General features: G+C 32.3%; 5 protein-coding genes and 1 long non-coding RNA gene across 6 annotated transcripts; 3 read left to right on the top strand and 3 right to left on the bottom strand.

Moving 5' to 3' along the window:
• Positions 1–13179: 13179 nt before the first annotated feature.
• On the bottom strand, positions 13180–15069 carry LOC132726391 (uncharacterized). The gene has a single exon (XM_060711708.1). It carries the CDS (start codon positions 14995–14997, stop codon positions 13180–13182), a length of 1818 nt encoding a protein of 605 aa, XP_060567691.1. The 5' UTR covers positions 14998–15069.
• A 3705-nt stretch (positions 15070–18774) lies between these two features.
• On the top strand, positions 18775–28433 carry LOC132726392 (uncharacterized). Its single transcript, XM_060711709.1, has 5 exons — positions 18775–19221; positions 22610–22791; positions 27124–27235; positions 27521–27626; positions 27998–28433. Exons 1-5 carry the CDS (start codon positions 19081–19083, stop codon positions 28021–28023), a joined length of 567 nt encoding a protein of 188 aa, XP_060567692.1. The 5' UTR covers positions 18775–19080; the 3' UTR covers positions 28024–28433.
• Positions 28434–38960: 10527 nt separating this feature from the next.
• Positions 38961–40650, bottom strand: LOC132726395 (E3 ubiquitin-protein ligase TRIM45-like). Its single transcript, XM_060711711.1, has 2 exons — positions 40462–40650; positions 38961–40192 (listed from the first exon to the last, which is right to left on the bottom strand). The coding sequence occupies exon 2, from the start codon at positions 40189–40191 to the stop codon at positions 38962–38964; it is 1230 nt and encodes a 409-aa protein (XP_060567694.1). The 5' UTR covers position 40192; positions 40462–40650; the 3' UTR covers position 38961.
• Positions 40651–50242: 9592 nt separating this feature from the next.
• LOC132726390 (uncharacterized) lies at positions 50243–56113 on the top strand. Its single transcript, XM_060711707.1, has 2 exons — positions 50243–50813; positions 55884–56113. Exons 1-2 carry the CDS (start codon positions 50480–50482, stop codon positions 56111–56113), a joined length of 564 nt encoding a protein of 187 aa, XP_060567690.1. The 5' UTR covers positions 50243–50479.
• Positions 56114–56526: 413 nt separating this feature from the next.
• Positions 56527–58394, top strand: LOC132726389 (uncharacterized). Its single transcript, XR_009625187.1, has 3 exons — positions 56527–56681; positions 57107–57285; positions 58309–58394. It is a non-coding gene; the product is annotated as an uncharacterized LOC132726389 (long non-coding RNA).
• Positions 58395–59262: 868 nt separating this feature from the next.
• On the bottom strand, positions 59263–64359 carry LOC132726393 (uncharacterized). Its single transcript, XM_060711710.1, has 2 exons — positions 59573–64359; positions 59263–59387 (listed from the first exon to the last, which is right to left on the bottom strand). Exon 1 carries the CDS (start codon positions 64317–64319, stop codon positions 60960–60962), a length of 3360 nt encoding a protein of 1119 aa, XP_060567693.1. The 5' UTR covers positions 64320–64359; the 3' UTR covers positions 59263–59387; positions 59573–60959.
• Between the last annotated feature and the right edge of the window lie 2640 nt (positions 64360–66999).

Raw genomic sequence — 66999 nt, 5'->3', positions numbered from 1 at the left:
TTGGAGATGATCATCATTTTCTTCTTGTATGCCCAATATATCGAGAAAGTGCTCAGCTCTTAATAATTCGACTGATGTTCCCAGGTAACAGAAGACAACTGTTAAATTTATCAAACTATATATCATTTGCAAAACAAAATAAGTAATAGTTTAAAAATATTATATATACATTTGTATTGTATTTGTAAATTAAATTTACTTACTTTTAATAAATAAAAAATATTTATAGTGTTAGCTTCTCTAAGCTGAAGATAATCGTCTTTCTTAAGGAATTAGCCACGATATGCAAAGATAGAGTGTGAATGTCATAAAAAATACATAAATGATTTCATTAGAGGTTATTATAGATAAGATAATAGCCGAGGACGTTCCGGTTGGCTTAGCAGTTGTACTTTATTTAATTGTTAAAAGTAAATTGCATTAAAACAAGTGTTTTATTTCATATTTTAAAGAAAATCCGTGTTTGTTTATTGGGTAGTCTACTGTTATACACATCTTTCTAGATATCTATTTGAAGTCAAGATGTATATAATAACATTACTATTTATATACGACGATGATACCTTACAAATGACATACATTCATCCACTCTGTCATAGCTAACGATCCGTAATACACAAACACAACAGCAATAAATTGAAGTTCATTGTTGGCTTATAATACAGAAATCAACATTATCTTTAAAAAAATGCAGGTTACTAAAACATATATATTTCTTATAAAGTTTTTAAAATTGCAGAACAGGAATTATGCTCTAACTGTTTTTTTTTAACGGGATAGAAAATTATTTATGTTTGTGATACTGTTTGTGAGCAGTTGACTTAGCAATGAATGGAAAAGGTGTGGCTAATTGTTCCGCTACGAAAAACCGGAAAGGTCCATTGATAGATCCCTACTCTGACCTTTCATTTGATAACAATAGTTTTTAACCAGAAGGATTGAGAGGTACGTATAGGATTGATCATGAGTACCAGTTGGATCCAACTGGTACGAGCGATCTATCTGACTTAGACCACAGGTAGTTTTCTCTGTTTAAGGTGAAGATTTAACATGCGCAAACGATTTTTTTCTCCGACAATGACATAGGGACATCCAAATATTTCTTACTCAATCTATTTGGCCTTATTGTAGGCAAAATAAAAACACGAGAAAATGGCATAATTCATGTTCTTTCATAAGTTACTGTATACACCATCTTATGAGTGATAGATTTCACATTCCATCACAAAGGTGCAGTAAGAAGAAATTTGGGAAGAATTTAACATTTCTGAATGTGATATTATTACAATTTTGCAAGTTGAGAGATTTTGTTGTTATTCCTGTTGATTCTTCATTTAAATGATTAAATAACATAACAACGTACACAGCGCTTGAATATGAAGTCAAGAAGCAAAACTGCTTACCGAAAAATACCCTTAGACAGAAATCATGAGCGATGGCTGCTTTTCTCAAGAGTGGGCTCTTGGAGAAACGGGCAGGTAACTTTCATTTAACGTTTTCCTTAATGCTTAAACAACCCTATTGATTGGTTGTCCGGCTGAAGTTGAAAATATTTTACTTGACATATAGATTCGTGTTTTTGTTGTATGCTTTATATACATCCTGCATTCTTTTTTACCTCATTTATGAACTAAAAAAAATATTTCAAACGTTCCTCTGAAGCCTTAAAACATAGCATTGCCTTAGCGTTGCAAATGCAGTCCAGTCACCGTTCGGAAACTCCACCCCCTGCCCACCAGTGGAATCCCCTCATCCCAAACCGAAAATGAATGTACATCTACAGTGTCTGCTAGGGCATAATGCACAAGGCACTGTGTCTAAAATATTAGCACAAAAGCGGTCGTAAAATGTAGATACATATATAGATTTAAATGAATTGATAAACGCATTTCATTTCATTATTGCTTGTTTTTTTCTTATTTACAAATACAGTAACTATTCTCGTAAAATGATGAACTGACGATATAAATTGGTCAAAGGACTATTGCTATCTGTTAATTTTTAAGAAGGGAATTACACTATAAACTTAACTATATACATATAAATTTTCCTCGCATAAAGCATGCACATAACGGGTTTTTTTTTCAGTTGAAAAAAAAACATGATAGTTATATCAAACACTTTACTGTGACGTGTGGGATATATCAAACACTTTTAAACTACTCTGATTGGCTGAGAGAAAACAGCTGTGGTCTAATCTTTTGTTAACAAACATGTTGTGGTGAAATTCTTATTGTATCCACTAATCTGATGATAAGAATTAGACAGGTCAGGGATCTATGCACAAAAACGACTAGACGTAATACGATTGGAATGTTTTATTATTCTATTCCGTTAGCAAATAGAATCTACAAATAGTCTGTTTTCATATTAAAATCGTTTGTTCTAACAGTCACCATGAACTCGGATGATTTTGATGATACATTTACCGCTGAAGATTTGCATGTATTAGACAAAATAGAGCAAAAAATCAACTCAAAAAGTGGAGGAAGAGCTAATTATACTAGCGAAGAAATTCACCGTCGGTCGGAACTGAAAATGTTCTTCCAACAAAACGCTGTACCTAATTCGTTACGATGTTTGGCAGTATGTATGGGTGTTTCATGGCGGGCGTATGACTATATAGAGGAGGACTATCCAAGAAAGTGTCTACTTAGAGTGAATGCCTTGTTTGACATCTGGTACCCAGTCGCTGACGAAATAGGACAAAGGAATGGGTTGCTGCCAATTCACATATTGGCATATTTAAAGCATTCAAATCCTTATTATCTGGATCGATCACCAAAGGAACAGGGTACGGATTTGACAGAATTCGTAAATAAAAACAAGAAACTCATTTTTAATGTTATCGAACAGATTAAAAGTGTATTACTGAGGAATGCGCACAAAATTAGTAGAGAAAATGATGTTTGTCCTCAATGTGGTTTCAGCAGGTAAACGGTTTATGTTCAAGTAAGACCTGCGAATGAAAGTTCGTTCATTAAATAATAATGTTGAATCGCAATCGACCTATTATGTCTTGATCATTATGTAGAAAAAACAGTATGAACAACAATAAATTATTTAAAAACGAAAAATAGTCTTTTTCTTTTTTCCGTTTTCATATTTTATTAAGATCTAAAAGTGTTTATGTACGGGACCATTTTCCAATCGGCTCAGGGCACAAACGACTAGATTTACTACGACTGAAAAGTTTAGTATTCTTTTCCCGTCTACAAGTAGCATGTTTTCATTCGTTACAGTGTTACAGTAATGAAAGCCTTTAAGTGATACCAAGGTCTCCTCCCATCGAGTAAGCTTTAGTTGACGTTTACTGTCATTGCGGGGCTCCCTGAAGATGCATTTAATATAATTGATTACACTAAAATTCACCTTTCAGATATTTGTACATTTAAACGTATCGTATCCGACTGGCTTTCATTCTATTCTATCTTTAGTTCAGACTCTATTATTGAGCATTTGTACTTTATTTAATTGTTTAAAGTCAATGCTATAACTACAACTATTGAATTTCCGGGTTTCGCTGTTATAAACTTACGTTATAATGATACGTTTAATTTATTTATGGCTGTCATTATACGATCTAACGAAACTCTATTTCATTAAGTTTTAAACTTCTAAGCATCGCAGATTACACATTTTTGTGCATTTTATAAACATAACAATGCGTTTCGTTTTCATCTGAAATATAGTAAAGTATTGTGAGGTGGCATACGGAGCATCACCTAAGGATAAAATAAAATGATAAATATCAATCTGTTAACATGAAGTACATAGACAAGTAGACGTTACTAGTGCTGTTGTGTTGAGGGAAAACACTTTAAAAGTATCTATTTTCTTCAGAAAAGGAACTTTTCTACATAGCTGCATCTTCGATTATTTTCTGTTTAGATCATGCACCTAAACAAATCGTATATTTACAAATTTCGCAGACTTAAAGTCGGTGGCATCAGTTCTTTAGTTAGCGTGTTTAAGTAAGAAATCAGTGTGATAAGTTTGTGATAAACTGGTTAGAATATGCCTGATAGACGTCTTTTATGTAACTGATCTCTTCCTTTATATACCGAATAAAAAGCGAACTAGAAAATTCATACACGTGCAAAGAATAATAATTCATGTAAGCTGTTTAAGGAATAACATTTGAGACATTTTCATCTTGAATTCACGTGCATTTCATCGTTATTGATATATAATTAAGTCTCATTGATATTATTATCAATTTAGTTATTTTATGAAATAGACATTTTATGTGATGTATATATGAAGAGATATTTTTCTAGATATCCTATTTGAAGAGACATGATGTAACATTGTTATTTATACATGTACTCGTATATGCCGATGATACCTTAAAATGACATATACATGTATTAATCAACAGTTTACTGTGTCCAACCTTAAAGCGTGGATGTCGGTAAAATACCGGTAGCTAACGATCCGCTAAACATAATAAGCAAATTATTAAAAATCTTGATTGGTTGATAATATATATAAATCAACATGACTTTCAAAATTGCAGTGCAGAAATGACCCTTACTTTTTTCTTACTTACGGGATAGAGAATGCATATTTCAGATCTAAATGTCAGACATATTTTGCATTAACCGTTCTAAATGTCACTTGAATCATTAATGTTTACGGGTGAAAAATGTATATTGCAGATTAAACGATAAACCTATTGAATTATGCTTTTGCTTCGTTAATAAAATTAAAAATTAACATTTCTTTTGTTTCTATTTATTTTATTCATTCGGTTTTGTTTTGTATTTCTGTTTTCAATATTGTCACGTTTACTATATCATTATCTTTTTATTTAATTCGAAAATATTAATATACTATTAAAACTTTTATTTTATAACGTGCTTCATTCAGTCAGTCAGTCAGTCAGTCAGTCAGTCAATCAATCAATCAATCAATCAATCAATCAATCAATCTGAACTCTTTCTTATTTCCGCAACAAAAGTGTCTGCTGATTTGTCAATTCCTGCTAGCATTTGAGTTGTTTACAATTTAAAATTTTCTTATTCATTATGTTTCAAAACTGGTTGACTTACCAATCTAACAATATCATGGGTGATCTTGCATCACAAAATAAAGAGTTGTTTTAGAGTTTGACATCTAACCCTAACCATTACCCTGACCCGGTGAAATTTTGATACATAATTGTTCAGTTGTAGGACTTCATGTGTGAAACATTAACTTATCATTTTAGATACATACAGTATATATCTTTTGTATGTACAAGTACATTACAGCGTGCCATAAATATAAAAATCAACTTCAATAAAACTAAAATAAAAACAACTAAGTAAAATAAAAAATGTATTCATGCCACTTCACTAACCTAGTTGCTACGCCTGCCAATTGTTACAATAATAATAAAATCCTTATAAGCTGTAAATAATACAGTTACAAAAATAAAGAAAACGAACAACAACAGCATTATTTGACCAATAAGGATTAAAACGATTAAACCATGATACACAATTGACAAAGTGTGAAAATTACGTGAAAATGTAACTGCAGCCATCGATTACCTTTAGCTTAGAGAAGCTAACACTATAAATATTTTTTTTACTTATTAAAAGTAAGTAAATTTAATTTACAAATACAATATATATATCAAATTTCTAAACTATTACTTATTTTGTTTTGCAAATGATATATAGTTTGATAAATTTAACAGTTGTCTTCTGTTACCTGGGAACATCAGTCGAATTATTAAGAGCTGAGCACTTTCTCGATATATTGGGCATACAAGAAGAAAATGATGATCATCTCCAACGATAGTATCTTGGTTGCAAAATTTAAAATTATCAAAAGCGCAGATATTCACTATTCAGGTGACATAAGCACGGTTAATCATTTATGTATTTTTTATGACATTCACACTCTATCTTTGCATATCGTGGCTAATTCCTTAAGAAAGAATGTTAAAATCGCTAAAAAGACACTAATTAATTAAATAATTAATTGCCTTGACCGGGATTTGAACACAAAACGCGCTGAAGTGTGTCGGTGATCAACATCGCTAGAAATAGCGCTTTGTTTACATGGATAAAATTATCGGGTGCTTAACTTAAAATACCCTTACTTAAGGTAGAAATTGATTATAGATCGTCGACTGCCCTAAATTCGCCCCTGTCCTACAGTCATCATCCTGAATTTATTTTTCAGAAAGTCTAAATAACAAATATTCATGTAGGCGGCGTTTAATTCCGATCACAATAATCCGAAGCTTTACGGAAATGGCCGAGCAATTTTCATTGATTAAAATGATATTCATCCGAGTAATTTGTGATTGTGCATTTAAGGACAATTCTATAAGGACAAAGGACAAAGCTACTGTTAAACTTTGAATGCGTTATAATTCCTTGGATACTTGTAACAAAATAAAAATATTTCTTTCTTTTACATCGCTAGTTTTAAGCTGTTTTGAGAACTACTTTTTGTTGTTAAGATTGTCCTGATCTGCCGGTCAGATACGAAATGTTAACATGCATTAAATGTAGTGAAATCGGACACTTAAAACGCATGCGTCAAAGTGGCCTACAGGGAGCCGACAATGACAGTAAACGACAATACACTACAACACAATACAATACAAAATAATACATAACTATACAATTTACAATACTGCATCTGAGACACTGTATTGCTAATACACTCTATTGGTAATAAAGCAAGATACAACGAAAGCTTAAACGATAAAACGATGGGGACTTTTGCATCACTTAGAGTTAAGTAACGTGCACGTTATGGGGATTATTTATAGCGTAACTATACGCTTCGAAAATATGTTTCGGGTGAACGTATACAGATTAGTTCCATGTAGATAACGATAACGTATTATTTCAAGTATAAACGATTACATGATCTAAAGAGTAACGAATACGAATTGAATGAAAGGTTGATATATTCAGCCGAATTCTGAATAGGTATCTAGAAAATATGCTGCATAATTCATATACAGTTATATAAGTTGAATTTTTCCTGTTACTTTCATTCTTTAAAACACAAACAAAAAAGTATAATCGCTGCCATGCAATAATAAAGTCCTTTTAAATTCATACAAATATGTGCACGTGTTGTTAATGCCCTGTCTAAATACGGAGACGAATGACAAAAAGAAGAATTGTTAAAGCGACATATATCAGCAGTTTAACACCGATCCAATACGATTGAGCAAAATAACGACATAATTCGTTACATGTGGTGAAAGTATTAACAGACCCAAAAGAAGTTCAAACGATACAGTTTTAACATTGTGATAAAACAGAGTTTCACATGTACAGTAGTGGAAGCTTAACAGAAAGCTTAAATAGTTATGCAAAGCTTTTACCACTTTAGTCTTTTCAAGATATAGAATAGAATGATAACCGGTCAGATACGATGTTAACATGTAATAAATGTAGTGTAGCCAGTCAGTTAAAACGCGTGCGTTAACAGCGGTCTACAAGGAGCCCGCCCGTCAATGACAGTAAATGTCAACACCGCACAATACAATGCAATACAATGCTTTATATCACCGTTACGAACAAACGATTTAAATACGCGGACTTACGTTTTGTTAACGGTAAAAGGATAGTAAAATATTTCAATCGCATTTCAATCGGACTTCGTCTAGTCGTTTCTGTGCCCATTATCATGTGGAAATCATAGCGACTTGAAAGTTCTACAGTTCTACAGTTCTACTATATTGTGCATACGGTGTAAGACCATGAAATAGTGTCCTATAACGATAATTAGCTAGTTAAGTATCCGATCTATAAACCAAGATCTATATTTTACAACTTTACATTAAATCAGTGATGGATAACCTTATGCCAATGGAATGTCATAGTCACAAACAAAAGGTTTAAGCCAGACTGTGAAGTATTGTTGTTTATTTAACATCAAATTTTTAATCGTACCTCTCTAATGTTTCAGTTTTATAGTCATGCAAATATAATTTGTAACTCCATCTTCTTTACAAGGAAAGATGATACATTCTTTGCATGTGTCATATGAATAAATGTGTCATTTTCAGAATCAGTATTTTTCTCATTTATCTCGATAAATAGACATTTCATAAAGTATTATTACGTCTAACATTCTTATAGGAGAAAGAGAAATGCAAATCTCATCAAGTGTCTTACTATCAAAGAAAAATAGACATGCTAGCATATGTAACATATTTGAATATCTTTAATAAAGGCATCTTTTACAGATTATGTATAATTATATAAAGTATTATTGACTTCCGTTTTCTGTAGGGATTCCTATTTTCTCCTTTTAACTTAAAGAGCGTGTAGATCAACTACAATGTACATGAAATACACTAAATCAAACTATCCTCAAACATGTTCCGTTGTCTTTTTCGTTTGAGACTATCGTCATGCTCACTGCGCTGGCGTTAAACGTTTAGATGAATTGTTTATACGTGCGCTTTGGTTAAAATATAAAGATAAAAGAGTGCAGAGGTAAATTTGTTACTAGACACTAGTTTTTAGAAACGATAACACAATAGAACACAACACGATACAATTCCATTGCAGTACATAACGGCATTTACATATTGATTGTACATGTACTTCAAGCAGTCAGATATACGGTTGAGCAAGATACTAGTATTTAAAGCATGATACAATGCTTCATAAAGACGATGCAAAGGTAACTAAATAAAGAATACGAGTAAGACGATATCTTTTAAGCATGAGAAATATTCAGAGTTCTGGTTGTTGTTATATTTTTAGCTTTCTCTTCATATTAATTTGAAGTCACAGACAACACACTCTCACTGAATTGTTGAAATTGAATTCTGTTTTCAGTTCACATTTTTGTGTGAACATTTATGTAATCGATACCAACGTGAGAAATAAACGTATTGAAATAATTAGCATTATTCATGTCCATATATGCAAGTAGAATATAAACATAAACTTCAGCTGCTACTATTTATCGGATAGACATCAGCTATCTTCAAAACAAATGGCCTGTTAAAATACCATGTCCTTTTGGAGTTCATGTATACATGTATATGTACACAGGCTTATTGCCTTAATTAGATATTTTAAAAGAGGGAATATTTATAAGAAGACAATCTTTTAAGTGAGTTAGCAGATTTCAAAACCGAGATACAAGTGAGCTTGTTAGATACAATAACATTTTCACAACTAGACATACATCACGTTAACATCATATCATCAGTCATGGTTCCAGACGGTCACAGTTTGAACGATACATTAGTGGTTGTGTCACTATACACAACGAAACCGGTGTTTAACTGCCAATATACACTAGTTAGATTCGAGACTCGTTAGATTCAGTTGTTGTTTTTTACTTCTACCTCTATAAGATAGTTTTCACAACCTATTGCCTTCGTGGTCAATTTCTACGCATCAAAACTCCAAACCTGTGTTAAATAGCCGATAAACACCGCTGAAACAATGTATTATTTCTTAATCATAACCTTGTCTACGCAGCTACTATGACAGGGAACAGACCAGTATTACAGTTTCATTTTTACAAAGCTTCGGAAAGACATCTTATAATTCAATTTTTTATCGGTTAAGATACATTTCAATCTGATTATTTTCTAGTAGTTTTATGCCGTTTATATTATTGGCAAACTTGAGTGTTCTACATTTAAAATTATAATTCAAAAACGGTTTTAAGTCGACGGAATAATGTTCTGTTATAAGAAACTGTTTTAATTTCCCTTTTTTAAAAACTACATAAATGTGTATCAACATTTTAATAAAAGCAACATATCTGTTAAACAGTGGCCCAGTGTTATGATTCCAGTTTGCATATGTTCGAGTGACAATGGTTTTATTATATTCTCTGAATGTACATGTATTTGCAAATTGCAAAGTAAACGTTTCTGACTGAACTGAATGCGTCCATTTTCTTTATGTTTCCTTACTTACAAATTAGTAAAATAATTTACGTCACCGGCGAAAAATGGACGCTCGCCTTTACCTTATTTATTCTAGTACAGAATATGTATAGTATTTTACTTTGTTGATATGATAAAACGGGCTGATATTTTTAATGATTTTAGTATTCTTTTTTATTTTAGGACTTATACTTATACTGGTATAAAGCGTGTATAACGCTTTAGTTTGATAAGAAAACGAAGTCATATTTTTAATGTTTTTTCTGCTTTTTTAAAATCACATTATTTATACTTGTATAAAATGTGTATAATGCTTTAGTTTGTTGAGAAAACGAAGTGATATTCATTATCATTATTATTTATTATTTTCAGGACTACATCATTTATACAAGCATAGAATATGTATACTAGTAATTCTTCATTTGTAGCTATTACATGCGTTCGAGCAGTCAGTATTTTCAAATTAAATTAAATTCTAGCCGGGGTTTACTAAGTGTATACGCATACTTTCTTATTTGGCCATTTCTTTTCTTTACGTCACTCAACTATTGTATTTAAGAATGTAATGGCGGTGATAGATTGATAGAATATCAGAAATTTGATTGTTTTGTTTGTTTGTTCTTCTTCTTATTTACTGATAAACTGATTGTTTACTAGTACAGTAAATTTCATCGAAGGTATGCAGATTTAATAGAAACACTCCATTAGAAATAAGATCAACTCCACTTGAAATAAGAAAGAACACACGCATACACACAAACACAAATAGAGTAAGCATAAACAAACATAAATTGTCATTTTTACAAATACACAATGTATACAAGTACAAGATATGTTTATTACAAAAACAGATAAAAGAGTGAACCTTTCACACTATATTAGTTAGCTGTTACGATAGCTGTTCAAATGTTGACACTGTTATAACATTACATCTAATCTCTCTTGAAACTGGCATATTGAAAATGCGTGTACAAAAATCAAAAATAAAAATAAAGTGAAATAAAAATGTAACAAAGTTATAATAATTTACATTATCATTATTATTATTATTATATACAAAATATTGTACGCGTACATTTTTTTTTAAAATGCCACATATATACTGACCTCGTTTCTTCAAGTCATAACAAATAATATAAATAGGTTTAACCACTTTATGCTTTATGCTTTCTGGCAGTTAATAAATTTTTATAAAAATGCCCTTCTTTCATTCAAACATATCACTTTTTGTTTTTTCCCTGCATCATACAAGTTCGTCCTTGTCGTGACCTATTCCCATCACTGTACAAAATCATAAAATTAAAACACAGTTTGTGAGTAAACAGTAAAATATATCATCCCGAAGAAAATACTATTTACCCGAAGAATTAGCTAACATTGTTTTCCAAAGCGATGTTAAATCACAAACTGCGTTGTTATTTATTTTATTACCCCGAACTTATACTTCATTGGGACAAATCTTTCTATAAGTTTTTAAAATTTCAGATTATTACTGATAAAATAGACTGTTAACTATGTTAACAACCACAATATTTTTACTCACTTGGTACACTTGAATCAAAAGTAAGAATAGCTGCCACATTAACAATACAGAATTAGTGAGGGGAAATAATACTATGTTTTTCCAGTAACTGTCACGGCATTGTATTCTAACATCAAAATTGCGCGGTAGTATACTATTTTTAGAAATAATTTGATGAAAGGAAAAAGAGGTCTCTATCGACTGGCAATCCTGTTTTTCTGCTCTCTCGTCAATGGTAACGCGTCGACACGACACTCTGGCAAAATGCCTGAACAAGTCGTGTTCAGTGAAATCTAGGTCATTTTTAATTGCTTTTTTTCTCCGCTAATGAGTAAACACGTCATCAAAAAATGATTAGCATTGAGCCACTACCCGAGCAACGGCTTCCAGCAATTACTTTATCTCATAATAATGGTAATAATAATCTTCATCATAATCATAATGATTATATAACCGTTGTTATTATTATAATAACAGACATTCTGCCGCCTATTTTGAGTATCGTGATATATTTCGATACATACTTGATAAACCCCAAAGGAATCTCCCTCCAATAAGACGTCATTTTTTTTATCTTATTTAAAAATAACTCGAATGGCTAACCGCCATCTTTAATTCAATTTAAAAAGATTCATAAAGGCTATTATAACATGCTCGTTTTCGTACAATCCAGTTAGAATAAGCGTCAAAATATCTCTTTTCAGAATCAAAAAAAAAAGTAAAGCTGACTTATCATTAGTGTTGAATAAATGAATGTTTAGACCGGCTGCTGAGCAATATGTGAACCGGTCTGTTGGTACTGTACGTGTCCTGAGACTCCAGGAATGAAACAATTTCTTTTCTGCTTATTTTGAATCTGCCTTCTCGGTCTACCTCTCTCTTCAGCCGCCGGGGTCCGCTGAAACTCGCCGGATGTGATGGATCCGTGTAGATTCGCTCGAGATACTCGAACTTGGTTTCAGTTCCGCCATTACTGTCCCTCATCCCTAAGGGTTGGTCCGAATGTCGCTTTGGCCTTTCTGTACTTAAGTCCGGGACTCGGCAGCACGTAGCCGACGGCCGAGCTGAGTAGAGCAATCCAGAGTTCTTGATTTGACCCGGAATTGATCGAAAGATTGACCGCAGAAACGATTATTATTCCGTATATGGCGACTATTTGAGCGATGAAAGTAACGCGGTTCTTAGGCAGCCTATTGCCGCAAACCACGCAGTCGCTAGAGACCGCCCGGCCGCCCTGAAGGTCACTTTCCTCACAGATTTTAAAAGGTTCCCGTTCTGGTGAAATTTCTCCAGTCTTGCTCAAAGATATAGACACGCTGTCGGCGGTAGCCATTTCCAATTTAATGGTGGTCAGTAAAAAACTGACCCGTTTATAATAATAATAATAATGTTTATTGAGAAAACATTTCAATACACACACATACTGCCTATAATCACTCATTCATGCATCACTCTCCCCATTGGTTGCCAGGTAAACTATCCGCCATCTTTGTTTTTCACTACGGAACTAGCCGCCATTTTTATTTTTAATTATGCAAATATCCGCCATCTTTATTTTTAATTAAACATCTTTTAAAAGGACACTTTGCCTTTCAAGTGCCATTGAAAACCACTTCAAAAGGATATTCTACCTTTCAAGTACATTGGCAGACCACTTCAAAAGGATATTCTACCTCTCAAGTACACTCGAAGACCACTTCAAAAGATTAACATTACGTCATAATCCCTAAACCGAAACTGCCCTTGCCCCCAACTCCCTCTCGCTATCCGAATGACACTACTCACCTGTATAAAGCCTCAGAATAAAATGACCATTTGGACTTAAGATTTGAATTTCTCCTGTATATCGTATGACATAGATATATCCATTTGGGTCTGTTACAACAGCCACAACACTGTCGACACCATAATCAAAGACAAAGGAGCCGTCCGAACCAAAGCATTGCAAGTTGTTGGCCACTTTACAGTAATGAATGATTCGAAAGTTGTTTGTCTCAGTCGGTATTGATTGAATCGCAAGGATGTAGCCATCCAGTAGTCTTTTATATTTGATGGACCGACAAACTGCTCCCTCGACTGTCATAAGATTCAAATACCATTCGCCAGAAGCATCTTGTGAGGATACTAACATCTTATCATGTACAAATTGTATACATTTCGGATGGTACTTTGTCTGCAAGTACCATTCTTTCCTTATCGGTGTTTTGCTTGTATCAGCCAGCAGAATCTGGTTGGTCTTCATAAGACAAATGGCAAGGCGATTTGAACCTGCAAAACAAATATGCCCTGGTTCATACTTTAAGTTCTTTGTCATAATAACTTTGTTCTCATGGTTGAGAAAGATTAACCTAGAGTTAATTGAATCTGACAAAATGACCTTTCCATCCGGGAGAAATGCAATGCCATTGAACCATAGTGTTTTGTTATCTGGCATGGTTACATCTAACGTAAAATTATGCTTCAGTTTAATATCAAATACATCGGGTAGTTCAACTTGGCAAATAGATTTTTTCTCGTCGGCTTTTGTAGCCTTCGTTGTAGTTTTAACGGAGCATATTTCTGACTCAACATCATCGCTACCTAGAATATCTGGTATACTATTTACGGCCTTGTCACATCCATCATTTGTGACCTTGTGTTCCGACATAGTTTTTGTACAGAGCAACTTTACAAAAGTTGATTTTAAACTACCTTGCAGTAATCGATCTGGTATTTTAGAATATATTTCCAGTTTTGACGATTTGGTTTGAAAATCAATGAAACATTTTTCGTCCGCCTCTATTTGTTTCATCAAATCTGATTTGACCATGAAAATTATGTCCTTGCTGTAGTCACCTTCACAGAGATTTGTTGCTACTAACTTAAAATCGTCCATTTGTTTAATGATAGCGATCAAACATCGGAAAATGTTTTCTGGTGTCCCTGATTCTAAGAGAGCCTTTGCTACTCTTTCGTTAGTTTCTGCTTTTGAAATAACATCTTCAAGACTTTCAATTGTCTCTGAATATCTCTTATTTGTTTCTTCTTTTATTTTCGTTGATTTTTCAACAATCTTTTTAATTTGCTTGTCAAATACCTTCATAAATTTTATTCTAAGAGCAGCACCTTCACTTTTAACCGCATCAAAGTTTTCATTTGTGGCTCGCTTTTCTTCTTTAATCTCGGTAACAAAGCGATGAGCACGATCAATCAAACTTCGAAATTCGCATTGTGCTACATCAATCAACTTACTGTCGGCAAATGATTCGCCCATACTCTCCAGTTCAACAATACGATTCATACATTTCTTGTGCAGCTCCGATCTTAGAAGGCAAAGGCTGCATAGCATGGACTCGTGGGTCAAGCAATAAAATTCCGTTGGCTTATTAGCATGATCTTTACACATCTTTAGATCTTCAATATCCTGAGACAATTTTGTTGACTGCTGATCTGGGGTTTCTACCAAAACATGGTCTCTTGTTATTTTAAATGACTTATGACAGTCAACACATTCTTTACATAGTTTTTCCTGACATGATTTACAAAACCTAGCAGCTGGTGATGTAATTCCTCTGTATCTGCATGGTTCACAACTGGACAAATTACTGTCAGCCATATTTTTTGTTCGGCGCAACAAAAGAATGACAGTAATAACGTATTATGATAACACTGTATGTAAGTTTTGTATATATCTGAAAACAAAGAGTAATAAATAGTGTATATGAACTATAAAACATATAGACAATTGCTTGTCATAATTATATAAGAGCATCTGAATTAAAACATATTTGTTTTAAATAATCTATATCTTTCTTAATATCATACAAATAAAAATTTCATTAGGTAATAAGTTTTTAAAAGGAACTACTCTGAGGTCTACAAGCCCCATAACATGAAATTTTAATTTCTTACATAGATCAGCTGAGACACTTAAAACAAAAATATATGCAAAAGATTAGAAAGAAATTTTCTCAGGAATAAATTGAAAAACGTATTTCTGTGCTATTCTTAGCCCGATCAAAGTACAAAGCGTTGCAACGCTTTTCAATTCAATTTTGACTTATTTTTCACAATTAATAATCATTCTGGAAAAACTGTCTGAACAAATGATCTGAAATTTTGCACACATGTATCTGGTTTAGATATATAACAAATCAAATATAAATCTCGAAAAAGTCATTGTCAAAAACCTCAGTGGAGTTCCTTTGACTGAAAATAATCCATCTGATCTTGATTAACTCAACTTCAACCTTAATGTTGTTTAGTTAGAAAAGTTGCTTCATTTATCAAATCCATTTAAGAAAATTTTAAGAAGAAAAAAGTTTTTTTAATTTAATTTAGCCCAATGATATGCTAACTTTGTAAATATGTAATATCTAACAAAAGGAAAGACAAGAAGGTGTTAGAAAAGTCTTACCATATGAACATTAAATATCCATGTGTAATTTTGACAAGTATTATACGCAGCATGTTAAATTCTCATACAGGTTTTATCATACTGTAGTTAGTTTGCGTTCAGTTATATCATCAAACGTTGATTTATCGATAACCCTTGTTTGGAAACATACATGTTCTGCTGATAACACAAGATAATTCAAACTTGGCTAGTGCGGTTTTCTATTGAAATTAATAGCAAGATAAAAGTACGTATGAAAGTGAAAAATATTTTTCATTAAATAGGAGAAAATTCGATTTTATATTAGTTTTGACGTTAGAGCTAACTTTGATTTCAAAAAAATCACCCGTAAAACTTTCGATTTTCTAGTATCCTAGCTAAATTCCAGTTTGAATTACAATACCGAATACAGACCGACCTACACCTATGTGATGTTTTTGTCTTACCTGTCAATCTTAACATTCCAAACTGACTTCAGATTTACTTAATTTATTTCTTGCACTTTGATCTGATTGCCAGCCTTTACTGTGATTCAGATTTTCCGAAAAAGCTATGTTTAGCCATGCTGACAAACCTGTCTTTATAGACAGGCATGAGACAAAGTGTCAAAATCTCGTAGTCCGTGGAAGTAGAACAGATTGTTTGTGTTTTCTTAGAAAAAAAAAACACTCTGAAGTAATTTAAAAAAAATTAACTGGAAATACTCTATTTTCAATGGACAGGATTGTTTTGGCAGTGTACCTGCCGGCTATATGGACAACGCCATGTTTGTTCTCGAAATCGTGAAACTTACTCACTCAGTGATGGTTTTACAGAGGTTAAAATTAAAAACGACATCGCTTTCAAAATTGTGAAAGCACGCCGATATTAACTGTTTGAAAGGTCAAGAGAAAGTGACAAGTTGACAACATATAATGGTTGTCGTCAGATCCTGATGATTAGCGTTAATTAACATTAATCAGATTGCCATAATCTCCTTATTCTGAAAGAAATAACCTTCATTCTTGCATATCAGACTGGTGTAATCGTTAGTTTTACCCATGCCGGAAATTTCATCTGTTATGGGGGGGGGGGGGTGCCAGATGAATCGCGTGCTGTACAATGGCACACTTAGGATGATGTAATTTTACCGTTAAGAATAAAGATGTAATTTCATACGCAGTTGTAAGTACATGTAAATAGTAACGGGTGAAATGACATAAATTTCTATGGAAAATCTTTTTATTCAGGTAACGTGTCTAATATATACTGGAATATGGTAGAAAATGCAAGAAAAAAATCTGACATATGTTTGCAGTTCGGATTGGAATATCTGTCCCTCGGGAATCCGCCCATGGTTAGTGTATTCAAATGAAATAATCATCACTTTGTTTCATCTCGTTACCGCCTAATCGGCGGGTCCCCTCAGGACGGATATTCCTATCCGAACCGCAACATATGACATGTTATTTTTCTTGCATATAACTCAGCACACAGATGCTTAGAATGACGCAATTTTACCGTTATGAGTCAGAAAAAAGTGACGGGTGTAATATGCTCATGAATCCGCCCATACCCAAGCTCCGGTACGGATATTCCGATCCGAACCGCAACCTATGTCAGATATTATTATTCCTTCAAATATGAACTGTACACTTTACAAATCTTTTAAGTGTGTATGTATCAATGGTCTCATATGTGTTTCAATTTTGATGCTGAAATTTTCAATAAATGCAATTAAGAGACACTGTTCGCATATTCGTAGGAGATGATTTGTTGCACTGTACCAAAACTTCTTATGTGGCGGTTCATTTCACTCCGTATAGCTTCTATCACATTTCCGTATAGCTACTACTACATTTAAGTGAGATAACGTTGATGTTATTTATAAATATGTTAAGAAAGATTGTTGGCACTTCAGGCGTGTGCTTGTTAGACATCAGAAAAAACTGCAGTCATATGCTGTTCTTTAGGCATTAATAAAACCGTAGCTCATCGTATTGGTCATGATCGGCGATGAGATTAAACTGCCGCGTTGTTATTAAACGGAGGCATACGTTGATTTAGATGTTATAATTTTGCGACATTTACTTATTACGCACAATCACTTTTATATGGCATCTGTGTTAAATTTGTGTTTGTTATGAAATCAAATAAATGAAATTTCATACCATGTCATTCACCTTTAGTAATTGAAAATTCCAGCATGATATGGCAATATTGACTCACACTTCAAGATATTTTAAATGCACACTTATAAGATTTGTTAAGTTGTAAAATGATGAATAAACGAAATATAATAAAGTTTTATTTATAGAAATTAAACCGGTGTAACCACGTAAATTCTTCTCTTAAAATTATATTTTTACAAAATGAGTCAAAACGAGTCAATGAAAATAATAATTGGTTGTAATCCTATAATGGGCGCATGTGATGAAACTTGCCTTTTTGCCGCCTTTTTGTCAAGTCATAATACATAAGACAAAAGTCATAATACATAAGTCATTAGTCATAAGACAAAAGTCCTAAGACAAAATGGCACTTATGGGCTTCCGTATATAATAGTAAGTGCATAAATAAAATCTGATACGCGTTTTTTATCTTCCTGTTTCTGGTTTCAGTCGATGAGTAACTGGTCCTGGTTTTACTTTTCTATTTAAAAATAACTTCCATATTGTGATTAACATATATTCTATCTGTAGTTTAACGATTTTCATTCTCGACTGAGACTTTTCAGTGTTACGGTATGTATGATGAATACTGACTGGTTAACTTACACTGTGAATAGGATCAATATATAAAATTTAAGGTTAATATTTTGTCAATGTTTCAAGTACAATAAAAACTCAATTTTTGATAGAGATTAGAATCAATACACTTTATACCTCTATTTTTGTTGAAGTCTGATATGCTTTCTTCGTTTTTAAAAAAAGGAGAAATAAAACAGTAAAGAAGTATTTAAACGCTTTGCTCTACCCCTGTCTCGCCGCTAATACAGTGTACTACCTACTATACTTATCTTAGTAAATTAATCATAAATGAGTACCATTTTCATTCTGTTTAACATATTTAGAATTAAATAAAAATTAAACATTTAATTTAGAAATCATCAGTATTTTCAATCAAGGCAGACGATTTGATATTTAAAACAAAACAAGTAAATTCACCAAAAAATGTTATAAAAAGTATTATTAAACTGAAGCATTCCACATTGGACGTTACAACTTGATTCACAATGAACAGAATAATCTTTGGTTCATTCGATCAAAATATAAGTTGCTGTATAAAATTAATACAATTAGACCTTTTCTACAGATATAAAAAATGACATATATATATCTGATGGAACAACGAGTTAATCTACTGACAACAGCGCCAAAGGGAACACCGGATTCCTATGACAGGATTTCACCTAATGGAAAACCATGGAAATCGTCTGTCTTGCATCATATAGGAATATTAAGGGTAACAATATTATATTTTCAATTTTACGAATAAAAGATGTTACTGTTTCATAGATCTGTATATATTTAAAATTGGATTTGTTTAAAATGTCGCAAGAAAAGTCCACATGAAATGTACATTTAAAATTAAAAGAAATATGTATTATGTTAATCCAACATGAATTGCATTGTATCATGTAACCATGTCTATGCATCTGGACAAAATATCTTGTTATTTATTAAAGTTAACTTTGCTTGCTATTTAGTCAGCATATACATACGTGTACGTATGGATTTTTTTCGAAATTTTTTTAAGTGATGAATGGTTTCGTCCCCCGTTTGGGAAAACGGCATGTGCATTTAAAATATTTTGCGTGGTAAGAGTAGAGATAGACGTTGACTCACCAATACTATTTGATATAATTGTTCATAAATCTGTTAAATATTATATTTGTGAAAAAAAAGATGTAATTATCATGATTGGCTGCGGAAGGACACATGAAGTGACATTTCTGCCCCAAGAGGTAACTCCGTTTATTGTCCCCGTCATATGTATAATAGGGTCGGTGATAAATCCAATATTCCACTTGAAAAGTGTTTATAGAAAACAAAATTGTATGAAGTATTATACAATTATTGACTAGTATGCCTTTGAATATGATGTGAATCTCACATCATATTGACCGAGGCGATAGCCGAGGCCAATATGATCTCCTGCCGGTGAAAATCACATCATATATGCAATAGCACACTAGTCAATAATTGTTTTATTATATGAAAAGGTTATAAGATTAAAAAAAATCAGTTTGAACAGTTTATTGAAAATGCTAGGCCTCTTAGAGGCATCAGTCACATATACAATAAAATATACATATAATATGAAAGAAAGTACAACCTTATACATGTACAACTTTTGCCTGTTTCGTTGAAACGCGGAGATAAGGCGCGAACGTTACTCATACAAAAGTAATTCAAATTTATACTCATCATTGCGTTGTACCTTTTAACTATAATAGTAAAGTCGAGAAATATGCCATAAAGAACAAAACGCAACACGTATCTTTTTTTTAATAAACACGCGTAATTAACAGTATGCAATATATGTTCTCAATCTATTTTTAGAGTGGGAATATCCAAGTCAGCCAGTGAATATGATACTACATGTACACCCCATGAATATGATTCTATATATAAACATTCTGTTGACCAATGAGATTGCAGCTATATTTAGATCATATAAATAACAAGGACGAACATTCAAATTATCATAAGTTCAGGCTATTAAAATTAATTATATAAGATGATGAAACGAGATTGATAACTTTCTATAGACTCTTGTACTTATATATCTATAATTGATTAAAACATATATTAGCATGATATTTAAGAAATTTCAAACTCTATATTTTCAACATTTTCGGTAGTGCTTTCAATGCTTCGAAAATATGGAGTTTGTTATTTTTGAAATATTATCATGTTATCTATTTCAACACTGCACAAGGAACATTTATCACGTTTTAATATATTAGCATGTACGACATATATATAGTTAGATGAAAAAAGCAGTGTATGTATAAAAGCCTATATGTATGTTCACATTTTAGTTTTCATTTATTTTAAAAATCTTTATGTTCGATATCAACAGTCTGATATCAAAACATTACTCATCATCAAGGGATTTTTAAAAAATAATATTTCGCTACAAACTTTCTAAATCTCTATCTAGCCAAGCTTTATATTTTAGACTTTCTAATTTTTCTGTTACGTATATCAAAAACACATTTATATCTAACTAATTGTGACAATTTTCTCTTGCTTATAACGTTACGAAATTCACGACTGCATCTATTACAAAATACGAGAAACAGTATTCTTTTCATGTTTGAAATATCCAATTCAACTCCACGCTTATTTCGTAGGCAGTCCTTCAATTCTAAAAGAAAAGTATTGGTATACGAGCATTGATTGAATCAATCTTTAATAGTTTCTTAATTAATTATTAGAGTTCACAATAAATCTTTCAAGTCATATAGATTTACATCGTCGGTTGGTATATAATCTGTACATACCCATTATCTGGTATATACGGAATATAATACCGTGGTAACCGATGATCTAGTATGTACGCACTAATAATGTCTGTCAGATAGGAATATCCGTCCCTCGCCGTCCCGAGGGACGGATATTCCGATCCGAACCGAAAAATATCATAAAATATCTTTTTTCTTGCATATTCTACCATGTTCCACCATATTTCAAATTCGTTACCTTAATAAAACAGTTAACGATTAAATTTATGTCACTACACCCGTAACTATTTTCTTACAATAGCGTATGAAATTACACGCGAAATTACGTCATTATAAGCATGCCATTGTACAGCACGCGACTCATCTGGTACCCTGCATGACAGTTAAAATTTCCCGCATGAGTAAAACAAAATGTCTGATATTCAGTAACCGACGATGTTTTAAAGTTCCGCGTTAAGATATTGAAATCGGTTTTGTAAAGGGATTAAAAAATCATTTCAATAACGGGATACATTAGTATGTTTTTTTTTATTTAAATTTGATTTCTTCAATGTTATTGTTAACATAAAGAAATACAAAATATATTCGTATATTTGACAAGAAAAAAAGAAAAAAAAGTGAAATAGCCAAGATTTGTCTATAAATTACCTTTTTTTGAAGCCCACGTAAAATGTAACTTCTTTGTAATACTTTATTAAAAAAAACGTGTTTTTACCCCTGATGGTTTAAGTATGAGAAAATATTTTTTTTGGGATGCCCAAATATTTCAGAAACGTAGAAAACCGAAATATGAAGCACATAAGAAGTACACTTACATAAAATGATCTAAGTATTCCGATTTTAAATGCGTATATTTAAGTCTTTAGATAAGGAAATATAAGGTGAATTGCAGCCTAGATCATGGCCACTTAAAACAAGTGTTTTCACGTGCAGCACACGTTTTTGACAGAAAATCTATACAACATGGAAAATGTGTTGGCGTTAAGAAAAACACAAAATTCCTTGTATCTATTACAAAAAGGTATAGGAAGTGGGTAAAATACGCGTGTAATATCGTATCCTTAATTTTGTACATTATTTCCTCTTAATAAAGCTTATTTTTGATATGTTATATAAATGCCTGCTTGCTGAAACAGTGACCAGTTTTCTCACAGGGATCAATAACTTTGAACAAACTCAAGAGATTTATCGTAAGTTTGAAGCCAAATGCCGCCGGGCCGGAAGCGTCAATTTCCTCTAAAAGTGAGCCCGTACAAAGGTCACGAATAATAAATAAAATCTATATATTCTCTATTTTTGTCTATCCGACAAATAAGTCTATAATTATTATGTTATAATACTTTAAAGAAGAAAGAAATAATCGTTTTATCTTTATTTTAGTCGAATCCAAAGACACAAATACATATCCAATATAAATGTGCGGGGAAGACTTTAAGTTATGACATTGGAGCAGAATTATTGACCGTCGTAAGGAAACCACAGAAAGGGAGCAAGACCTTCACATATCGGCACTTTCTTGTCAATATTAGAAAAGATGGACTAGCTTCTAGGCTGAGTATATGGTCAGATGATTGTTTTTCCCTTTTTTTAAAGAATAATAAATGTTTAAAGTTAATAATTATTCACTTGGGACAATAAATAACGAGTACAGTAAAACCGCTGCAAAGAAGCACAGTCTTGAAGGACACAGATTTTGATTGTTGCTGAAGGTCGGTTCTCTAGAGAGTTTACATTTATTCATCGAACAATTGATATTGCTGTTGTTATTGGTGTTGTAGAGTGGTAATTGCTATACGATGTTTTAAATGACTTGTTAGAAGCGATTGCAAATCATGCGCTTAAATTTTAGTCAGCGAAGAAGCTGGGGGATGGGGATCATTTATGTTCTCTTAAAGTGACATTATGCCCATCCACCGTTAGATATAGAGTGAACAGGTGAAAGTCAAAATAGGTTAATATTTTCTCATAATTCCTTTCAATTTTATAATTTACTTCACATGAATGATAAATAACTCACCTGGCCCTGTGAAATGTGTATTTATCCGTCGGAAAGTATCTGTAACTTTCAATTTATAAAAAGAGTGGGGCAGTCTTTTTTATATATTTAGGCAGATTTAGTTTTTAACCTGAACATTTTCAAATATCATGTGTTGGTCAATCACCATTATAACAACCAGTTTATTGAAATATATAGTTAATTAAAGTCAATTTGACAATGAAAAAAATGAGTATAATGTCACTTTAAAACAATGAATAATTTCATTGTACATTTAATTTTATAAAATATGATATCATTAGCTCGACTTTTTTTTTTTGAAAAAAAAGTAGAGGTATTGTTATAGTCAGGTCGGCGTTGCCGTTGCCGTTGCCGTACCCGTTGCCGTTGCCGTTGCCGTCCGAAAACTTGTACCTGGATCATAACTTTTTTATTTCTTGGTGTATTGTCTTCATACTTGGCCACAACAACCCTTGGGACAAGACCTTTCAGTAGACCACACTAACCTTGACCTTCATCCATAAATGACCTTGACCTTCAAGGTTAAAAGTCAAAGTTTTGCTTGTTCATGCTGTTATTGGCTGTTACTTTGTTATTTTTGAATGGATTGTCTTCAAACTTGAACATAATAATCTTCAAGTATATCCCTTAAAAATAATCAGTCAGACCTTGACATTCACTCATCAATGACCTTGACTTTGAAGGTCAAATTATTGAAATTTTCATTTTTTTGGTTATTATTGGCTGTAACTTTGTTATTTTTGAATGGATTGTCTTCAAACTTGAACATAATAATCTTCAAAAATAACTGTTAAAAATATTCCGAAAGACCTTGACCTTCACTCATTATTGACATTGCCTTTGAAGGTCAAATTATTGAAATTTTCATTGTTTTGGCAGTAACTGACTGAAACTTTGCTATTTTGGAAGGGATAAACTTCATATTATATCAGAACATTCTTAAGGACCAGACCTTGTTGTTTATCAAACCCAAATTTGCTTGGGCTCTTTAATGACCTTGACCTTGAAGGTTATATTACTAATTTTCTCAGATTGTGCATTTATTGGTGTGTGTGTATGTATAGTATATGCATGTATATAAATTGCGTCATTTTTTCTATTTTTAGAAATTGCGTCATTTTTGTTCTATTTTTTAGAAATTGCGTCATTGTTTCTATTTTAAGAAATTGCGTCATTTTTTCTATTTTTAGAAATTGCGTCATGTTTTTCTATTTTTAGAAATTGCGTCATTGTTGCTATTTTTAGAAATTGCGTCATTTTTTTCTAATTTTAGAAATTGCATCATTTTTTTTCTATTTTTAGAAATTGCGTCATTGTTTCTATTTTTAGAAATTGCGTCTTTTTTCTATTTTTAGAAATTGCGTCATTGTTTTTTTGTTTAGAAATTGCATCATTTTTTTTCTATTTTTAGAAATTGTGTCATTTTTTTTCTATTTTTATAAATTGCGTCATTTTTTTTGCTATTTTTAGAAATTACGTCATTTTTTTTATTTTTTAGAAATTGCGTCATTTTTTTTCTATTTTTAGAAATTGCGTCATTTTTTTTTCTATTTTTTATAAATTGCGTCATTTTTTTGCTATTTTTAGCTCACCTGTCACAAAGTGACAGGGTGAGCTTTTGTGATCGCTTTTCGTCCGTCGTCCGTCCGTCGTCCGTCCGTCGTCCGTCCGTCCGTAAACTTTTACTTTAAATGACATCTCCTCATAAACCACTAAGCCAATTTCATCCAAACTTCACAGGAATGTTCCTTTGGTGGTCACCTTTAAAACTTGTTCAAAGAATTTAATTCCATGCAGAACTCTGGTTGCCATGGCAACCGAAAGAAAAAACTTTAAATATCTTCTTTTAAAAAAACATAAGAGCTAGAGCTTAGATATTTGGCATGAAACATCTTCTAGTGAGTGTCTACCAAGTTTGTTCAAATAAAAGCCCTGGGGTCAAAATTGGCCCAGCCCCGGGGGGTCATTTATTTTCCTATATGCATATAGTAAAAACTTAAAAAATCTTCTTTTAAAGAACCGAAAGAGCTAGAGCTAAGATATTTAGCATGAAACATGTTCTAATGGGTGTCTACCAAGTTTGTTCAAATAAAAGCCCTGGGGTCAAAATTGGCCCCGCCCCGGGGGGTCATTGATTTTCCTATATGCATATAGTAAAAACTTAAAAAATCTTCTTTTAAAGAACTCAAAGAGCTATGGCTAAGATATTGAGCATGAAACATGTTCTAGTGAGTGTCCTCCAAGTTTGTTCAAATAAAAGCCCTGGGGTCAAAATTGGCCCCGCCCCAGGGGTCATTGATTTTCCCTATGTGCATATAGTAAAAACTTAAAAAATCTTCTTTTAAAGAACCAAAAGAGTTAGAGCTAAGATATTTAGCATGAAACATGTTCTAATAAGTGTCTACCAAGTTTGTCCAAATAAAAGCCCTGGGGTCAAAATTGGCCCCGCCCTGGGGGGTCATTGATTTTCCCTATATGCATATAGTAAAAACTTAAAAAATCTTCTTTTAAAGAACTCAAAGAGCTATGGCTAAGATATTTAGCATGAAACATGTTCTAATAGGTGTCTACCAAGTTTGTTCAAGTAAAAGACCAGGGGTCAAAATTGGCCCCGCCCCGGGGGTCATTGATTTTCTTTATATGTGTATAGCAAAAACTTAAAATCTTTGGAAAAACCCAAATAGCTAGAGTTTAGATATTAAGCATGAAACATCTTCTAGTAAGTGTCTACAAAGTTTGTTCAAATAAAAGCCCTGGGGTCAAAACTGGCCCAGCCCCAGGGGTGTCATTGTTTTTAACTATATGTGTATAGTAAAAACTTAAAGAAAATCTTCTTTTAAAAAGCCCAATGAGCTAGAGCTTAGATGTTTAGCATGAAACATCTTCTTATGGGTGTCTACCAAGTTTGTGCAAATAAAAGCCCTTGGGTTAAATTGGCCCTGCAACGTTTGGGGGGGGGGGGTTGGTGGGGCCTATATACAGGTGAGCGACCTCAGGGCCATCATGGCCCTCTTGTTAGAAATTGCGTCATTTTTTTATTTTTTAGAAATTGCGTCATTTTTTTTCTATTTTAGAAATTGCGTCATTTTTTCTATTTTTAGAAATTGCGTCATTTTTCCTATTTTTAGAAATTGCGTCATTGTTTCTATTTTAAGAAATTGCGTCATTGTTGCTATTTTTAGAAATTGCGTCATTTTTTCTATTTTTAGAAATTGCGTCATTTTTTTCTATTTTTAGAAATTGCGTCATTGTTGCTATTTTTAGAAATTGCGTCATTGTTGTTGTTTTTAGAAATTGCATCAATTTTTCTATTTTTAGAAATTGCATCATTGTTGCTATTTTTAGAAATTGCTTCATTTTTTTATTTTTAGAAATTATTTCATTTCTTTTTATTTTTAGAAATTGCGACATTTTTTCGATTTTTAGAAATTGCGTCATGTTGCTATTTTAAGAAATTGCATAACAAAACTAATGTGACAAGACAGACCAACTAAATTTATAAAAAGGAAACGTCAATATATGTTTCTATGTTTGCGTTTAGAAAAAGTAAAAAGTCGAGCGTTGCCCCCGCCCGGCGGTGGCTCTTGTTTTTTATAAAATATGATATCAAATTCTATAAAATATGATTCTCATCAGCCCGGCTGATTCATCAAGTCTTATAAAAACGTTTTAATTATAACAAATTGTGATTTCAATAAGACAAGACATCAACGATATTTGATGTTATTCATTACAAACTTTTACGTACATGAAACTTTTATAATGCTTTCTTACTTGTGTATCATACATTCAGTGTAAATCAAAGTTTATTGAAATTAATCTGACATGGATGCAACTTCACAACTAATCAACTTCTAGTTATTCCATTTGGTTGTAGCAACAATGATGAAGTTGCATGGATTGATTCTACCTTTCTGCCTGATCGCAACCATACAGAGGTATTGAGATTGTTTGAAAAGGTCAAGGTCGATGGAACTAGGTTAAATCTGGTAACAATTAATTTTGCATATTACATTCAAACTTTTCATTCCACGGTAGTTTTTCAAATTAGAATTAATTTTTTACTGCTTTCCCGCTTGCGAGCATCTACTCAAGGCCTTGCTGCATTAGTGTATCACACACACTTAGTTTTGAAAAATGCATTTTCTATCGTCAAAGGTGTTTGTCTATAATGCATACATTTTCTGCAGACTTCATTACATAAAATTAAAGAAAACCAAACAAATAAAAAAACTAACTCGAATTAAAATACTTTCTTTGTTGTCACTTGTTAGGTTTTACGCAGGGTTACAAAGTTTGGTTCCAAGAAAAAATGGAAATGGTTTGACACCAGTGCAGGTCTGTCCGCTGACAACCCACAGAAGCATGTTTCTTACACAGGTAAATAATTCTACAGCATTCTTATATAACGTTTTCCGTATTACCATGCACAGAATTCAAGACATGATTTAAGTTTAACGTGAAATAAATTAAAGCTATAATAAATGTTGTCATTATTTTTGTTTGAGAGAACAAATTGACTGCTTTTTTATTTAAATTCTAGAAAAGAGGCAGGAAAATAATTATCAAAAGGTAATAACTGCAGATCTGGTTTGTCGTGTATGTACATAGGAAACAATAAAAAGATCAAAATATCTCACTCCTACCTGTCATTGTTTTACACAAGACTCCATGACACAAGACTACATGTCTAACCTTTATTTATAAAACAAAGCCAAAATTACATTTTTATGACTGCTGTAAAATTTCAGGTGTTGACCAGAAAAACAAGTCTTAAAACTTTTATAAAGTTCCGGGGACACAACTTTACCTCGATATACGTAATAGCTCTGTCACTGCAAGTGTTATGACAAAGGCAGGCGATGCCAGAACAAGTAAGTTTTTCATTGATATATAGTCACAAACAAAATATTGTTGCTTTTAATTTTTTTAACTGAAGCTTGCCCCTTGAAACTTCTGTTTCTATTTTACTTATAACTTGACTTTTATGTTACAGAAATAATTTGTAAAATAATGCAAAGTGGCATGGACCGTTGTGGAAGCGTTAAATTCAAAGCCACACTTTGCAAAAACGAAAAGGAACGCTACATTGCAATAGATGATTTAAATAATGTTATATTAGACGTAAGTATTTTAGAATCTTTAAATTCAGCAGGTTTCAAGTTATAAGTGCTAGCTAGGGTGTCTAGTCTTGAGTGAAAACTTATAAATATACCAGTAACCTTTTTACCCGATTTGTTAGTGTCATTATTATTAACAATCTTTTGAGTATCAAATATCAAACACTGCTTTACTCGGTGCAAGGGTTTATACAAGTTTTTGTACTGTCTTGTGAATAAACTCATGAACAATAAATCTGATTTTTACTTCACAAGTATGTTTATATTGTTCTAAACGGATCTCGCGTTACTCAACATTCTTCATAAAGCCCTTTTGAAAGATTTCAACATAAATTTGTTCCTACGGCACCTTGGTAAATGTGTTACATTGGAATATATAAAGAATACGTCCAATTATTTTTAAAGGGTTGTTTTTTTAACAATTTGGGACATGTTTATATGGAAATCATCAAAGAGCACGCCCAGAATCATTTTCTTACAAATTTTTTTGATTTCGACTAAAAATGGGTAGAGTAAGGGGTTCATTCATTGTTGCTTTGTTTTAAATTCCAGGAAAAACCTCCATTTGGCTTTGATGTAGTCACGGATAGGTAGCAAGATACTTTTTCAAGCACAAGGGTGAGATGATTTAAAATGTTAAATGCAAATAATGTTTAGATATTGCAATACAAAAGTATTCTTATATAAATTAGTAACCCACTCGGAAACTAACTTTTTACGTATATAACATTGTTAACAAATGCCAAACAGTTACATTTTCTTAAGAACTTGAATTGGAATATTTGCATTCTTTTCCAAATTACAGAGACATATTTTAAAGTATGAATTGTTGTGGCTTATAATACTGTTTTTGTTGTTGTTCTTTTTAGATGTTTTCCTGGCATGTAATCCCACAACTAGTCAAATAGAAACGAGTATTCAAGAATTTCAGTTTGAAGAAATTCCAGCACATGACGTTTGCGATGGCAGCTACCAATCTTTCTGAACTTAAAAGGATTCTCTATCTTTCTGCGTTAATCCTACTTTATCAGTTGGATTCCCAGTATCTAACCCTTTGTATCCAAGCTGCATCAATTCAATTAATAATGTGTCTAAATCAGGGTAATTCCATTGAATGTAAACGTAGTCTCAAAATATGACTTAACGGTGTACTTCAATTCATCTAAAGTTCAGATCCACTTCAATTATATCGTGCATATAGATCTGATTGCCAACTTTCATGGTGATTCGGATTTCCTGAGAAAGCTATTTATAGCGATGCAATCAAACCGTCCTTTACAGATAGGCATTAGACGACGTATCAACATATCGCTGTACGTGGAAGTATAACAAATTGTTGATTTTTTGTTAAAGAAGTAATTTGAAAGAAGTAAACAAAAAATAATAGACTCAATTTTTAACAGGCAAGATTGTTTTTGCCAGTTTATTTGCCGTCTATATGGACAACGCCATGTTTGTCGTGAACATTAACACACTCATTATTGGTTTTCCAGAGGTTAAAATTTGACACCTCATCGCTTTCAAAATTGTAAAAAACTCGCCGATGAATGGCTGTTTGAAAGGTCACAAGAAGGTGACGTCCTATTGGTGCCCGTCAGATCCTAATGCGTATCGTTAATAAGGCGCAGATTTAAAGAGATTGCGATGCACCCATGTAGTTCAGGATACATGAAATCATTACTGTACAAGGATGAAATCCGTGCATTTCTGCAAAATCAGGATTGTAAAACTTATTAAATACTTCGTCGTGAAAGGAGAAATGTCATTCTACGGATGCATGAGATTTGAATGATTGGTTTAAAATATATTTATTTAAACAAACATTCGCTAAATAATTTTTCATTTATCTCACCTAAAATCAATCATACCAAGAACATTCAGTATATTTTTTTTCATTGTGTCGTCATCATTCAATGCTAGTCTTAAGAAAAAAAAGAAAAATAACGAAGTAAAAAAACATAAAAACTAGTCGACAGTCTGAATTTGCTTTTATTTGTTGTTGTTGTTTTTTAAGAGTAAATTGGGTATTATTGTGTTTTCTTTTTTATTTTCCTCAAACACAGGTGCAATATTTCTTTCCATTATTTGTATTTCAAAACTGACTCAGGGAATGACATGTTAATAAATATGGTACGTCCTCAAATATATGTTGTTGTAGTTTGTTCTCCGTTGTTTGTTAAATGAAAGGTTGAATGTCTCATCAATCTTTTCTAATCAATCAGAATTTTTTTAAAAAAAAAAAATTATTTTTTTTTTCAAGGTTTTTCCTCAGTAAAAAGGAAAAACTTCTTTTTTAAGAATAAAACCATGCTTTTGTTTTAAACATTAATTTCTTTTTTTTTAAAAACATTTTCAGTTTTTTTAAAACTTTTTCCCTTTTAAAATAAAAAAATAAATTAAAAAAGGGGGCTAAAATTTCCCTCCCCCCTTTTTTTCCCAAAAAAAAATTTTTAAATTTTTAAAATGTTTGTAAAATTTTAAAAAAAACAAAAGGGTTTTATTTTTATAAAAATTTTAAATTTTTTAAAGTAATGAAATTTTTAAATTTTTTTATCATTAAATTTTAAAAATTTTAAATATAAAGCCAAAAATTTTCCCATGGTTACAAAAACGAAAACGAATTTAAAATTTTTGTAAATCAAATTTTTTATTTTTAAACGGTTTTTTTCCCCGGTTTTTAGCCTTAAAAAAATTTGGAAAAAAAAAAAAAAAATTAAATTTTTTTCATACATAAATTTTTTAACCAATTTTGATTTTTTTTTCCTTTTAAATTCCCAAAATTAATTTTTAAAAAACTCGTTTAACCATTAAACATTTTAAAAACTTCCCGCCCAAAAAAGGAGGCGGAACCCTTTCTTTTTTAAAGGGGTTTTTTTCAAGTTTTTTTTTTGGGTTAGTTTCTTAAAAACGAAAATTTTAAAATTTTCCAACGTTATCCAAAAAAGATTAAAAAAGGGTCTTTTTTGGAGGGAAAGGTTTAAATAATTCAAAAAACTTTTTTTACGATTTTAAAAATTTTTATATTTTGTTTTTTTAAACCTTTTTTTTGTTGAAAAATTTTCCAAAAAATTTTTAAAAAGGCTAACGTTTAAGGAAAAATATTACTTCGTTTTTTAAAAAAAACTTTTTTTTCCCAAAAATTTGAGTCTTTTTACAAAAATAACGGGAATTGTTGTATCCTTAAAAAGGTTTGGTTTTTTAAAAATGGGTTTTTTTCCAAATTGTTTTATTAAAAAGTTTGAAAAATTTCACACGACGCATTGCCCGTGGATAGATACTTGTTACAAAATTTTTCCTTTCCTTTGAGAGAAAACTTGTTTTTCCACCGGGAAAAATCTTAAAAACTAGACAAACCCAAGAAGACCCGTTACTAAAAGATGTTTTTTCTTCAAAATTCCCCACAAACCCATTTTTTTTTTCCATTTCGGACAAACTTTTTCATTTTTGGATTCTTCAGACCTGGTATAGAAAACTTTTTTTAAAGCAAAAATTTGCTTTTACTGCTTTCTAAAAACCCTCAATATCCATAATGTTTTTTTTTCCTCGGCCCCCAAAGTTCTGTCCATTTAATTTTTTTAACTTCAATGCACCACCGCCCTTTTCCCAATTTTTATGAAACAAGAAACTTTTTTCCATCAACCCCCTTGCAAAATTTTTGGAAAAAATTTTTTGTAGATAAATATTGTCCCTTTTCAATTCTTTTCCCATTTATTTTTTTTTTTCATGGGGGCAATTTGTTTTTTTTGAAATTAGCAAAACCAAAAGTATTTTTTTTGAAATTTTTAATTTCCCCGGGGTTTTAATTCGATACGTTTGTCTGGCAAATGAATTTTTTTTACCATGTTTTAAATCTGCACTTTTGGGAATTTCAGTTTAAAACAAACCTTTCTTTCTTTAAGGGGCACATTTATCCAGTGTTTAAAAGGGTTTTTGCTTGTCACCGGGGGGTTTTCCCAATTTAAAACCTATCAGAGTAAGAAAATTCAAAAACATAATGATTTAAATGAATTTCTTGTTTGAAGTTTTTAGTCGAAAACCTGAGGTAAAAGCATCTGCATCTTTCCGGGAAACTTTTCCCAAAGCATAATTAATTTTGTTTCTTTTTTCTCTGCAAATTTTAGGGGTTTTTGGGTTTTTTTCAAATTTTCCCTTTTGTTTTTCGTGTTTCCCGAAAAACCACATCTTTTGGGTTATTAAAAGAGGTGTTTTTTTAAAAGATTTTTTAAAGTAATTAATGGGACCCCGGGAAGTGCCAGGAAACTTTTTCTACCCGCATTTGATAAAAGGGGGTTTTCGTTACCAAAAATTTTTTAAACAACATCAATTTTTCAAAAAAAAATTTTAAAATTTTAAAAAATCCCCCTTTTGGTCCATTCCCATTTCTGGCAAAAAATGCCCCAAAATTTTTATTCGTTAGGACAGCGCGTTAAATAGGATGCATTTTTCCCCGTCGTCAAGTGCAGTTTTTTAAAAAAGATACGTTCTGGGGTTACCCTTTTCCAAAATTGTTTTAAATTCTTTTATTTCCCTTTTTCCGGAATCACGTCTTTTTTGTAAAATTTTCACTAGAATCCCCTTCATTTTATGGATCTTTTTTTGACGATAAAAGGGCTTTCAGCATCTTGGATCAATTATTTAAAATTTCGCATCTAAAACCGTTTAGGCTTTCCCCTTGTACATTTTTTCCCCCTGTTTATTTCATTTACAGAAATTTTGGGGGGAGCGGATTAAAACGAGTTGAATGTGTTTTTTCTATTTTTTTTCTTTTGGCAAAAATCCCTTTCCCACCCATTTTCTTTTTCCAAGTATTTTGAAAATACTTATGACTCTCTTTTAAAAAAGAAACTGACTGCACAAAAAATGTTTTATTTTTCACAGTGGAACTCCGTTATTTTTGTTGGATGTTGTGTGCATAATTTAAATTTTTTCCCCCCCGGGGAAAACTTTCTGTGAAACCCTTGGGCCATAAGGGTCCTTTTTAGCTTTAAAAGGGCTTTGTGGCATTCCACCCCTTTTCTTTGCAAAAATTTTCCCTTTGGCATATTACACAGTACCTCAAAACCTGTTTGCTGATATCCGCGGGTTTGACAAGGGGGAAAAAAAAACGAATTTTTGGTTCCGGGGGAAGGTAGTTCTGTGTTTATAATATCTTTCTGACAACAGTACTGTGCTTTTAAAATTCAAACCTTTGGAAGAACTAAAAGAAATGGGAAATAAATGAAAATTTTCCAAAAAATTTATAAAGTAACATAAGGCCCTAACATAGTTTGGTAAAAAATGATAAAAGAAAAAATTTTGGGTAAAAAAAAGGTGAGTTTTTAAAAAAATTCTCTCAAAACATTCCCAATTAGGCCCGACGACTTTTTCCCAGAAAGTTTTTTTTGATGTTCCCCCTGTAAAAAAAATATTTTCATATTTTTAAAAACTATCTAATCGCTTTCATTTTTTTTTTATAACAGAAGTCGGGAAAAAAAATACTATGTTAAACTTGTGCCCTTCCCCTTTTTCTTTTCCAAAAATTGTAAACCTTAAAAAAAAAAGAACCAATCCCAAAGTTTAAAAAATCCATGTTTTTTGCTAAAACCCCCTTTCCCAACAAAAAAGGTGAAAAAAAAAATTTTATTTTGTTATATCCCAAAAATTGGGGATTTAATTTGTATAAATTTTAAGGGGGGAAAAACAAACTGTTATATATCAATACAGATTTAAAATTTCTCTTTAAAGGGTCTGAGATAATAGGTTAGTAAAAACAAAAAAAAAAAGTTTCAAAACCCTAAAAGTTGAAATTTCTAGTTGTTTAAAAAAACAGTTTCTTTTTTAAAATTGGGTTTTTAAAAAAAGGGACTGAAAAGATTGCATAGTTGCACCCTAAAGAGTTCACTAAGTAAAATAATCAAAAATTATTTAGAATATCAAAAAATGAAAAAAATTAATGGGGAATTTAAATTTAAACAAAATTTTTCCCCAAACTGTTTTTATTTTATTTAATTTTTAATTTGAACTTACTTTCCATTTTAGCCATTTTCCATTTTCCTTAAATTCCGTTTAATTTTAATATTTTTTTTCCAAATTTTAAAAACCCAAATTTTTTATCGTTTTGAGAATTTAAATTTATGTAGAATTTACGCCCCAAAAAAAATGTTTTTCAGAAAATCAATTTTCATAGCAAAAAAAAATGCCTAATATTATCGGTCTTTCCTTTTAAAGGGGATTGGGCCCTTTATCAAAGTATCAATTCCCCAAAAAACAAATGAATTTTATTAAAGCCCATTAAATTATATTTAATTTATTTCTGCTTTTAGCAGACGTTATCTGATACACGATATACCCCAGGAAAAAAATTTAAAAAATAGGGGACCTTTTAAAATTTGTCAAACTTTTTTTACTTTTTTAAAAAAATGTAAAACAAAGCATTTTAAGACGAATTGTTTTTTTCAATGTTACCCCGTTAAACTTAAACAAAAAGGGAAAATTTTTGTATACAGTATTAGGGGGAAATTTTATCCCTTATACAAATAAAAAAAATTTTAAGGGTTTAATTGTTATTTTTGTTTGATTTTAAAACACACTGCACTTTATTTAAAATTTCAGGGGGACTTTTTAAGGGTTTACTGGTCCGGCGTCATTTTCCCCTTTGTGCATTTTTCGTAGGCCAAAAAAGCGGGAAACCTGAGTAAAAAAATCGACCCTTTGCCGTTAGTTAGCTTAAAAATCCCTCCTCACGGAATTAATTTCCCGACTTCTTTACGAGGGCTTTATCCCAACGGTGGAGGAAGGGGGTCTGAAATTTTTGACATCAACCAATCGACACGGAAAGATCCTTTTTAAAATTTTTGAAAAAAATGTCACCAAAAAAAACGTTAAATTTTTGCTACAAAAATATGCTTTTTAAAACCCTTGGTTTTTTTTAAATTTCCAAGGGCATTGCCTTTTTCGTGTGAATTTTCTTATTTGGGGGAAAAAAAAGTTTGGGAAAATTTTTTCTGTTTTGTGATGGAAACAATGGGTTTTAAAAAAAAGGGATTTTCACACATTTTTAAAAAAATTTAAAAAAAAAGAAAACGAACTTAATTATTTCAAATTTTTTAAGCTCTACGGGGGATTTTAAACCCAAAAGTTTTGGCCCCAAAAATTAAAAACCTAATTAGAGAAACCCCCTAATGGTCTTACTTTTTAATTTGGGGGGGGAAGAATTTCAAAGCCCCCAATTTGTTGCCCGCGGGGGAAACGCAGTTGGGTTATGTGTGCTTGGGCGCATTGGGCGTGTGGGGGCAGAGCCCTACCCCTTTTAAAGCTTGGGTTTCTTGACGCAGACGTCTTTAATTCGTCTGCATAGTACGAAACCCGATTTTTGAAAAAAACCGAACCCCCCCTTTAAAAAAGAAGGGAGTCCCAACCTGGTTTCCCCCCGCCCCCCAAACGGGAAAACCCTTTTTCATGCCTAGACAAACAGTCAGAATTCCTGAAAAAAAAATTAAAAGCTTATACCCACTTCCCTAGGGAATGCTTCGCAAGGGCCGCTTTCTTCGTAAATGAAACCCGATCGTGCACAGTTTTGGCAGTTTCATCGTGGTGAAAAATTTTTGGTTCTTAATTCTTAAATCCTTTTTAAATTTTATTTTCGGAAATTTTCCCAAAATTAATTTTATTTAACCCCAAAAAAATCTCTGTTTTTTTTTACGAAAGTTGCAATTTTCCAAAAATTATTTTAAATTTTTTTTAAATACCCTTAAACTCTAAAAAAATTTTTTTACCCATCGAAGGCAGAATTTCCAAAGGGCCCCCAAATTAAAAACATTTATTTTTTTTTCCCAAGGCAAAATTTTTTACTTTGCTCTAACTTAAACCTTTTTTTTTTTTTTGGTAATTATTCTATTTTACTTTTTTTCGCTTTTTAATTTTTAAAAGAGAGTATCAGTTTCAACATTTTTTTTGGCAACATTTTATCTTTTATTCAAAATATTTTTTCCCAAATTTATCTCGACCCCCAAAAACTTTAAAAAAACTTCGAAAATAAATAAGAATTCAAAAGAACAATTTTTTTTTTTCTCAAACCCAATAATAATATTAAAAAAAAATGAAATTTTTTTTTATGTTTCCCCTTTTTGATTTTAAGAAAAACTCCTTTTTCCATAAAAGGGATCAATTTAAAAATGAGCCTTTTAAGAAAGTTCAACGTTTTTTTCCACATTTTTCAATTTTCGCCCCTTTTAACAAAGGAAAGTACATGGGGACAACGGGGAGCAATGGTTACAATGCAACAGGGCGATGGCGAATTGCGGCGGTCCCAAAGGTGAAAAGTACGACAGTAAGATGATGAAAGCTCGATATACGATTTGGGGAAATAAAGGCAGAAGTGTTTCAGATACAGTAAACATAGTGACAAAAACGAAAAGCAAAATTAAAAAAAATTTTTCGAAAAAGAAAAACGTTTACCCCGCAAAGTTTTGGCGTCAATTTCGTTAAATTGTTTTTATGAATTTTAAAAGGAATTCCCTTTTGGTCGGCTTTTAAACGTAAAGGCCCGAAAATGTTTTTTTTAAAAATTTTTCCAGGAAAAGACTTTATAACGGGAAAGAAGTTTTAAATATTTTATTTATTTTTTTAACGGTAAAAAACCTAAAAAAGAAAAATTTTAACAATTTTAAAATTATTTTAAAATTTAGTTTAGACTGGTTTCAAATGTTTAAAGATTTGCCCAAAAAAAATTATTTAATTTTTCTATTTAAAAAAATTTATTTTTATTAAAGTTTATAACAGAAAAGAAATTTAATTTTAAAAAATCATTTTTCAAAAAAAAACCAAAAATTTAAAATAATTTAAAAAAATAAAATTTTTTAAAAAAACCCCAATTTCCCCGAAATTATTTTAAATGTTCCTTCCCAAAGATTAAATTTTCACCCGCCCAAAGTGAAAACCCGGTAAAACAAAAAAAAAGGATTTAAATGGTCAAAACCTACATTTGGGGAAAAAAAAACGAAAAAAGTTTAAATTTGGCAAAAATTATTAAGTTTAAAATTAAATTTTTCCCCCAAAATTTTTTGGCCAACCAATTTTTCCAAAACCGTTTTCGGAAAAGAAAATTCAAAAAATCTTTTGGGCGTTCCAAATTGGGGAAAATTTTCAATGTGAAATTTTCACCCTTCGTTGTCCCGTTTTTCCAAAGTTTCCTTTTAACCCCCACTTTAAATTTAAAAATTTTGGGATTTGTTCTAAAAAAGGATTTGGGAAAATTTTCAGAAAAAAAACCTTTTTTTCAAAAATATTCCTTACGTAATAAGTGTGATTTAAAAAGAAACTTGTAATATGCAATAACTGCCTTTCTCTTTCTTCAACGTATGGATTGCACTTAAACAAGTTAAGGCAAATTGATCGATTCATTTCAGAATGAACATATCAAATATCAATATATATATATATATATATATATATATATATATATATATATATATATATATATATATATATATATATTGATATATATATACATTAAGTACAATTCCTATTCAACAGCCAATATATTGGTTTCCGATTTCTATAATATTAAGTCATTTATCGGTTTCCCCTTCAGTGATTATGTTTTGCACTGTTAAAGGCACATAGCCGAAACATATGCAATAAATAATTACTGAATGTTCGTGTTTATGGGAGTGGTCTGTTTATCTTAAAGGTCAATATTGGTATTTACAACATTTAATACAATAACAGTTCGTACTCAATTTCGAAAATCACGCAATCACCTTTCATAACATTGATTTTAGAATTTTCATATTAAGATAGCTGCTTAACAAAAATAAAGCAAACCCTGTATATGCGAATTGGTCAATTTATTTTTGAATGTATAAATCAAAGATCAAATTCGTTCATAGTTTCCAACTTTCGTTTAATATTAAGAACATGTATTTTGGGTGTTTTATATGAAGTTATGAAAAGTTTATCCATTGCCTGATTGAAGGCTGCAAACTTGGCTTTGTTTAAGGGCTGTTTGAACATCTTCCATTTTAATTCGCCGTCACGACCCAATACTTGTATCTCGCCAGTGTATCTAATAACAAAGATGTATCCATTCGTGTCTGTAACTACAGACGATACTTTCGAGACTTCTTTGTCAAAGATTAACGTGCCATCAAGCTCAAAACATCGCAACTTATCGGTCACTTCACAACACTGAATAATACGAAATCTTCCGTCCACATGTTCGAGATGTTGTACAGCTATTCTCTGACCGTCGAAGAAATTTGTGAGCTTTATTTCACGGTAGAAACCTCCTCGAGTAGTCATAAGACTGAGGTTCCATCCGTCAATTCCGTTCTTGCAAGCTACCAGTAATTTGTCATCTACAAGTTGCACACACTTTGGATGGAATTTCGTCTTTATAAACTTGTCGTCCTTAAACTTATCTTGTTGTATATTGATCAATAGGATTTGGTTGGTTTTCATAAGACAAACTGAAACACAAACTTCACTAAGAAGACTTATCTGCCCTGGCTCATAACCAAGAATTTTTGTAGACACTATCTCATACTTTTTATTTAAAAGAAAAAGTCTTGAATGTTTGAAGTCAGATAAAACAAGGTTTTCGTTTGGAAGACAAACTATGCCGCCAAACCACGATTCTTTTTCGTCAGACGACGAAATGGGAAAGAACTCTTGTGTTCCAATGAAATGTCGTATTCTGTCAGTTCTACATATTCTTTATCTTTTTTCACAGTTGCTGTATTTTCATGTTCTTCATGAATGGGTTTGTCAATCTCCATTGCATCGCTTGAATTGCTGATTTTCTCTAATTGTGTTTGAGCTGTTTCAATTGTATGGCTGTTTGCCATTTCATTAACATCTTCTTGTTCCACATTATCTTTTTGTAATGCATCACGTTTGTCTTCTATTGAACAAAGAGAGATTAACTGGTTTTTCATAACTTCATAGGGCTGCTCTTTGTGATCAATTAAGGATCGTTTGATTTTCGTTTCTTTAACTTGAAACTGAACTAATGGTTTGTCAAATTTCTCTAACATTTCAAACAGATCGGATTTCAAAATGTCGAATTCTTGTTTAATGTATTCCTCCTCTATTTCCTTTTCAGTTTCAAGCTTGAACTCTCCAATAAGTTCAAGCATTCTTACTGAACATCTAAAAACATCATCTGGTGTACCAGATTCGAGAACTGATTCCAGTAATGACTTATTTGTTTCTGCTGTCTTTATAATATTTTCGAGCTTTTCAGTGGATTTTGAATATTTTTCATTAATGCCAGTGTTGATTTTATCAGCCTTTTTTATTATTCCTTTGGTCTTTTCGTCAAACGTCTTAATGATTTTAGCACGGAGTTGTTTAATGTCTGCTTTGAGACCCTCTGTTTTCATTGTTGACTCATTTTCTATTTCCTTCATTTCCTGAACAGTATCTCTAGCACGAGATATTGACTTTTGAAATTCAAATTTAGCCATCTCAGGTAGGTGACAACTTGTCAAAGATTTCCCTACACTATCAATATCAACTATTGTTTTGTTACATTTTATGTGTTGTTCTGCTTTTATGATACACAAACTACACAAAAGTTGTTCGTGTACCCAACAGTAGAACTCGAGCGGTTTATTTGGATGTAGTTGACACATACGAAGGTTTTCTATCCCACTACACAAAAGAAGAGTATGTTTGTCTCCGATGTCTGCTAATAAATGCCCTCTTGTCAGTTTGAACGATTTATGAAGGTCGATACAATCTTTACACAAATGTTCCTGACACGATCTGCAGAATTTAACTGCCAAGGAGGCAATACCCCGATATTCACAAGAGTCACATGCCACTTTGTCGTCTTCAGACATCCTAAAAAGTGAAAAAGGCTTATGCAGTCAAGTATTGCACTAATTGTATATAAATGTTATAAAGTTGTACGTTACATGACTGAAAATTGCGATTACTGTTTTGAGATATAGCTTTATCTACAAAGAAACCATCGTGACGTTTCACGGGTTTAATACGATACTCCCGGGAAAATATCATGAACAATTGATAAATTGTAAACTCTGCAGTGCCGTAATGTGAACATTGCTTAACAAAATTTGTTTTTTAAATTTTAGTATTTTAAAACATACCTTTGTGTTGTTTATCCGCTGTTGTTAAACTATTTTCATTCAAATGTATTGTACTTGGAGATACACTTTACAACCTCGTTATCTGATAGAGACCTTCTTACAAATCACGCATTTATAATCAACGAAGCGTCATCTGTGTTACAAGCATTCAAAAATACTCTTCGGTTTTAATGTAGGTTATTGATTTGGCTGGTCTGATAGCATTGTGGTTTATGTTTACAAAACGTTTTGTTAAACATTAGTTTTAATAATACTTGCCCCACATTGATAGATAAAGTTGCGCGCGTGATTAATGTGTCCTTGAAAAGCAAAACACAAATGAAATAACTTGTATTTCAAAATCAATAAAATCCATTTAATAAATCGTGACCCCCATTGACTTATTCTAAATTCCACGATTAATAGCTTTAATGCTGTGTTATCACCGCCGATCAGATCAACTCGATCAAGCACGATCAAGCGATCGGGTACCGGTCTAGCTCGGTCTGCGTGCGTGATAGGGTTGTCGGAGCGGTCTACCTTGGTCGGCATGGCTCGGGTTTCCTACCCGAATTTTTTTTACATGTCAAAAAAATTTGAGTAGCGATCGAGTAAATAAGTAGTCGAGAAGCGATCGTATAGTGATCGAGTAGAAGATCTAGTTGATCAAGAATAAATCGTGTAACGATCTAGTTTGGTCGGGTATACATCTCTTACCCGATCTGTACACGATCATCTCGACTTCGATACACGACTATTCACGACTCGATTTCGATCATTACGATCTGGTCGGGTGTAAATCTGGCAACGATCGAGCAGAGGTCCAGTTAGTCTAGTTGAGATCGTGTATGACTCGCGTGTAGGTCTGGGTGATCGAGAAGAAGTCGGGATGTTGGTCGGGTTGTCGTCGAGAAGAAGTCGTAAAACATCGTGTAGGGTCGATTTAAGGTCGTGTAGGAGTCGTGAATGTGCATTTAATCCAGCTTGGTCGGGCTTCATCGGGGAATTAATGTGATCGGGACGATCGAGTTGATCTGATCGGCGGTGAGAACATATAGCATTACAGCGCTATGTCTCATTAAACATATTCTATATGGTAGAGGTTGTTTCGATTTCTAAAAAGAGAAAAGAGATTCTTGTAGCCGTTAAATGTTGAAAGATTTAATGAAATTGATTACAACTAAATTATCATACCACTATTTTCAAAAGTTGCAAGTTTTTCTCGAATAGCCGGTATAATACACATTCTTCCGTTGAATGATGCACACAAGAACACTTTTTTGGTTGGGAACAAATGTAAATGTGTACCAGGAATTTCTTTGAACTTTATCCCGCCCGAATTCACTGTCTGTTTATCTAAATGGACATAATTGGCAGACCTGTTTTGCACATAAAATTGAAATTGGGCTGTTGTATCCTGTCATTGAACACAAACCGGCATCTACAGATTGTACTATAATCAACTTCATTTTTTTACTTTGGTTGATTTTCCTTGTTCTGAAAGACATCCATCTATGTAGCCTAATGTGACATCACATGGTGTTATTTTGATATGAATATCACTTGCAATAATTCCTAGGGTAGAGTAATCTATATAGACTTTAGAAAAGGTAATGTTTTAGTTCTCTATCCTGGATCCAACCGATATGATAAATGGCTTTCGGAGAAATAAAAAAAAATTAAAAAAACAAAACACGTGGAAACATGATTAAGTACGAGATTATTATGAATAACGGTCGAGGTGTTCCGATTCCATAATCTGGGAAGAGGCATACCGTGAGATATCGGACTAATACACGGCATCAACATTTTTTTTAGCAGAAACGTCCCTCGATGTCCTAGCCAGTGTTATATCCTCGTAACTAACTCATTTCATAAACTATAAATAATATGAATAAGGCGAAGCCTCGAAGCGAGCTCTTTGAGATAAATTATAGTTCATATACATTTCACCATGCTCATTGCTCACTTTTTACCACACATTTTATTATAATAACAATATACTTTGAACTGTTTACTATACTAATCTAGGTTCGAAATTCGGCCATTTCATGTTTTATGTAACATCTAAATAGTGAGAACATAAATTCAATCAATATCCAATTTCGGTATTTATAATTACATTTCGGGAAGAGGAATTCGCCAAACGGGGACCTACGCGGAAGTCGATTTTTACTCGGCTTCTACTTCTATTTTGTCTTTATTTTATGGATTAAATGATTATAAAGTTAATTATTTTGACTGTAATTTATGAAAAAATAATGTACTACGTATATACTTGAGTCAGTGAAATTGTACGGACATGTACTTTTTGATTAATTCATCTAACGATCGTGGACGCAGTAGTCCCGTTTCGGAAGATCGCGAAACTTTGCATCTGGATTAACGGTAATTGGTAACGGGGCCCGAATGTCAATTTGAATTGGAACCAAAATGAGAAATGAAACCAGAAAAATGATTCCCGGCGTGCTTCGAGAAATAATAGTGCAGGTAACCTGCTGGTACTGATTCCTGGCGTGCCCCAAATATATTAGGACATGTGACCAAAATCGCCTACGATGAAGAGCAGGAATGATTTTGCTGTACTTCCGGCAAAAGTTTTCAATTCATCACTTTAGCAGGTTCTTGCGTTACCGTAATGCTCGCTTTGCGAGCAGGCCTTTCGGCTAGCTCTTCAAGCTCGCTATTACATATCAATTTCATAGTCTTTTGAAAAACAGATAATAACTAGGTTGTTAAAATGGTTAAATACGTATATCTGATGATTAAGCAATATTGATGTCATATGAAGCTCATGCAACGTCAAACGCAAATACTAATGATTATTTTACAATAGTTAACCATATATCATTTGTTTATTCATATATTTATTGTTTACCTGAACTTTTATACTATCCCAATACAAGAATAGGACAAGTGAACTGAAAAATGATAATAGCTCTGTTACAGATGACAGACTGTCAATAAACATAAACCATATATCGTTTGATGACAAGCCGATTCCTTTTGAAATATTTGTTTCTGTACTTGACAACCGATTGTATTTATTGTTTTGAAGGTTCAACAGGTATGTATATTTAACTGTGAAAAAAAAAATAATTTCTACCTGAAATCTTAAAAAAGTATTTTATTATTGTTTTGAACATTCTATCTAGAAAGGTTTGATGGTTGTATTTAGCTGCATTCGTATGCCTTAAATACTGCACATAGGGTCGTCTTAGGTCGAATTGTAATGATAGCATATCCTGTCAACGGCCATAGCATATGGAATGCATGAACGGTGTCTGTAGATTCCATATTTATGTCTCAAACTTAACTTGGAACAATATAAAGGGCATTATGCCGGATGCCATGTAATCGATGTCAGGGGCGAGTTCTTAACACGATTACGTCCAGTTAAAAAACGTGTTTATGTGAGAATGCTAAATCAATTGAAAATTTGAGTTCTTTTCCAAGCAGGTGCATGTCACGTGATTTTAAAAGTCTTCTTTAATTATTAATTTATTTAGTTCTTTAATTATTAATTGAATTAATTATTTACCTTATTACAATTATTTTCCATAGAAATTAGTGTCATTTCGTCCGTAACTATTATTTTACAATAGCGTATGAAATTACAATTTTATTCAAAAATATACGCTTAAGTGACGCAGTTGTATAGCACGCACGCTCCCTTCCCCATGACAAATAAAATTAGGGTAGAACTAACGGAAACACCGGGCAGTCTGCAAGAATAAAAATATAATACTAAGCTTCATCTACAATAAAGTACCTTTTAAGTGTCATGCTCATCTCGAACAGATAAAAATTGAATTTATCTGTATTCATATATTAGTAATGTTTGTTTATAGGCCGCCGGATAGAAGTCGATTATGGATTGACACATTTGAGCAGTTAAGAGATAAACTTGATCGTTTTTAAAACATTGAAACTCATATTCTTGGCGATTTAAACTTTAACTACATACCCGGAAAGAAATCAAACCAATTTACAAACGAAAGATGGCATGATGCTATCTTAAACACAAATGACCCAATTAGCCAAACACATTCAACACGTTTCGACTATCATTGATCATATATATATACAATCAGATGCGATCTAGTTAGCGAAGTTTCATTCTCGTATATAGCGTTTGTGATCACTTCCCAGTATGTTTTACAAGATCACTTAAACATTCAATAAGTAAAAATCAAAATGAAACATAAAACGTTAGAGATCGTTCAAAACATTTGATTAAATTACTTTAGAAAATGAACTATCTATTGCTCCTTTTTACACTATTGAATCAATAACTTATCCAAATGTGTCTATAAAGTTTTCTATAATATTATTAATGACGTACATGTACTTTCAAAACACCCACCTATAAAAATAAAACGAGTTAAACGTGATATTTAACCTTATTGGTTTAATGAAGAAATAAAACATGTAATTTTTGAAATAGACTTCTTACAGAAGACTAAACAGTTTGAAAAGTTTAAAATAATGCGAAATAAGGTTTCGTCTATGATTAAGAGAAGCAAAAAAAATACAACAAGGCTATATAGAAACGTTTTATTTTGAAAAAAAAAAATATAAAAAAATTCTCCAAGACGACAGCATACTTTTACCAGCTAACTTGCTAAACAATAACAATGAAGAGATCGAAGGAGAAACAAATAAATTAAATATGCTTAATGAACGTGTCACCAATATATTCAATATAATCAATAAAACATTATCAGTTGAATCAAATTTCAGACATCACAAAGAATTTATTGTCGCATGGTTTTGGAACTTTTTCTTTGTTCTTACTTAACCCATTAAGTGTTACTTACTAAGTGCACTTTCAATGAACATTTCAAAACTGTATTGATACATAAAAGTGTTGCAGTTTTTTCATTGATGCATATAGGAAAAAAACAACATCAAATATATGACAGTTGAGTGTTTTTCGCATCATACATATATCAGTATAGTTTTTTACAGAGGTTCCAATGGGGGTAGGGGTAAAACAATAATGTAAACAAGTATAATTAATGAAATGAGGTTTATTCTCATAAAATCAAAACTTTAAGGTACCATCGCTGAATGAATTATTTCCACTGAAAAAGCTCTTTTTATTTTGAATCAACATTATTTTCTCCACATTTTGGATGTCATTACGCTTTCCAGGGTGATATATATTGTTTTTCAATTTGATTAAAATCAGCTCTAAATAACGCTCAGCTTTTAGTTTTGCCCGTGACCCAATACGAAAGCATTTCTGGTGACATTTCAAACAGCCAATAATTGGCGAGCTTTTATAACTTTGAAAGCGACGTGGTTTCCAATTTTCACCCTGGGAAAACTAATACTGAGTACGTAATTTTCACGATTTCGGGACAAACATGGCGCTGTCCATATATCCGGCAAGTTAACTGGCAAAACAATCTTGCCCAATAAAAATTTGATTCTATTATTTCAAGTTTATTTATTAAAATATACACCTAACATTATTTTTCTTACAAAAACCAACAATTTGTTTAGCTTCCACGGATTTTGATTGCATGGCTAGTAGGCTTGTAACATCTGGAGTCCCTCAGGGATATATCCTGCGCCCCCTTTTATTTTTATCATACATTAATGATATTGCTTTAGCTACTACACATTTTAATGGTAATATAGAATTTTATGCTGACGATTCTACCATATATGTATCTGATCATGATTTGAATGCAGAATAAAATAAACGAAATTTGGATGCCATAGATCGATGATGCAATTTAAACAATATGTTAATCCATCCAAATAAAACAAAATGCATGATATTATGTAGAAACAAAACAGTAATTATTGTATGAACTTACTTTATGTATTGCAAAACAAAAAATAGAAAATGTAAACATACAAAAATTGTGAGGTGTTAAAATTGATAATGACTTGTCGTAGAATTACCAAATTGAAGCACTTTGTTCAAAACGTAACTCAAAAATAGTATTATTGAGGCGCATATCTTATTGTATGACAGATGAAATGAAACAGTTATTAATTAATGCATATTTAATGTCTAATTTTGATTAGTGCTGTACTGTTTGGAGCAAAGGAAATTTATGGTCTTTAAATGAAAAAGGTAAAAAACAAATAAGAGCTAAACGGATTATTTTAAACAAAACATCACGAATTATGGAAGGGTTCCCGAGGTACGGATATTCCGATCCGAATCGCAAACGTAAGTCAGATATTTTGTCTTGGATATTAATTCTACCATATTTCATAATATCTTAAATTCTTTACCTTAATAAAACTATTTTTTCATAAAAATTCGTGTCATTTCTCACGTAACTATTTTCTTACAACAGCGAATGAAATTACAGCTTAATTCTTTTTTTTTTATTCACAAATATTATACATAATTATACATAATTATACATATATACAATGACATAATTTAACAAATTCAATTTGAGATATTCATATGTATTAGAGTTACAACGTACATAAACACACAAAGTGAAAAAAGCTTGAAACTATCTAGAGGTTAGTATATATCTTTTAAAATTTGTAGTATTTTGTCGAAAAAATTAACTTTTGTCTTCTTGTATTTAAAGTATTGATAAATTATTTCAATATTCTGTTTTAAACAGTTTTAAAATGTTAAATTCATTTGACCAATTATTACTACAAAAGTAAGCTTTATAAATACTAAAACCTACAATGGTGAGTATAACATTTATGTAAAAGTATTCTTCTTGAGATATTTTATAACCGAAAATAAGGATGTCTAGTCTGCGTATATTTCTTTGAATTCCGCACTCAAAAATATATATAATATTTTCTCCCAAAATACATTTACTGCCATACAATCGATAAAAAGATGTTGATAATCTTCTATTTTATTACATTTATTACAGAGTGGAGATGAGACCATTTTCCATTTATAGCGCGTTTCTTTGCTTGTAAAGATCATGTTTATTACTCTAAATTTGAATTGTTTATACCGATTATCAGGAATTCTTGTAATGAATTTATATATATCATTCCAGTTTAGTTTTATCTCATATTTATTTGACCAATACGAATGTGTAGCGGGTTTAATGAATACTTTGTTTACTAATATTTGATATATTGTTTTTGAATCCATCAATTCAAAAGGTCTGTTATTTATCTTAAGACGTTTTTCTGTTTTTATTTTTGTTTGCGAAGAGTGAAACGTTTTCATAGTTTGTTTCCAGGTTAGAGGTATAGCTTTAAAGAGCAAGTTTAATTCAACGACGCAGTTGCGTTTATCTACTAGCTTATTTAAGATAACATTTTGATCTACTTCACCCTGATCATTAAGTAAATCATTTAAAAAATATATATTCGATTTAATCCATGTTTTAAAAAACAAACATTGGTTTTTAATTTTAATAAATCTATTGCCCCAGATTATTTGTTTTCTTATTTGTTTCAAATGTCAAATTTTGATTTTCCTTATGTAAATCGCGAGTTTTTATCCATATTTTAATAAGTTCTTGATAAAATTCAGTCACATTACTACAATTGAGACTTTTAATAGTGTCTGTATTACAATAAAAATATTAAAAAATTGTCACCAAAATCTTTCAGTAGGCGTTTCGGAATTAATTTCCAGTTTGCTTCTGATTCATCAGTTAAAGCTTTTACCCATTTAAGTTTTAAAGAAGTTATATATGAGTCTAAGTCTAGCATATCTATTCCTCCTTGTAATTTATTGCCTATTAAAGTTGCACGTTTTACTTTTTCTTGTTTATTGTCCCATAAAAATTTGAATATCATTGTATTGATTTCTTTCACGATACTTTCTGGCACAACTAAAGAATGAAACAAATAAGTAAATTTTGGTATCAATAACGATTTTATAATTTGAACTTTTCCATACATCGTTAACTTACGTTTTAACCAAATTTTTATTAGACTTTGACATTCAGTTGGTTTTGACTGCCAATTGAGTTTAGAACACTCTTCGTATTGTATGCCAAAATAGACTCCTAGTGCTTTAATTGGTTTATTCGGCCATGTTATATTTCCTACTTTATCAGTTCGTGATTTACTTCTTCCTATCCACATTGCTTCAGTTTTTTTGCTATTGAGTTGTAACCCCGAGTATTTGCCAAAGCGCTCTACCAGATTTATTGCATTCAGAATGTCTTGTTCAGATTTCAGAAAAAGAGTAGTGTCATCAGCAAGCTGTGCTATTTTAATTTGTTTATTATTATTTTCGATTTTTATCCCTTCTATACTGTTTGAGTTTCTTATTTCAATGGCCATAATTTCAGCAGCTAATATAAATAAAAGAGCAGATGATGGACATCCCTGTTTAATACCTCGATTTAAGTTAAATATCTCTGATTTATGTCCATTGTTAAAAATACATGATTTAATATCATTATAAAATGTTTCGACCCAGTTTATAAAGTTCGATTTAAAACCAAATTGTTTAAGTACATTAATTAAAAAATTCCATTCTAGAGTATCAAAGGCCTTACGAAAATCTAGAAACATTATCGAACCATCTATTTGAAGTTTTTCTGAATAATCTATTATGTCTTGTATTAAACGTATGTTATATCCGATAAATCTGTTTTTAATATAACCTTGTTGGTCTAAGCTTACTATTTTATGAATTACAGTTTGCAATCTATTGGCAAGAGCACGAGTTGCAATTTTTACATCAACACATAATAATGAGATTGGTCGATAGTTTTCTAATAATAATGGGTCCCCTTTTTTATAAACTAAAGATAGACAACTAATTTTTTGTGAATGAGATAATAGTTTTTTTTATCAAAACATTCATTTAGACACTCTGTGAGATGTGAACCTACACAATAGAAAAATTCTTGATAGAATTCTGCAGGAATGCCATCAATTCCTGGTGATTTATTTGGCTTAAGTCCATTAACAGCAGTTTTTTTTTCGTTCAAATTTAAATAGCCTTCGCACTTACTCGCTTCATCATCGGCTTAATTCTTAACGGCGAAATTACGGCATCGTAAGCATGTCATTGTATAGACCGCGATCTACATGCCAGATGAAATTTCTGGTATGGGTACTAATGGACAAATCAGTCTGATATGCAAGAAAATACAATTCTTGCGTTTGTGTTAAAGTGACATTATGCTATTTTTCACTATGTAGCTGAGATAAATTAGCTATACATTTGTATCATTATTTTACATGAATGACGATTATAATGGCGATTGAACAATAATTGATAATCACAAATGTTAAGGATAATATGTTAAAACAGCCTAAAATATCAAAATACTATCTAACTCTTTTAATAATATGAACATTATTCACTTAATTGCGTCACTTCGCGGTTCTGTGAAGAACCATGAAAAATAGTTGACTATGAACGGAATTCGATAAAGTATCTATGAAAATTAACACACACTATTTTTAGGATATACAGCGTTTTCATTGGATGACAAATAAAGCTGCACTTATGATAATTTCTGCTGGAAATTTATAGATATTGATGTTGGTGAAAGGGTTATTCACTATTCTATTGACATTTATCATAAAATTGAAAATGTAGAATTATGAACACTCACCATTTACTTTTGGATGGACATAATGTGAAGCATTGTCCTGTTTAGATTCTAGCTTTAGAGTCACTGCTTGATATCAATAATAGCAAATAGTGATTAATCACCCATATTGTTATTGGAAAAGATCTATATATTTGTCAAACATAAAGAGAGTAAATCAAATACCGCTAATTGGAAAAATAAAGTATTCACAGATCACATATAAAAATACCAGTCATGGAAGAAAATTAAAGATATAGAAGTGTAGAATGCTTTCAAAGACTTTAAATTCTATTTTACTGTGATATTATGTGATTTAGATGTGATTTAAACGTGATGTGATTTAAAGTGATTTGTATGTATTTTTTTAATTTAAACATATTTATTTCAATATTTTACATATATTACATTTTATATGTATATAATTGTTACATAAGATTGAAAGGGATTAGAACGAAAGAAAATATAGTTCCTCTCCCATAAATATATTATGTGCATAGATCTAAAATAAACAATTAGAAATGATTTTTCTGACAAAACAAACACGTGTTATATCTTGCCACACAAAAATAACCATCAAGGTAAAATGCATAGTGTTGTTGACATTGCTTTGTTGTGTTTCGGGTAATAAAAATGTGTATCGAAGGACTAACGATATATTTCTACAAAATACTTTTTCGTCACTCACAAGTGCTACAAGAGTTAAATGTTGTGCTTATTGTGATCAGACGGACGATTGTATGAGTGTAAGTTATCAGGAATCATCTAAAACTTGCAAGTTGTCGAGAGATCCATTAGTATCTGTGTTTGTGAACGGACAGACGGACACCAGTTGGAAAAGTTACAGTAAAAATGGTAAGCTTATTGATAAAGATATATAAAATTATACTAACTTAATCTTAATCTGATTGAGAGGGCAAATTTATTTATTTTTTAACATTTTCACCCAAACTGACACATTCATATTCAGTGGTTCAAGGATTCAGGGGGATTGACATCATTTTAAAACTGAGTACAGGAAGAAATTATTCCAGCACTGCTTATGTTACTCCTTCACGCCAAAAACTTCACCCAACCCACACCCCAACCGAAATTCTAGAGATCGAACTTATCAAGATTTTCTTCTTAAAGCAGATTCATGACTTTTTAAAAAATATATCTTAGATATTGTAAAGAGAGCAAAGAAAGTAGTTTACACATTGGAAAAGGCACTTGTAATACTGTTTAATTATACACGTCAATAACAAAAGAGAGAAGCCAAAATATGCAAAAAATAGCCCTCACTGCGTTAGTAACGCAATATGGTTATAAATACTTCAAAATGAATCATTTATTATCGCACATACCATGTAAATAATTGAATCATGAATCCTTTTACTTTTCGTAGAATATTCGGGGTTTTTTAGTTGTTTTTTCATTGATTTTCTTGAAACATTTTGGCTCATCAGGAGACATACAGTTTTAAATAAGAACGTATACCATCATTGAATTTTTTGATAATTATTTAAATATTCTTTTTAATGCTTTAATGATTTGTTTATACTGAGTAACAATTTTTACAATGGTAGTGCCACCGATATGTTAAATATCTTGAATGTTACAAATGTAGTTGGTAGCTTTTGAATATCTACTATCGAGTATCGAGTCTCAAGAAAATATATGAGCCGCGTCACGACAAAACCAACATAACGACTGCAGACTCATGCTAATTTTCGTATACTAAAGTAAGCAAAAGGAAGCAATTTACACATTATCAATGACACTTACCTACATGCCAAAAAGAGGTAAAGTTTTGCAATATAAACCTTATCTGCGTAAGTAACGCAGTAGAAATATAGGTGTAAATAATAAACAAACCAGTCTCTAATCGCACATACTTGAATCTTCAAGCCCTTTACTTTTCCTAAAACCTTAGTACATGTACATGTACATTTTTTTCAAGTTTTTTTTTTTTAAATACTTTGGCTCATCTGGAGGCATGCAGCTTAACAATCGAATAAAGCCTACAACACGATAAGATTATAAATTCTTCATGTGTAACTAAAAGATAATAAATTTCTGCACAAGTGACCAACTACTAATCCCAAATGATTTGTAAATCAGCGGTGAAAGACATTTAATGACCATTAGGCTCAATATCACAGATAAATGAGCCGCGTCGTGACAAAACCAACATAATGGGTTTGCGACCATCATGGATCCAGATACGCGCAGTCTGATCAGATTCCATGCTGGTCGCTTTCCAACTCTATTACAAGTAGAGAAACCGATAGCGAACAGCATGAATCCTAAACAGACTGCACGGATGCGCAGGCTGGTCTGGATCCATGCTGGTCGCAAACGAATTATGTTGGTTTTGTCGTGACGCGGCTCAAATTTCACCTCGTCCGAGGATCGAACCGGTAACCACTTGATCCCTGTTGAGCTAAATTGACATACATTAAATGTCAATAATTTAACCGGATATGACTGACGACCTTAGAGACTGATGTGTATCATAGTTTGGGGACATTTCTGTTGAAAATATATCAGAGTTACATTGTATACATATACATGCACAGTGCGTTAGCTAGAGTGCAGGTGTTAGTTACCCGCACTCCAGAGCATGCCAATTGATTGGCCTATTTTTGCTGGGGTTGCTTATTGTGACGACAAAGGGAAAGCGACCGAAATTTCATATTCAGATGCTTGTTCATTGGTTCCTTTTTCTGGGGTTTCATATTGTGACAACAGGGAACGTGTTTTTTTATGTTTGACTATGATACAAAAGAGGAAAAAATCAAAATAGGCCTACTTGGCAATCTTATAAATACTCGGGGCTACGTACAAATCAGATAGGCTCGTGTTTCGACTAAACTTATATATAAATTAATGAAAACCGATAAAAAAATCACGAAAATTACCGATTGTTAAATATTAAATGTTGTGTTCTAACATCAAAGCCAAATAAAGTAAACAAATGAGCATTCAAACATTTGAAGAATTACCTGTGAATTCATCAGTTGCAAATTTATTATAAAGAAAATGGATCTACAATGTTTTTGAAGTATGCGGTATTAAATTTTAATATACCCATGTGGTCTTATCTATTTGTTTTGGTGATTTGACTAATGAATGAAGGACAGAATGAAACAGTTCTGCAATATTTTTTAAATTAAAAATATCAATTGATGTAAATATGAATTATTCAGAATGTTCTGGTACTCACAAATTCATTCCATTAGGCATCAGCATTAGCCTAAAACGATTTTATCAATATAACTTTAATTAACTGATTATTGTCATTCCAAAAATCAATCTTTTATTAATAACATGTCTGGAACCTAATTGTGAATATCGTAGTTCTCATTTATAAAACATGGATGAATTAAAAAAACAATAACAACAAACAAACAAGCAAAAAACAAAAACAAAGAAAAGGAACAAATGTTTTCGAAAATAAAGTTACGCTTGACTGCATGCATATTCAGGAATTATTTCATTGTTTGGTTTGTGATTTCTCGAAAGCCTTTTTATTTCTGATGTCTTGTTATAGTTTCTATGAAGATAATTATTAGCAACTTGTCCGAACATTCTTTTATTTTGGTGCTTGTTGGCAGTTAGTACAGTTATAGTGATTTACTATATTATATGGAAGTCAAAATACTATTTTGTTACATTACAAATAATTTCACAGTCACGGCGTCACGTACTTTTGGTAAAAGCATCTAACATGCTCTAAAACCATTTCTTAAACGTTAAAATATTGATATTTGCATAATTGCACTTTCTAAAGAAGGTTTGTTTTTTTGTTTTAAGGCATAAAGTGCCTTTAAATATACGTTTCAATATCGGCATGTTACTGGTATGCACTTGACATCGTCATCTGAAGGTTACACCGGAACTGACATTTTCAGTCATTTACAAATATATCGATTAAAAACATTATGCTTGATTATTCTGTTGTGAATAATATAGTGCCCCCACCTCGTGCCCCACCTCGTGATGCTGTAACAGTTAAAGTTAAAAAAGCCAAAAAAAATTTTTTTTTAATATTTCTGTTTAAAAATAGAAATTTATCGTAAAACAGTAGGACTAGATATATATAGAATATCTGTTTTTATTACATGCTTTTCGGTGGTTTATAGAAATATATCAGTGATATAAAAATGGTAATTTCACTGTTTGAAACAGTGAAATTACCACTTTGATAATTTCACTGTTTTGAATTTAAGCTCCTTACGTTGTTTCAGTGAAATACCAGCGTGCACAGTACTGGGAACCAACTTAATGACGTGACGTCGTAAATGACGTCACGTTATATTATTATTTGGCGCGCTTTTCATTCAGTATTAGGTTAAATGTCTTTTTAAAACGTTTCTTTGCATATAATAAAAAGAAATTTTGTTTAGTTTAGTGTAAGATTGAAATATATTTCACCTTGTGAACACCAAAAGTTCATATTTCACTCGTGGCTGCGCCACTTGTGAAATATACCTTTTGGTGCTCACTCGGTGAAATATATTCCGATCTTACACTGAACTAAACAAATATCCTCTATATCTTTAACTGATCAAATATTATATCATTATATTGTCATGAATATGTATGTATTATTTAAATAAGAGTAAAAAGTCCATTTATATCTATCATACTGCAAAATGAAAGAACGACTGACTTCGTTCGAAGATAAGTTTATTTCTTCAGCATCCCGTAAACTTCGGACAAGAGGCATCATACGAATTCATCGGGGTTATTAGGCAGTGTTTATTTGCGGGAAATGTAGTTCTTCTACAATTTCTCCAAATGTGTCTATGTCTTATTAAGAAGGGACATTAAGAATATCACTTAAATGTTTTTCTGTACTGTATATATTTATCTCTATCACTTTTCCTACAAAGGAGGAGCATGGCATGTTAGCCGCCATTTTACCATGCCACTGAAAATAGTTCCACTATGTCGCCTTATTATGTCAAAGCGTAATAGCCGAAGAGATCCGATTGATCCGATAGGATACTTCCATCTGGCTCACAAAGAGTTTTAAGTTTCAAGTTTTATTGAATATAAATCCTAGTTTGCATATTTACAATACAAAAACATGAGACAAATACATTTGTAATAATAGTAATAATAAACAGTCGTCAATGTATGGTTATGCACATAATTGTTTTCTGAATGGGTTATTGGACAACAAAAAAATAAATAATGCTATCAGATTGTCTCCTTTTAGACTAAAATCAATGAATGAATCTTTATATCGATTAACTTATCATTGGTGCGTGACATTTTAAATCACATTGTTTAATCTATGTCTAAAATACTGAACCTATATTTACTATAGCGGCTCGGGTTATATATTCAAACAGTCGTTTATATAGAGCATTATAACTTGTCAAAACTATTTATAATCTAAAAATATAAACGCCAATCATGTTCATTGAAAATTGATCGCCGTAACGTATGAGCTGCGTCACGCGGCTCTTATATCGAAAGAAATAAGAAAGAGAAACTTTATGTATATGCAAACGATGGGCATATTTCTCGGTTCTTGAATTCGGAAGCATACTATTCTCTAAAGATCCTTCCAGCCATTGAATAATAAGAGATTTATAGGGTCGGAAGGTGATAATCGGCCTGCAAAACGAAAAAGAAATACTAAGAGATTAATGCACGGCAGATTAGTGCCGGACGGTGATAATCGGCCCGCGAAATGAAAAATGGCCACTGTAGCACTCATAATTAGTTCAAATCATAGTCATTTTGTTTCTTTATGTGTATATTTAGTAACAAGTGTAACTACCGATCAAATGCAAGGTCTATACAAACCTATCTTGAAAATTACTCCTCTTGCAAAAAGGTGTCCTAAATTCATGTTATATTCTCCCCTATCAAAAATGAGTCTATTATTTGCAAATACAAACTTAACAAAAAAATTACATATTTCAGAATGGTTGTTAGTGTTTCGTGGAACTCCAGGTATCGGTGGTGATATATATACAGCATGGGTTGACGGAATTGGCATCACCGTAGATGACGTCACATGTATGACGACTGTCGTTACTACGTGCGATAAGAATTATCGTAATCCAATCGTTGATTCTTGGAGTTCAGTACGAATGCAACAGGTACAAGAGACTTTCAACAGAGAAAATATGATTGAATCATTTGAAACATAAATATAGCTGAAAAAAATGACATCAGTCAATAATACAGTTTGTTCAAGTGTCCATCAACCTCTAAATACTTTCCGCTCTGCAACTTTAAGTCAGTGAATAGGCAAATTTACACTAATAAGATTTTCCTTTTTTAAATCTTGTTGTAATACACTTTCTGTATTTAAATCATTTTTTAAGATCCATTATTATCAATGTTCAGTAAAGTAATAGCTCACAATGGTGGGAATTGTTGTTTGATTCTCCACCTTCCATATAATTATTAACAAAGTAAAAGCAACTGATGATAAATCAAATGTCCATGCATACAATTTTACATTAAAAAATATAAGTTCAAAAATAACTTAGACTGTACCACACTGCCCTATTAAATTTTGAGATTCATTTACCGAACGACCTTTTTTTCTTACCAGGTAAAATTTGCGTTTTACAAGGACAACGAAGAAGCTGCCTTCGTGATATTTGATGCGACCGGAAGTACAATTACTAGCTGGTTCTCTTCATCAAATATTGTGGATTCATCATGGACCACACTTGCCACAGATTCTTTTAATATTTTCTCCATCTATGGGTGTGTAGCTTCATTCTAAACCATTTCATAAAACCTAAAGTTTCAAGAAAAAAATAAAACAAATAAAACAACAACAATATCTTTCAAAACATTATCTTTTGAAAGATATCAGCTTAATTAAAGATTAAAAGAAAGATTTTATTTTAGAAAAGTATGATTTGAGGTTACTTAATAAGTCGTTTTTAGTTTCATTTTTATTTATTCATTTTTCAATTTTATCTTATTTTAAAAAATCAATTTTCCCCTAGTATAACTTTAACTTCTCATATAGGAAAATGTATAATTTCAATTTTTTTTTCAGTTGTACTATTTCAAATTGAACAGTACTACTGTTATTCCGGTTAGTGGGAAATTTTAGTTTTTAACTTTTCAAGTTTTTCTAAATCTGTCATATTGAATGCAAAGTTTTATTTTTATCATTATAGTCATGATCCAGGTAGAAGGTTTATGATAAATCTTCATTATGGTGGATGCCCTGTGGATGCCGGATATTCGATTATTGTTATTAATAATGCACTACCTTGTACGTACGACATACAATCGTCTTACCCACAATTCATTATTTCTACATCCGCAACTTCCGGCAATCCCGAAGCGATGACAGGTAAAACGAACCTAATTATTATCAACTGTAAATTCCAAAATATTAAAACAATTTTTTTAAACAATTTTCTGCACACTTCTGCATCGGTGCCTCATGAGCAAATCTAAGCCGCCATAGTGGTATGTTGTAAAATTATGACGTCATAACGGAAAACTCCCTCTCTCGAAGCAGAAATGAACTAGAAGTACTTTGTTTTTAAATGTCCTGTTATAGTTCTTAAAAAGTTGGCTTATTTCATAAAACATCTTTTACATTTGTTGCCTTTTGGCAATCAGCAGTTTTATGTTGATTTGGATACTTCTTTGATTAACTTACATTTTGCTATTTTTAGGAAACATAATTCCACACTCAGCACTACTTTCTTCGGATGTTAACAATTTAACAACGACTTAAATCATAAAACGCTAAGCATTTAACAACCTCTTAAATCATAAAACGCACCCCCCCCCCCTTTGTTTTGTCGTTTCCGGGGCACAATATGCCTGAAAACATTTTTGTTTGTTTGTTGGTACGTTTATGTACTTGTTTGTAGCACTAAAGAATCAATATAGATATGCTGCGAAGAAAATAGTATGCACATATCTTTAAAAGTGTTTAACATAAAGAATGAAAGAATTCATGCCGTTTTTGTCCGTGAAATGTGAGACAATGCGATCTTTTTATATAACAAATTATTCACTGAATATCACCACTTCTAGGTATCACATTAGTTGAATTCACTCACCAATAGCAAAGTTTATGTAAAATGATTATTAGTGAATATTGAAACAGAATCTTACTTTGATGTCTCTACTTTTTCAAAAACATCTCACTGGAATAGGGCTTCATTTTTTAAAAATAAGTACAAGATTTAATGTTTTATTTAGAGGTGATGCATATGTTCACTAAATTGTTACCTATTCAATCAATTTCTTATATATTTCATGTTTCGATTTTAAATGTCAAGGGCCTTTGTTTTGTAATGTAAAGTTTGATACATTTGTATGAATTCACAATGCTGTTATTTATATTTCTTTTTTTCAGGAATGGACAAAGCAGATGTTATGGCCATATTCATAAAATAAAAACATGTCGAGAAGTTTAACGTCGTATATGTATCTACATTTGAGCCGTGTCACGACAAAACCAACATAATGCGTTTGCGACCAGCATGGATCCAGACCAGCCTGCGCATCCGCGCAGTCTGATCAGGATTCATGCTGTTCGCTTACAAACCCTATAACAAGTAGAGAAACTGATAGCGAACAGCATGGATCCTGATCAGACTGCGCGGATGCGCAGACTGGTCTGGATCCATGCTGGTCGCAAACCCATTATGTTGGTTTTGTCGTGACACAGCTCATTTGCAGAATGAATAATTGTTTAGCTTAGAGCGATGCACCGCTTTATAATACAGCATATGACACTATGTTATATTCATAAAATATTTGTTAGATTCAGTCACCTTTCATGTGTTGATACATCATTAATCATTGAAAATATCATCAAGAAAAAATGTTGTCGTAAGAATCATAACACATTAAAATATATATGGCAAATACATTTAGAAATTTAGTAACTGTTTTTCAATTCGAAGTAATTGTCTATTTTCTTTATCATAATCATCAACATCATCATCACAATCACAATCATCATCATCAACATCATCACCACCATCATAATCATCATTATCACAATCAACATCATCATCATCATAATCATCATCAACATCATCATCATCATCATCATCATCATCATCATCACAATCAACATCATCATCAAATCATCACACTCAACATCCTTATCATCATTATCATCATCATCATCGCCATCATCAACATCATCATTTACATCATCATCATCACAATCAACATCATCATCACAATCAACATCATCATCATCACAATCAACATCATCATTTACATCATCATCATCATCACAATCAACATCACAATCAACATCATCATCATCATAATCAACACAATCAACATCACAATCATTGTTCGGGAACTTGGGTTCTACTTCAAATATAAATCTAAACGAGTATGCGCCTTTAACTTTTATTTCCTTGATAAACGTCAATAAGCGTTGATAAGCGTTGATAAGCGTTGATAAGCGATTCTCTGAAAATATTCATTTACAATTTGTACTTCGCAATAAATAATAAACATAAAAACATTCACATCATCAATAAATTATATATGAATTACACAATAAATCTAATTAGAACTTTTGTACCTTTAAATTTAAATCTTACTGTAAATTATCTTTTAAAAACAATTGCATTTTACTGTTAAATTAAACATACCGATTTTGACTTGTCTCAATACATCAAGTTCCAGATTTAAAAATGACGAGATTCTCAATAACAAAACAAAACAAAAATGATGACGTCGACGTAAACATCTTACGTCGCGTAAAGTAGCGTAACATATTGACGCCATTAACAACGTTCACAAATCTGAAGTACTTAGAAATCAATACGTTTCTAACAGTCCTCGCCATGAAATTACTCTTAAATTTCATCAAAATTCGCAATAATAAGTACATGTACAATAAAGAGACAAAATTGACCTTTGCCAACTTAAAAATATGTATATTCGAATGGTAAATGTTAAAGCTTAGCTTTTAAACTTTAAAATGTCAATAAGCAACATGAGTATGACTAAGGTGAACTTTCAAGTAGACACAATTTAGTAATAGATTTCACTGATTCAGTGTCTTTGTATTTCACAACACAACTTCTAACATGTCCATCTCGGCTTTCTCGTATCTGGATAACACGTCCTAAGGGCCATTGTCCCCTTGTAGTATTCTCGTCAGAAACTAACACAATGTCACCAACACGCAAATCTGTAGTTTTCCTCTGCCATTTTGAACGACTTTGCAGGGACGGTATGTATTCACGAACCCATCTTCTCCAAAATATATTAGCCAGATATTGTACTTGTTTCCACCAACGCTTTACATAGTTGTCTTCATTCTTAAACTCTCCTCTTGGAATACTGCTGTTAGATTTCATTAATAGTAACATGTTTGGAGTTAAGGCTAACAAGTCATTTGGGTCGTCACTAACTATCCTTTCGGCTTCTGTCATCAAAGTAAGTAGCAGCCTGCTCATCTGTAAGAAGTTGTTGCTTGATTAATGATTTCAAAATAGTTCTCGTAGAACGAATCAGTCTCTCCCACGCTCCTACTCGGTGACTTGCTTGAGGTGGGTTAAAGTTCCACTTAATTTCTTTTTCAGTCATAAATTTTCCTATTTTCGAATTGTTCCATTATTGAATCGAGTGCTTTAATTGACGATCACCGCTCACAAGATTTGTTCCATTATCACTGAACACCTTCTTTTGATATCCTCTTCTAGCCGTAAAACGCAGAAATGCTGCTATGAAGGAGTCAGTTGTCAAAGTGTGTGTACTGCTCTAGTTGCAAGACACGTGAAAAGACAACCGTATCTCTTTACATGTGTACGCTCTGCTTTTACAATAAGTGGTCCAAAGTAATCAATACCTACATTCGTGAACGGAGGTTCATCTGGTGTCGTCTGCTTGGGTAGGAGAGGGGCCATCTGTTGAGTCATCAATGTTGTCGTCTGCATATAATGCAATTCTTTACAATATTTTCACTGCACTAGGTCCCTGAAGTATCCAGTATTTTTCACGGGATGCTGTTTCCCGACGTGACCATTATTTTCATGTATGTGTCGTATTATGTCGTATTATCAATCTTGTCACGGTATTTTTATTGGGTAGTATCACTGGACATTTACTCGGGTTGCGAGATTGAAGTCGACCCTGTACCCGAATGAGGTCATCATATATCACAGGATTCAATGAAGCGATACTGCTGTCCTTTTTGACCGGCTTAGAATTTTGTAAATTGTTAATTTCACTAGAAAATGCTGTATTCTGTACATACAACATTATGTTATGCTCTGCTGTCTGGATTTCTTCTAATGTTAAGTTGCCATCTACCATTTTCAACTTGTGTTTTAGGTATCGCTGTCTGCAGAAAGTCTTGTATCTTAGCAACCATGCGACTGCTCTTCTTAGTTTCGTCCAGCTACTATAGCGATCTATAATGCTATCTAGGCATTCAGCTGCAGAAGTTTTATTAATCAGGACTTCTTTCTTGACCTCGTTATCATTTTCTGCTACTTCCGGCGGAAGTGGATTTTTTGTCCATTTTTCAGAGTCTTGCTGAAGAAACGTTGGTCCATTTAACCATAAATGAAGTTTTTCAGTATCGTATGCACTTATTCCTCTGGAAGCTATGTCTGCGGGATTCGAACTTGTGTGCACATGGCGCCACTGGTCTGGGGAAGTTGTTTCATGAATTATGCTGAGCCTATTCCCAACAAACGTCTTGAACCGCTTGGACACATTATTTATATATCCAAGAACAATCATGGAGTCTGTCCAAAAGGTAACTTGGTCAAAATTCATATCTAATTCTTCAGATAACATTGCAAATAATCTACACCCTACTACAGCGCCAGATAACTCCAGTCGTGGAATAGACATCTGCTTTATTGGTGCTAGATGAGATTTTCCTATCACCAGGGAACAATGTACGTTGTCATGTACATCAACAAAACGCAAGTAAGCGCATGCACCATAGCCTCGTTCCGAGCCATCACTGAATATATGTAACTGGGTATTTCTGACGGTCCCAAATCCCTGTGGTCTGTACCAGCGATTCACAGATAGCTTTTCTAAGCTAGATAAGGTAGATAACCAAGTTTGCCATTCATTACTGATGTTGTGTGGTATCTGGTCGTCCCAGCCAATCTTCAATCTGCACAAACTTTGTACTATACCTTTGGCCTGGAGTGTAACAGGTGACACAAGTCCAAGTGGGTCGTATATAGAACTTACGACAGAAAGAATTCCACGTCTCGTGAAAGGCTTCTTTTCCAATTTTACTTTAAAACAAATTTTATCTTCATTTACATTCCAAAGTACTCCTAAGGCGCGGTCACAAGGTAAGGTATCATCGAAACTCAAATTTACAACAGAAGGGGCGCGTTCGGATTCTGGGATAGCATTCAAAACTTCTCTGCTGTTACTTAGCCATTTAGTCAGTCGAAATCCACCTAACTTCATAATTGACTGAAGATCAGTTGCTAACTTTATTGCCTTTTGTTCTGATTCCACAGACTTCAAACAGTCGTCAACATAAAAATTTCTCTGGACTGTAGTAACCACTTCCGGTTCAAATATTTCGGCATTATCAACTGCAGTTCTCTTTATGGCATACTCCGCACAACTTGGTGATGATGTCGCTCCAAACAAGTGTACATTCATGCGGTAACATTTCGGTTTCTTGTTTAAGTCCCCACCAGGCCACCATAGAAAACGTAAAACATTGCGATCTTCATCCGTAACGCGCACTTGATGAAACATGGATTCTATATCCGCGGCAAGGGCTATTTTCTCTTTTCTAAAACGAATTACTACGCCCATAAGACTGTTCATTAGGTCAGGTCCTTGGAGCAGTTGGCTATTCAATGAAACGCCTTTATATTTCGCAGCGCAATCAAACACAATGCGAACTTTCCCTGGTTTGTTTACATTAGTAACTGGATGATGTGGTAAGTACCAGATACGTTTGTGATAGTTTTCGTCCTCCAATTCCGGTAATTCAGTCGCAAAACCTTTCTCTATATATTCGTTCATGGTAGTTGTGTACATTTTCTGTAATCCTGGGTCACGTGACAGTTTGTTTCTTAGTTGTTGAAGACGCACTTGAGCGAGTGGAATGTTGTTAGGCAATTGTCCGTTTTCGTTTTTCCATGGTAACCCCATCATGTAGTGTCCGTCTTTATGAATAAGAGAAGATTCCATTATTTTCATTGCACTTTTGTCTTCTAAGGACATAGAATTTTTCTCGTTCAATCTGTCTTTAAAATCAGTATTCCACATCTTTTCTAATTGTTCCTGTAATAATATGTCTCTGGACTGTTCAAAGTGAATATTTACTGCACTGGGAGCTGTATCGTCTTTCAAGGGGCCACGAATCGCCCATCCTAGGCGGGAACGCACTGCATATGGTTGGTCACTGTCTCCTGACCGTACTTCTAAGGGGATATGGGCTGCTGGGAAATCTGTGCCAATAAGAAGCATTACATCAGTATTGGGAATTTGGGGAATTTCAATGTCAGATAAGTATGGAAAAGTTTTGTAGTCTAAATGCATTGCCGCTGATTTTGCAGATATCGGTAGTTTCTTCACCGACCATACCTTACGTAGGGAGACTTCCTCACTTCCGGTTCCGTTTACAGCCATAACTGTAAGGTCCGCTTCATGCCCATAACTCGTGCTGCTAGATGAGTTCACGGTTGATATTTGAAACGTAATTGGCTTACAATCAACATTTAACTTCTGTAACAGTCTCTCGTCACATAGTGTTTTATCAGCACCATCGTCTAACAGCGCGTATGTATGACACTGAATCCCGTTTTCGCCTCTTACAATCACAGGCACAACACCCAAACAGTTCTTCACAAATGAACTCTTAACAGCTGCGCAATTCACCGAGGATTGTGTGACTGAAGCCTCATTCCGTGGTCCAGTCCAACTATGTAGTAGAATATTGTGTTTAATTCTACAATCCGGCACGGTACATAACTTTGGTTTCCTACAGTTATTAAAGGAATGATTTCCTTTCAAACAATTGAAGCACAGTTTGTTCTTTTTAACCACTTCGTTCCGTTCTTTTAAATTCATAGACTTAAATTTCACACATGAACATAAATCTGCACAGTTACCATGGCAACATCTACATTTTCGCTCGTACTTCTTCATTTCCGTATTACTCTGAGTAGTCAGTGTTGTTATATCTTTTGATGGTTTTTCAGCATAAAATCGACCGGAAGTCGTCTTGTGTTCCACTTTTAATGTTCTGTTCTCCTTAACAATGTCTATACCGTACATGGAATTAGCAACTCGCGACTTTTCATCTACAAATCTCGCTAAATCGGAAAACTTTGGTTCTCTACCAGACTCATTAATCACGTGTGCGATCTCAACCCATTTCACTCTCAAATGCATTGGTAACCGCTTCACTATACGTCTCAAATTTTGAGAGTTATCTATTTCACAAGAGAAACCTAGTTGTGATAACGTGATTTCACATTTTTGCATTTCCATGGCTAAATTAGAAATACCTTTAATGTCAGATGCTGATAACTGGGGACCTTCTACAAGTTTTTCAATGTATGTCCTCGTGATCACGTGCGGTCTTCCATAACGAGAGTATAAGATTTCGCGTGCGCGTTTGTATCCTTCACTTGGTTCTAACAACACACAGTCTTCGATACAAATTTTTGCTTCTCCGTAACAGTATTGTATTAAATAGCTCAACCGTTGGCTGTCATCAGAAACTCTATTTTCTATATTAGTTTCAAAGTTCTTTATAAACTTGCAATATTCCGTTGGCTTTCCGCTGAAAGTTAATAGTTCCGGTTTTGGTAAATTAAATCCCTCGTGCAGCGCGAAAGCAAGTTTTTGAAATGCTGTATCAATCCCGGATTCGAGTCCATGTTTTTTCTCCAATGATTTTAATTTTAATTCCGCAATCAAACGTTTTGCTTTCGCACTTTTCAACTTTGCCTGTGATGACACGGAATTTGCACTGCTAACTGTAGATAAAACATCATCATCAGGTATTTTCTGCACAGTTTTCCACTGTGAAAATCTTTCCTGGCACTCAAAGAAGTTTTGACTACAATGTTCGTAATTCAATTCAAGCGTTTTCCGTACATCCGGGTCTGAGCATAAGTCTAAGCATAACAAATGTGTTGATTTAAATGATTCAAAGCGCTCACACAACGTGTCATACAATATTTGTACCTCATCTGCGTTCTCATGTGATATCATTTTCAGTTCTAAGTCTTTGTATAATCGGGTCAATTTTCCGAGTTGCGAAGAACGTGAACGTTTAACACTACCAAAATCCTCATGCGTAGGATCTGTTCCATTTTCGGTAGATACTTCCTCCATATTGAAGAAATCGAGAATTGTTCGGGAACTTGGGTTCTACTTCAAATATAAATCTAAACGAGTATGCGCCTTTAACTTTTATTTCCTTGATAAACGTCAATAAGCGTTGATAAGCGTTGATAAGCGTTGATAAGCGATTCTCTGAAAATATTCATTTACAATTTGTACTTCGCAATAAATAATAAACATAAAAACATTCACATCATCAATAAATTATATATGAATTACACAATAAATCTAATTAGAACTTTTGTACCTTTAAATTTAAATCTTACTGTAAATTATCTTTTAAAAACAATTGCATTTTACTGTTAAATTAAACATACCGATTTTGACTTGTCTCAATACATCAAGTTCCAGATTTAAACTGACGAGATTCTCAATAACAAAACAAAACAAAAATGATGACGTCGACGTAAACATCTTACGTCGCGTAAAGTAGCGTAACATATTGACGCCATTAACAACGTTCACAAATCTGAAGTACTTAGAAATCAATACGTTTCTAACAATCATCATTGCCTTTTAGCTTAAAGTTAAATGAAAAGAAGTTTTGTTTCGTTTTTTTATGTTATTTAATGAAATAATACGCTATTTAGTTAATCTAAGTTGTTATATACTGTAAACAAGTAAACTTTTGAATTTAAACATTGATGAAAGAAACATTGAAAAGACCAACAAAGTAAAGATAAACGTTTGATTGGGGACATTTTAGTCAAAATAAATTTACGCCTTTGGTAAAGGCGAAAATAATGTCGACACCATGCAGAGCTATTCATTAAATGGAACTGTGAATCAAATGGAACACTTCTACGATTATTCATAATTATCCCGGACTTAATACAGACTAAAAATAGTAGTACCACGCGACTTAAGATGTAAACAAAAAACAAAATGTAGTATGTGTATAGTGCATTATGAATGAATATTATTGACATCCAAAGAAAAAAAGTATATTCTATTTTAGTAAAATTATGATTGAAAAGTATGTCTGACAGTCATAATTTAAATTCCTGATGTACAATTATAACCATGTCCGAATTAATGTCAACATGTTTACTTCTTTCACTTTCGGTTTCTACACACATAATCAGTCAAATATTTTTTTTTTTAAATATATATACATGTATATTATATTTTCAATCGCCGTTTTGATTACCAAATTATTTCTATTTCATCTAAATTATATTAATTCCATTTCCATACAAAATGTCGAAACGTTTTTTAAAGCCTAAAATGTCTTTTAATTTTTCATGTCTATCAATATTTGAAGTTAATACAAATGTACATGATATAGTGCTCTTATTGTTTCTCAAACCAATGAAACTAGTTTAACACGTGCTTCCTTTCAGCCCAACAGATTTACGTTAATAAAAATTAACAAAATTGAAACAGTTTTGAAAATACATTGGTCAGAAGCGCTGAATGTGGAATAATTTGTCATAACGGTATTGTTAACGTAGAAAAAAGGGGAACAAATTTTGCAGATACATTTTTTTTATATTCGGATTACTCAGCCAATTACATGACGCCTAGCCAGACTGCGCGGATGTGAAGCCTGGTCTGGCGTTATAAAGAACACAATGGCTTACCACGTTTGGTTCGAGCAGTGTAAACGTTAGTTAATGTAAATCTTTAGTATAGAATAGACAGGAATTAGATAAGCGAGACGGACAATCATGTTCTGTCATAACGATTTGGCCCTTAGAGTATTTGTTCCAATAACTTA

Source organism: Ruditapes philippinarum, unplaced genomic scaffold, assembly GCF_026571515.1.
Source record: "Ruditapes philippinarum isolate M1 unplaced genomic scaffold, ASM2657151v2 ctg11123_1_1_1_1, whole genome shotgun sequence".
Taxonomy (NCBI): domain Eukaryota; kingdom Metazoa; phylum Mollusca; class Bivalvia; order Venerida; family Veneridae; genus Ruditapes; species Ruditapes philippinarum.
This window is presented reverse-complemented; position numbering and strand designations above follow the sequence as displayed.

Coding starts and splice junctions, on each gene's coding strand:
- LOC132726390 (XM_060711707.1), top strand. CDS start 50,480: ATGATTTTTCTGACAAAACAAACACGTGTTATATCTTGCCACACAAAA. Junction 50,814..55,883: donor GAAAAGTTACAGTAAAAATG/GTAAGCTTATTG, acceptor TACATATTTCAG/AATGGTTGTTAGTGTTTCGT.
- LOC132726391 (XM_060711708.1), bottom strand. CDS start 14,997: ATGGCTGACAGTAATTTGTCCAGTTGTGAACCATGCAGATACAGAGGA.
- LOC132726392 (XM_060711709.1), top strand. CDS start 19,081: ATGACATATATATATCTGATGGAACAACGAGTTAATCTACTGACAACA. Junction 19,222..22,609: donor ATCATATAGGAATATTAAGG/GTAACAATATTA, acceptor TCTTTATTTTAG/TCGAATCCAAAGACACAAAT. Junction 27,236..27,520: donor ATGGAACTAGGTTAAATCTG/GTAACAATTAAT, acceptor GTCACTTGTTAG/GTTTTACGCAGGGTTACAAA.
- LOC132726395 (XM_060711711.1), bottom strand. CDS start 40,191: ATGTCTGAAGACGACAAAGTGGCATGTGACTCTTGTGAATATCGGGGT.
- LOC132726393 (XM_060711710.1), bottom strand. CDS start 64,319: ATGCATTTGAGAGTGAAATGGGTTGAGATCGCACACGTGATTAATGAG.